This window comes from Oxyura jamaicensis, chromosome 6 (genome assembly GCF_011077185.1).
Source record: "Oxyura jamaicensis isolate SHBP4307 breed ruddy duck chromosome 6, BPBGC_Ojam_1.0, whole genome shotgun sequence".
Classification (NCBI taxonomy): Eukaryota; Metazoa; Chordata; class Aves; order Anseriformes; family Anatidae; genus Oxyura; species Oxyura jamaicensis.
The window spans coordinates 27,257,579-27,312,836 of NC_048898.1; the positions used below are offsets into that span (position 1 = coordinate 27,257,579).

Below are 55,258 nucleotides of genomic sequence, written 5' to 3' on the forward strand. Positions count from 1 at the left end.
CTGCGGAGTTACCTCATGCTGTTCCTTTTGGGATCTGGAGCAATTTTATGTTGACTAAGTTATATCACAATAATATTTATTATGCTTACACCTGTGAACCAAAATAATTTGGTGTTCTTCCAGTTCTCTTCTCACATAGCTTTTCATGTTGTCCCTAACAGCCATTATGTTTATACAAGTGACCTATGTTAGGATCAGGGTAGCCAGGCTGTCCTCTCCTTACTTAGCGTCAGGCATACTACCAGCTGCAGCCTCTTTGTGCTCATCTACTGCAAGTGTCAACATATCATTTATTTTCTAAGTAGTCCAAGTTGTCTTGATCCTTTCTGCATCCATGTTACAGCCATCTTCCAACACTGTGGCAAGAAAAAAGATGCATGACCTCTTTTTGTCCCAGCACGGAAAATACATTGCTTCAGGCACTCCTGAAACGAGTGCTGTGAGGTACTGAAAATAATACATCCCTGAACACACAGAAACAAAACGAGTTGGTTTTGTTGAAACCATGAAACAAATCATTGATCCAGGAGCCCCTGGAAGGCTGAAGATCTGGACAGGACTCTAGGACGTGCAGTGCACCATGTGTTCCTCCCAAGAGCCTTGTCAGACAACTAAAAGTTCTTTATTGCACAGAGAGAACCTATTCAAGATATACAGAACATTTGCTTCTTTTCACAGCAACACAGATTACAAGCTTGGCTGAAAGTCAGCAAAGATTTTCCAAGTTCTCCTGCTTCTCCTAGGTTACAGCATGTTCCAAAAAAACAAGCACAGTAAGCAATGTCCCATACAGTTATTTTCTTTCCGAGCCATGCTATTTCCCTCACATCCATTGTGCCCTGATTCTGCAGGAGTCTATTGAAGATTTTCCCATTTCTGAGCACCTCAAAACTGTCCTGTTGCATGGTCTGTTCTTCACCACTCTGGAATAAAATCAGAGTTGCTAACAGAAGAAAGAGCTGATTGAAAAAACAAGCATTGTCTGGTGTCATTACAAAGCACGCACTCCATTTTGATCACGCAAGGAATTAAAATCACAAAACCAGTGCAAGTTTGTTATCTTGACAAATCTTAGCAAGACATTTTCTCTTCAGTTAAAAGCTCATTGTGGCTTTTTTCCTCCTTTAGTAAGGCCCCATAAAGGCTTTTTGATATCAATGTAAATCTTAAAAGGCTTTACTTAACAGTAGAACCTTAATCAATGCAGTTTAAAAGTACTGCAGTTATGTATAAAGTACAAGGAGAAAGTACCTTGAAAGTGCAAATTAGTTGGAAGAAACATTGTTACCTCTCCAAGCACCTTACATTCATTGAATTAACTGCACAGAAAACTTAGACATGCCTGAATCATGAATCTCAATCTAAAAGCACACTCCAGCTACACAAAGTAACCTCTTAACAGACATTCAAGTCAGGGCCGCCTTCTCTGTCATTCCTGAACAACAGCTGTGCCCTTCCAGCCACATGAATAGCAGGAAGTCAGGCACCACAATTCATAGCAACCGTTAATAATAATAATAAATAAATAAAAAAAAAGAGAGAGAGAGAGAAAAAGAAAAAAAAAAAAAAAAAAAAAAAGTTTCTGTTGTTTCACCATACAAACTGGGGGTGGTGTTAAAAAAGCTGCCTGAAGAAGTTCAAACACCAGCCCAACCTCATCATAACCTTCTCTGAACCACACAGCTATTTAGATACGTGGGCTCATACAGTCTGTTCATGCTAATCAAATTTAGCATAGTAGCAAATCCAGCTTGCAAAAACATCATAAGAAAGCTGCCAAATATTTATCAGTGTCAGGACCTCCCAAGAGTTGAAGAAAAACCACTATGGGGCTGCCTTCCAAATCTGTACAGTAGCTTCTTACATTTTTGCTGTTTTGGAAACCAACCAACAACTGTTTACATTTCATGACTTGTGTTTACACTTTCCCTTTGTTGACAGTGTCTAGAAAACTCAAGAGTGAGGGGATTTTGCAAATGCTTCTAACAGACCAAGAGAAAGTGAGAGAGCGAATAGAGAGAAATGGAAAAAGAACCAAAACAACAAGAAGGCATCACCCTCAGAGAGCAGAGAAAGAAATGGTGAGGATGTGGTACAACTTTAATTGAAAGCTTGAAGGAAAGCATGCAAAGCATGCACAACACAGCTCATGTGCAGACGATGATTCCCATTTATCATGTATCATAACCTAAAAATGCCACACATTTAAAACCAGTCAAACATGGCAAGTGCAACAGATCATCCCTGACTAATTCTGGATAAATCCCACCCAAACACATATGCCATGCTGACTGAAATGCATTACTCTACTGAGTTTCATAAAGCTTTTGTGTATCATACATCATTGGGAGTGTATCATATACACCTCCAATATTCTCCACAGTGTATCAAACCATCCACCTTTTCTTGCAAAATATATAAAATCCTAACAACCATAATTTAGGAGGGAATATCTTGAGTCATTCAAGTTCTCCATCCTAGAAGTATCCCCACCTCAGCCTTCCAGATCACAGCAACGACTCACTCTTGTTTTCACAGCTGTTGTGCAGAACACAGCACAGAGTTATTATTCCAGACAGGTACTATTTAGTTGCCTCAAGCCTTCAAGTATGTACCCGCCACCTACCTTTCTATTTCCCAAAGGCATGCTCCATTGTCATCCTACAACTGCTTACATGGTAGTTAAATACTTCTTTTCTACAATGCAAGTATCCACTCAAAGGCTTCATTATTAATGTCTTTAGAGAGTGCAGTGAGTCTCTGGGGATAAGAAAAGGAATGCTGATGCATCCCATTGCTGGCTCTTCCCTCTGCCCAATAACGCACACGGCCAGCTGTGCAATATCATATGTGAGAAAAGTTTTCCTTCCTGACCCTTCCCCAGGCAGCAATCACTTTATGCCCTGAAGCAAGGTATTTCCTTCTACTTCTGTATTTCCTAATTTCTCCCTTACTCATCACTGAAAACCAGCAAGATTTTCTGAAAAATCTAGCACTTTATTCTGCATTAAAATCAGTTAAACTAACATGTAGTTAAGAAAGGTACTGCAGCACACTGAGGAATGAACCCTTCACTTTGTGACTGTCAGCAACTAACATGAAAATAACAAGGAGAGGTTTCATCAACAGTTTCAGTCAGAAATTCCCCACATATAAATTTGTTAGTGATCTCTTCAAAATTGAAGAAGTGTTATCAAATACAAAACTGCCTTTTCAACAGCATTACAATGACTTTAGGAACAGAGACATTTCTACATCTGCTGATTTGGCTGTGAAGGCTAGGCAGCAATGGATAAGCTTAGCCATCAAGACATAGAAAGGCAATTGGCATGCAGCTTCTGGATTTCCCAGGTAACCTCCACACATCGTCAGGAAAGTGGAGTGGAGCATATTTGTGTGTTCTGAAGCTCAGGAGCCAGCGGCACTCATTGCTGGTTATGACATAGTCCACTCCCACCTCTCCTCTCCACACGTTTACTCAAAGACCTACACATTTCCAGTTTCCTTGTTGCCTGTAATGTTCTATTACAGATAGGGAAATGGTGCCGGCTTCTTGAAAAGCAGCAGCTAACAGATGGCAAGAGAGGAGCCATGGGATTCTGTCGGAGTTTGATTCTCAGGCGCAAACTTTGGCTGCACGTCCAACCAGAAGCTAACGGCGTAATCCCACAAAGCCGAGGCCAGGCCCGGCAGCAGCACGCAGACGCACGGTGAGAGCCGCGGTGCAGTTCAGAGGCTGCTATCTCACATCGAAGCGGTGACCTGTCGGGAAGCAAAAGGCTGTTTGTTACGATGCCTGTGTTTTGTGCCAATTACGAAGCAGTTACAGTGAAAAATGTCGCTTTGATGTAAATCTCTTCAGGTAGTGAATGTTAAACACCGCGCACCGCTGGGTAGGTGTATGATTTTGCAGGATTGGAGCCTGCATCCAGGAGTAATTAGTAAGACTGTGCCAATCTTCAGTCCGTGTACTGGACTGCTGGGCCTGATGCAGCGGCTACACAGTTGGATATCATAATTAGCAGAGATGCAACACAGTGAATAATTGGAAAGATACGGAAATGCCACAGAAGTTTTATATAAGGGAAAAAATAAAAATTAAAAAAAATCCTTAGATCTAGACAACCTCGTGTCACCATGAAACTTAAGGCTCTTTTGAGGGAGTGTAAGGGAGCGCCGCTATTAAACCCAACAATTTTCCCTTGGCTGTGACCAGGCTGTGGCTATGTGCAGTGGGGGATGGCCACGGGGCAGCACCGAGCCCCCTGCGCCGGGGGCGCCCCTGGGGCACCGGGCGGAGCGGACCCAGGCCGGGGCCGTCCCTCCCCGCTGCCTGCCCGCCGGCTCGGCGCCACCCCGCCACTTTCGCTTTCGCTTCTGCGTCGCCGGAGCCCTGCGCCAAGGCAAGCCCCGGAGCCGCTTGCGCTGCCCCTCCGGCCGCCCTCCCCGCTCGTCTCAAGGTGGACGCCCCCCCTCCCTCCCGTCCCCTCCCGGCCCCGCCGCTTTCCCGCTCCCCGCTCCCCGCCCGCGGCCCCGCTTCTCCTCCCCCGGCCGCCCCGGTCCCCTCCCCGCCGGCCGGCAGTCCCTCTCTCCTCGCCGGCCTTACCTCCCGTCCGCCGGCGGGGTTAGAGGGACGCCGTCCCGTCGGGTGACCGCACGGCCTTTTCCTGGAGGCGTGCTGGCGATTGGGGGCATGGCCGCTGGTGGTTGCCCCACCTGCGTGGGGCAGCTGCCCTGGGGCGGCTTCTCCTCGGCCTCCTCCGACTGCTCGCTTTTCCTTTCCTACCTGTTTTAAATGTGGATAACTAATCTGTTTGATATCCGGTCTGCTGTTGCTCTCGGGGAGCTCAAAAACCTGGGTGGTGTTGGGGGTCATGTAGCCGGCCTGGTCCTGCTGCAGGCTGCCCGAGCTAAAGACGTGTACACTACTGAGTAACTTTAATCTGCCTAAATACGGGGATGGGGCAGGAAAAGCTGTTGCTTTTCCGCCAGAAAATCTGAGGCCGGAGTTGGACAAACGGCTCAGCAAATCCCACCGGGAGCAAAGGTGTGGGGGTCCTGCTTTTCCTTCTCCGCTGCCCTTCTCGCCCCGTGCTGTGATGATGCAGATCGCTACGCTATCAAAAAAATGACTATAGTTTCCTGCTAGTTTAACAATCTAAATAAACAGTGAGTGGTCACCTCAGTACACAGAAAAAGAGAGAGCAACTTCTTTTCTTAAAAATAAACAAATAAATAAAAGCTGCAGCCATGTGGCACCTAGTGTCCCTTTTGAGATGGCTGGAGATGTTCCAAGCTTACAGCAGAGTACCAAAAAATTAGCTGAAATATGGCAATTTGCATAAGAGGCTGGTTTATGTCATGAAATGTGTCTTTTAATTTCCAAGAAACACTGCTGTTTTTTCCTAATGACTGTACACATGTATTAATTAATCATTAGAAGAATATAAAATTGGTATTAACTGTTGATATAGACAAAACAGATAAATTAAAAATTAAGATTACATCCATGGAAGATAACACCGAGTTTTCTCTTATGCTGATTTGCTTATGCAAATAGAAACACAGGAGCTTTCTGTACCAGGTGGGACTGCAGTTCTAAATATTTTGATGTTAGTTGTCCTTGCTTTCTTCTCAACACACCTCTTTCCAAACCATTAAAAAATTTCAGGGAATTACTCGTAATATCTTACATCATAAAATGATTTTTATTTCTGTCCTTATCTGCATTTTTGAGTGCTGTTAGACAAGTCACTTGTTGGTAACTACCACAAGGCAGTAAGTACAGAGATGGCTGAGCACGTGCAGTGTCACATTAATGCAGTGCCAAAAATCTATAGGCACTCTTCCTTGATTAAGTATCACACAAGACCAGCAATCCCACAAATATCTGGTTTAATGTTTAGATTTGTATAAGAATTTTTGAAATAATAATGTTCATTGAGTGACACGTTCTTGTACTTCTGTTTGTAGATGTCAGGAGCTCACCATGTTGATAGTTCCACTGAAGAGAGAAGTGATGAAGGTCGAGATGATGTAGTTGATGCAAAGCCAGACAGAAGTAGTAGACTCTCAATTTTTGCAAAGTAAGTTGCTACTTTTATTTCTGTTATTTTTCTATCAGCTATGATACTACTCTTCTAATGGGATTCTAGTATTCAGTTTGCTGTGCCCACCGTGTCAAAGAGGGTCTGATAGAGAGAAGCTGTATGTTATGTAAGGTCTAATGTATCTGATCAGTGCCCTAAAGCTGAACAGCCCTGAAGCTGCTCTGATTTACACAGACCTATAGTATTTCTCATCAGCTTACTTGGTAGTCAAGAGACCACTAAGTTCGTTTAGCATCAATTGTAGCCCCTCGTCTTAAACATTGCCCTTTCATAGAGCTGGGAATTAAATATGCCATTAATTATCTATTTTACTGCATTCAGCTCAGCTAATCTCCTACATCACTGGAATCCCCTGCTGACTATTTAAGTTAGTTTGAAGCCTGGATGTGCCATCCAGGCTGTAGCACAAAGAAGCCTCACTGAGTCTAGAGATGTAACCCATTACAGAGTAAATTAAAAGCATTTCATTTTAAAGCCTAGTAGTCTCACTGAAGCATAATCTCACTTTCATTAAATGTACAGGCAGCAAGAACTACGTACAGCTGTCTGTACTCCTGAAAACACTAGATAAACGTGATTGAAAATGAAAAACACAAAAAACATGCAAAATTTACAAATACTGTTCAATGTCAGAAAAAGACTACTTCACATTGTGAACTTGTATTTTATTACAGGTGTTTATTACTAAGACTATTGCATTTACAGAGATGATTTTTTTTATTGGACATTCACATTCAAGTGAAGCGTATAATTTAGAGAAAGTATATGTACCATTTAGTTTTATTTTTACAGCTTATTATGAGAGGCTAATGGGTATAGCAAATCTGTCAGAGAACTGAAGCTGCCTTAGTCTTAGAAGACTTTTGATGTGCTGTTAAGCAAATCACTCTACTTTTGTTCTCTCTCATTTTCTCATTCCTCAAGTGTGTTTTATGATGTGTATGCGTATTATTAATTTTCACAAACTCACATAATACAAAATAGACAATGTAGCATTTATTTCTAAATCTTGCAAATACTTTTCAAAGGTTTCTTTTAAAATTCATTAAATGTGTGTTTTAATATACGATTGGTCTTCTTTACAAGAGGTGATATGCTAATATTATTATTAAATTATGCAACTCAAAGTTAATCATTCCTGAAGGAAAGGCAAGAATCAGCATTTCTATCACTTTTCTTTTTTTTATAAGAAATTTTTCAAGTAATTTGGCTATTCATCAGTTTGAGGCATTCATCTTCTGGCAACTCCTTGAAGATACAATTTGAAACATTTTTCTTTAGAAATAAAAAATCACTCAGATAAAATAAATACAGGGAAAAAAAAAAGAATAAATATGAGGTACTTGAGAAGATTCAACATAGATTTTGTAGAAAAAAATAATAATAAAGCCCGAGAAATCTATCAAAGCTCCTTGGAGAAGCTGATGATAGTTTAAGGAGTGATGAGCTGCTGTTCAACCAAGAAGGTCTTAAAAATACAAGTACACTGATAAAGTCCTTGTCTTACAGAAAGTAAACCTCTTTGGCCTGGAGGAAGATAGGAAAAGAATGTGAGAGCATAAAGAAAGATGGGGCTTGATCTAAAACAGTGACTGTGATGTAGGAGAAAGTGAATAGAAAGTGACTGGTCATGGTGCCTCACAAAACAACTAGGGGGCATCCAATGAAAAGTTTTACAGTCAGTTTAAAATAATCAGATGTATTTTCAACATAGCTCAGAGTGCAGCTGTAGAATGAAGTTGTAAAATGTCACAGGATATGCAGATATCAATACTTTAATTGAGTTCAGAGGAAATTAGATGAATATATGGAAGAAAAGGCTGGTGGGAATATTGATGTGAAAATCTTTGGTACAAGATGTCCCTAAAGGAGTTTTCTCTGAGAATGTATTCCGTACCACATTTTTTTGTTTGTTCTCTTAACTCGCATTACTACTCAGTACCAGATACTAGGTTAGGTGTACTGTTAGGTGGAACCAAAATGGTTCTGTGCCTTGATTGGCGACACTCCACTTTGGCAACATAAAAATAATACCTGAAAAAAAGTGTTTAGAAAGCTTTAGATTGACTGCAATTATATGGTTTGTTGTTTTGTTTTAGCAACCAAATTTTTACCAGCTGTGCAGTACTTTCAAGGAAATTCAGCATTCTGTTTCAATTATTAGTGCTTAAAATACATAAGGAAAACAACTTGGTAGATACGCATGTGAATTTTAATGTGGAAGACAACAGAACAATGAGAAACTGTATTCAAAGCCATGCAGCGTACTTCTTCCAGTAGCTTCACAGCTTCAATTCGCCTTCCCTTGGCTGTGACTGGAGATTTGTGTAGCAAGAGCAGTAAATAGGTGACAATCTTCTTCAATACAGCACATTTCTTTCCAAGTCTGTGACCCTGGTTTACCAAGGAGGTGACAAAACTCAGAACAAGGCACAGAGTGGCTTGTTTATGTGGCACAGTTTATGGGAATTCTCTTCTACATATTTCCTGTTCTCGGAAAAAATGCTATTACTTGGTTAATTTGGGTGAGGAAAGTGTTTGGGTTTGTTTTAGGAGTGTTGTTGGTTGTTTTTTTTTAGCCACTAGATGGCAGACGGGTTTCACTTTTGTTTACTACAAAACATGACGTAAAGGATAAAAACTACAGAGACTTACACTTGAACAAAAAAAGTTATATTTCAGAAAACAGAGACATCAGGATGCGCTCTGGCAAGCCTGAGCCAAACGAAATTTTAAAAGACAATGATAAACAAATATTGAGCTGAGGATTTGAAACACATTTTTAAATTCTTTATGTTATAAATAAAAACTAATAGAATTTCTCCCATTTTTTTTCTCTTGTTGAATGTATTCATGTTACACTTTTTGAGACTTTAAAAATAGTCTCTTCTTCTCCAAAGGATGATTTAATATCTTCTTTTGGAGTCTTTTATTAGGAAATTCTGTTAGGGAGATTAAGAAACAGAGTAGTAAAACCTAGATTAGCATCCAGGTACCATAATTTGTCATGAAATCGATTAGAATTTGTGTTCCGTTGTATTATATGGAGCTAGGATTTCTTTTACTCCTGATATTTTATTATATTTTTTGAAGTTATATCTGAAAATGCCCAAGATTTGGTAGACTAGCATTAGCTCTGTTAATAATCATGACGGTCAGCTTCAGTGAAGAAGCATAATACAGAAAAGGGTAGTTGTTTGTAGTATCTAGATACCAGGTTTATACTAATTTAATTATATGGAAACCTCTCTCCACTAGTTACTTTTATCCGCTGTCTGGAAACAGAAGACATCAGTTGCATATATATGTAAGAATTGTGATACTGTAGTATCATTAGTGCAAAAAACTTTGAATCATAGAATGGTTTAGGGTTGGAAGCAACCTTAATGATCATCCAATTCCAACCTCCCTGCCATGGCAGGGACACCACCCATCTGACCAGGCTGCCCAAAGCCCCATCCAGCCTGGCCTTGAGCACCTCCAGGGATGGGGCATCCACAGCTTCTCTGGGCAGCCTGTGCCAGTGCCTCAACACCCTCTGAGTGAAGAAGTTCTTCCTAATATCTAATCTAAAAATACTCTCTTTTAGCTTAAAGCCATCACCCCTTGGCCTATTTCTACACTCCCTGACAAAGAGTTCCTCCCCAGCTTTCCTGTAGGTCTTTCCCTTTAGGTATTGGAATGCCAAATACCTCAAATGTATTTTAACAAAATACCCCTAAGGAGACTGAGAGTCTGGTAGGGTACATTGACATACACTCACCAAGAGTACTTCAGCTGTTTAACAGTGTAAAACAACAAAACGTTTGTATGTTACTTATTTCTAACAAGTTGGGCTAAAGTTTGAGACTCTTTATTTTAATTAATTTGAAAGTTTGCAAGAAACATCAGTGCATATCTTGTTTCTGTAGTTCAAGAGTTATGATATATACCAATTAAATATCCAGGGTTCACAGATATACAGGGGTGTTTTTCTTTTCATCTGTATGGTATTTATTTGGGCTACATGGCATCAAAGTGAGGAACCATGGATGTTACTAAAGCTGTTTTAACTTCATGCCCCATATCTCAGCACAGTCACATTTCTCAAAATAAATAATCCCGTCTTTCAAAGAATAAATATTCGTTTTTGAGATTCAGCCACAGCTTTGGAGATGCAATGAGAGTAGAAAATTGTCTTTGTTTTGCTCTTGCTCTTTTATTGCTCTTCTGTCTTTTCAGGAGGTATTTTCCATTCACTTTTGGTTACCAATAGTTTCTTTTTGTTTGGTTTATAAGATGTTTTGCAGGTCGAACTTGGTGAAGAACAGTTTCACATTGTTGTTTTCTTTTTTCCTTCTCACATCTACGTGTGTTTTCCAGAGTTGCCCATTTTTTTTCTGGGGGGGGGCAAAACTGGGGAAACACTGGGGAACACTGGGCTTGATCAAATTCATTAATTGCTTTATTTACTGAAAAACTGCTGCTGGTATCATGGCGTGGTTGTGAAGCAACTGTATTGGCCTTCACATCACATCAGCTGTTTCTGCTTTGAAATTAACATGTTCAAATCCAAATGATACTTTGAATGATACCTCATCTTTTTTATCATACCTTTCACAGTTTTAAGGTAAAAAATGCATTTTTTTACAGGTTTTTCAGCCACAGAATATTACAAACTTTTCATAACCTATCCTTAAATTGGGTGTAATAAAAATAGCAAGTTACCTTAAAACAAATAACAGCTAATTAATCATTATTGGAATTTATGCTCTGGGCTGGAATGAAGAGATCTGAACTGAACACTTGGTTCAGCCTCAGGTTTCCTCTATGTCTCCAAGCAAATCACGGTGTGCCTTAGTTTTTCCTGTAAATGGGTGATGATCTTTCCTTTCAGCATCCCGTAAAGGCTGTCATTTTAATTTGTTTGATGTTTGTGGGCTCTGCTTTGCACAAGCTAAATAGCAGAGTATGTCCCCCAAAGCACTGAATTTCAGAAGTAATAGCTTTTGGCATTTCTAGTCTGATAATATTAATTCCTACATAGACAATAAAAGAGACCTTAACATAATACAACAGGGGTGTTTCTTTTCCATTGCTCTCCCTTAAGCTGGAGGTTGTTTTTTATTTTTTGTTCCTTGTAGTTTTTTTTAGATCTAGAACTCAGCTTCTAGAGAACTTGGCAGGAACATTGAACAACACTCGTACAATTGTGGGCAGTGCTTTCCCTTGGACACTTAATAAATGTGCCATATAGGAAATACCCAAGAGTCTTCAAATAGTATCTAGTCTAAAGTATAAAAAGTCATTAATTCCTAGTCAGTATTTGCTTCCAGTCTCCTTGGAGACTTTCTCATGTGCAGCACAGCAAACACAGGGTTATTCTTGAACTTTATCTGTAGCAATCACAACAGTGAGCTAAGTAGCCTAATTCTTTTTTATTGTAGTAATTTATTTCCTTCCTTACAATAAACTCTGCTTGTCAGCAGGTAAAATTTGGAGGAAAGCTGTTGTATATTTTCATTTTTAACCTTCTAAAGCAACCAACAACGATCCAAATTTATAATAAACAAAAACTGTGTCAGAGTAAACGTGGGAAATAGTTCTGTGAATTAGAATACAAAAGAGGTTTTGTAAACTGTGTGTGTTGTTTTGCATTATTTTCTTTGGAACGTTCACTGTGTAAATATTGCAGTGATGGTGAATTGGGTTCTTAGAGAAGGAAGATGTGTTAAAAAGCAAAGCTTGCTGTTCCACCTCCATCTCAAGATCTGCTCTGTTTTCCTACACTCTTGCATAGGAACAGTGATGGAATCAGAGTGATGGGAGCGTGTTTTCCGCATGTCAGCAAAGGTAGGTCAGGCCTGCATGACCTCAGCTCGCAGGGCGATAGTTGTGAGGGTTTGAATAGCCCCATAGAAAAGTCCAGCGTGACCCACTGCTGACATAGGCGAATCTTTGGGCCCAAGCACAGAACACAACCTGTTTCACTCTCCAGTGTAGCCCTGAGCATGGTGGGCTCCTAGCATTAGCAAAGAAGATTAGACTTGCTTTTGAGCACAAGCTGAAGCTATTTTCAGATGCAGTGTGGAGTGCCATTTGATGATGAGCCAAGGTACTGTAGAAAGTTATTTATCTCCTTCTTTCTCCGCCACCTGTTTGGAAATCTCATGTATGTGCACCCTAAAAGAGTTTAGTTGTGGTGCTTATATCAAGCTAATAGCAATTATACTGGTGTTTACCAATAGGTAATCCTAGCCAGAATGTTCTCTTAGAAATAATATCTGGGGGGAGTTGCTTTATTTTGAGTCATTTTCCAAGTGGCCTCTGTAGACCTCTTAGTAGTTCCTAGTACCTATGACAGATAAAAGAGGCTGTATCTTTTTTATTGTATAACTGGGAGTTGCCTATATACTTTACATTCCTTAGGATATTATGTGCAAGATTTCAATTTTCAGAACACCCATGGAAGGTGTATACGCTCAGGTTTTCCAGAAATGCGTAGAAAGCCTTTCAGCAAGCAATATTATTTTCGGTAAAATTTTACCTTTTGAATATTATTTGAATATTATGTTGCATATAATACTGTGAGTCTTGCACAACAGATACCATGCAAGAAGCTAATTAGGAAGCTGAAGGTGAATTATAAATTGATGGTTGAGAGTCTAGAATTTGCTCTATTTTGGTCAACTGCAGGTGTTACACCAGCAAATTTTCATGTAGGTTGTAAAATGTCCATACAATATTAGGTGCCCAAAGACTAGGATACTGCTACCTGCTGTTTGATTTTTATTTTTATTTTATCCTGTCTTTTCTTCAACTGTCATATGAAATGTGGGCAATATAAGACATAAAAGACTGTTGAAACTTTTTTTTTTTTTTTTTTTTTTTTTACTAAGTGGGACTTGCTTAGCACCAGTGTACTCCATCTGGTTCATTTGTATTTAATGAATAAAAATGTAGCCATGGTTTTGATACTGAGTTATGTTAAAGCCATCACTAACACAAATTAGGACAGTGAGATACTTGGCACTGAGGGACGTGTTTTAGTGATGGGACTTGGTAGGTCAGCTTGATGGTTGGACTTTAGGATCCACCTTGGTTGGTCTTTGCCAACCCAGGTGATTCTGTGATTCTATGATATGTTTAGATACAACTACCAGAACTCCAAAAATAGCTGTAATGTACAAAGTACTCTAAACATTGTAGTCTGAGGTTTGTTCTTTCAAGTAGCTCAACTCCTTTCATTATACAGTAAGTTTCCAGTTGTCCTGAACTGGGTTTCTCCGTTTCCAAGTTGTTAGAAAACTTCCCTTCCTGATTAGAGAGGGCTATGAAACTAAAGTGGCACAAAAAAGCTAAAAGGCTAATTCAGGTTTTGAAAAAAATGTCATATAATGAGGGATTTAAAATGTATTCTGTTTAGTTTCTCTGAAGTTGAAAAATAATTTGCTTATATTAAGTAAGTATGTGTGGGTTATAATATTAGGCGATAGGAGGCACTTTTTGCAAGAAAACAATTTGTAAGTAGATCCAACGGAGTGAAAATGTACACCAGATATAAATTCAGCCAAGCAGATATTTAGTAGTGAGGGCATTTAAACACTGGAGTATTTTATTTAGGCACAGAACATCTTTGAAAAAGTTTGGGTATGAATCTGAAAAACATGCTTCAGATAAAACAAGCTGCAGGTTTGTAGAAACTACTGAATGGGGTTGTGTGGGTTTGTTTTGCAAGAGATCAAAGGGAAAGCATGCTCATGCTCACACACAGGAGAGTCAGCTACTGCAGTTAGCATGCTGCAGGTCACCGGTGGATTTTGCTCGCCTCTGTGACTGTTGCACTTGTTAAGCTTTGTGGTAGGCAAGGCTGTACTGGGGCTGAAGCTAATATACTTCAGATTGTGGCTTCAAAGGATGTGGAAAATGTACACAGCTGCTACTGGAGTTCAGCTGAGTAGCTGCAACCTGATAAACCATGGCAGATTGGCCATTAAGGTGCTGGGGGCCCTTAGGGGGATGCCATATTCTGTGCACTGCAACTGTTTGTGTATTTTGCAGTTAACATAAAACTGTTAATGCCTACACATGATTATTTACTATTCAGGGGAGCTAATGTGCAGTAACCAAAGATAGGGAGTGGTTTCTGGACTAAAATCCCCTGTACACCTCTACAGTACGCAGTAAAAATGCCTTTGGTTGCAGCAGTTTTTTCCACCAGGCACGTGCCAGTGAGCGACCTCACCTACTCTGGACCTAAAGATTGTGCAAACGTGTGCTTGCTAAGGGCACACAGGGGATTTAAAATTTGTTTAAATTTAAAATTCATTTAAATTTAAAATTCGTTCTCTAGGTTACTGCACACTAATATCATCCAGAAGCCATGAGATCTGTAATTGCTTTATGAGATCTGTAATAGCTTGAAATAAGTTTGTTTAGGCTGCATTTGTAATTAAAAAAATGAAGGCCCAATGATGTGGAATTAGTTCCTCAAAGTTATTCAAGAGCAGAAGCAAGATTCAAGCTCTGTTCTGAGCACAGCTATGTGGCTCTGAATGTGGATAACAGCATGGAACCAGTCAAGCATTTGGGGTTTGTTTAATACTTTTCATCAAGTTAACTCAGCAAAGCATAGTTAGAATGTTATCTTAATAAATACTTTTTATGGCTTGTGTTTTACTGTTGGAGGTGATACAGCATGCTACAAGAAACTTAGAAAAATGCCAGGATTTCTTTAAAAAATCAAAGCATTTTATTTTGCAAATTTTCTGCAAAACCTGTAACAGTACTGCTACATGTTTCATAGCAAGAACAAAAGTCAGATTTCAATATGAAACTTTTACTGGCCTGGAACCCAGTCTTGCCTTGGGCAAAGAAATTGTTAATGAAAGCTCTGGTCTTTCCCAGCCCTGTTAGTATCTTCACAAGTTCAAGGAAGTAATTCCATTGTTTACTTAACTCCTTTCTTTCAGGACTGATATAAGAATATTTCCCTTTCAAAATGAATCCTAAGATTAGTGTGTTTACAGTTAGAAGAAGGACTCGGGGCATGTTTTTTCCTAAGAAATGAGGGACACTCTTCATCAGCTTCCTCATATCAGGTCCATTCAAGGAAAAGCCTTTTCCTCTGGTGATTTTAAATGAGCTTTGTTCGGTCAGCTGACAATCTTGTTCCAAAGAAGTCATGAACAGTTTAAAAGGAGGTTTAAAAGGAGGCTTAAGACTAAATATTTACTATGGCCCTGATCTTGTGAACAGTTAGAAGCAGACTTTATTTTATGGCCTGTCTGGTCCTCTGACCAGAGGTAAGGTAGTAGGTCTGTGGGATGTGCTCACTAGGGCGTGTGGTGGTGTTTGAGTAAGCACACTTGCCACTTCCTGGCATTCTACCACTTCCTGAAAATGACTTTTGTGGTTTAGGCACTTTGGCAGAGTGGTATGTGAAGAAGAAAACACTGGCCAGACTTTTTCTGTCATTGATAAATATGAACCTTACACTCCAGAGTTATCAAATTGATCTGTTTCACCATCATTTAAAATTTCTTTAGCATAGAAAACAAGGTTATTATTTTAGAGGGAACAGAAGTCTAGGACTGTTTGGCTGTGCAATCTCCCTGACACAGTAAGTAATATAGGTGCAATTATGTATGTGCTTTTAGGGGAACTTACATGTTCAATTTTGTAGGACCCCTTTTCTCTTCTAAACCAAGAGTTTCTATTATGTTGAAAAGATTCTGAGTTCAGTATTAGAAATCTCTTCAACTTTTTAAATATTTCTCTGCAGCATATTTAAAAATGGCCTTCTAAAGGACTGCTTATTTTGTTGGTGCTGGTTTATCTAAGTCAGCAGTCATTTGCTAATAGCTTTCTGTAAGGAAATTGAAAGTAAGCAATATTTACTTGAACTTTTTCCTATATTATCAAATATTCCTCCTTTTTCCTCAGGAGACAGTTACTTCAACTATTAAGCCATTTTTCAGTTTACCAACTGGCACTTAATTTGGAAGTTTGGGGAACCTTTAAAACAATGAATTGTGAGGCATAGTATTTCTTACTTGGTTTACAATTATCTTTAAGCTCTTTCAGGAGAGTCGTTGGTAAGGTGTTATCTGTCTGAAAAAGCGAGAAGTGGAAATCGCATCTGCTGCTGGGGTATATTCAGGAGAAAAGGTTTGAGAGCCAATTGTGTGTCACAGACAGATTGCAAACAGAACGGAGATCTTCCAAAAGCCAATCTCTTATGCAGTGGCTCCAATTAGTATTTAAAGTAGATTTCATTTCATAGTCCAGCATGCAGCCTTGCTGGCGTGTGACCCAGAATCATATAATCAAATGCAGTGTAACACAGATGTAGTATTTGGACTAGCCTTTCTGGGTTATGCTTAGTTAATCCCACATAATTTATGCTTGCTGGTTATTAACAGTAAAAGAATATTCATTTTATAAAGGAAGCTTTAAATAGTGACAAATTCATTTTGTCCAGAGATGTTGCTGCTTTGCTAACCTGATACAATATTAATGGGGAAAGGCAACAGGATAATCTATTATTTGCATGCAGCTCTAAATCTGCACGACATTTTACCAAAATGGATTTGACAAAGAACAAAGAGTCTGCCTTAAAGTACTTAAGATCTAAAAAGCTCTAGTCAGGTTTAACAAGTATCTTGTGCTTGTTATTACCAATAGGTTCCAAGAGAAAAAAAAAATCAAAGAGGGGAAAGTGTACAGCAATTAAAGGTGTACAAAATATGGTGAAGTTATTATACTGGATAAAAGCATTGAAACAGGCTAAAAGTATTAAAGCTGGCAGTTTGGTTGTATAGGACTAAGACATATCCATGCATGATCATCAGAAAACAACAGACATACGAAGAGACCACTAATTATGGAGACTGGAGTAGAAACAGGAAACCAAATTTTGAACCTTGATTTGTCTAATTTATGAATTTTGTTTTTCTGGTCACCTCTTCAGAAGAATAACTGAATTGGTCTCCACCACACTCAGCTTTACTACACAGAATTTGATGATGCCTTGTGAATTCAGACAAAATCTTCCTTGTATTTTCAGTATTTCCCATCTATCCTTTAACTGCTTACTGAAAAGAAAAATGAAAATCCACTGCGGGAGGTTTTCCCCAGGAGAGCAAACATAGCACTCGTGATAAGTAGTTGCAAACATCCTGAATGGTATGCATGCGATAGTGGAAGAAGTGGGGCTTTTAAGAAATAAAGTAGCATAGAACCACACAGTGTGTATAAATAAAATCAGCACTGTAGGCTACAGAAGTTTCTGTAGAAGTCTTAAAAGTAAAGTATTGGCCTTCATGCCAATACTTTACCACTCCACTCAATGGGGAATTTATTGAAATGCAGTATTTTCAGAGGTCGACAAATATAAAAGTAATGAGAGGGACACCTCAGTGTTTAGTAATAGAATAAATAAAAAGCCCTGCGGTTTTAAGATGCCTTCCATCCCACAACATTAAGTTCATCAAAGTTCTGTTGGATGTTGACGGATTAACAGAGATTTGTACTGTGAACTTTGTCACTGTACCACTACTGTCATCTTCTTGCCTGGACTCAACAGAAAGGCTGACAACCTGAAACAACAGTAAATATACTTTCCAATGGCAAAAGGTATGGGGACTCCAGAAGCAACCCTGAGATGGTGTATTCTCTAAAATAAGCATGCTTTTTTAGACAAACGATTTTTCTTTTTAATAGAAACCTGTTACCAGTCATTCAAAAATGATATATGGCTGCACATCAGATTAAAGAAACATGCCAGACTAAAAAAAAAAAAACAAAAAAAAAAAACTATCACAATATTCTGAGACAGTCCTAATCAAATAAAACTTAAATTTACTGAACTTCATAGAACAAAAGTCAGAGTTCTCTTCTGTGTATGTGTGTACCTTGGATAGAAATACATGTAATCAATTTAACCTTTTCTACTCTCCTATGAATGGAAACTTCCTTAAATTGAATAATATCTTAATTGTTGTTTTTTAAATCTACTTACATCTTCTAGCATAGCAACAAAAGTCCCTGACTTTCTGTGGCGTAAAGAGGAATGCAGCTGTTTTCAAAGCCCAGGTATGCCCTGTAATATCACTGTTAGAATTAATTTCTAATTAACACTATAATTTCCTCTTAGAAAGGAAAAAATGTAAAAACAAACAAACGTGAAACAGGGAACCCCTCCCATTCTCTGAGTAGGAAGTGATGATCACAGAATCAATGCATGGTTTGGGTTGGAAGGGGCCATAAAGATGACGCAGTTCCAACCCCCCTGCCATGGCAGGGACACCTCCCACCAGAGCAGGCTGCCCAAAGCCCCATCCAGCCTGGCCTTGAACACCTCCAGGGATGGGGCATCCACAGCTTCTCTGGGCAGCCTGTGCCGGGGCCTCAACACCTCTGAGGGAAGAATTCCTTCCTAATGTCTAATCTAAATCTACTCTCTTTCAGTAGCAGGTACCAACTGAAGAGTACCCAACACACCTTGTCCTATCACCACACCCTCTGACACAGAGTCCCTCCCCAGCTTTCTTTTAGGCCCCCTTTAGGTACTTGAAGGCTGCTGTTAGGTCTCCCTGAAGCTTTCTCTTTTCCAGGCTGAACAACTCCAGCTACCCCAGCCTGTCTCACAGGGGGGGGCCATCCTCATGGCCCTCCTCTGGACTTGCTCCAACAGCCCCACAGCCTTCTTGTCCCAGCACAAGAAGGATGCCCCAGAGCTGAACGCAGGGCTCCAGGGGAGTCTCACAAGAGCAAGCAGAGGGGGAGAATTACCTCCCTTGCTCTGCTGGCCACATTGTTTTTGGTGCAGCCCAGGGTATGGTTGGCTAGTTGGCTTTTTGGGCTGCAAGTGCACACTGATGGCTAATGTTGAGCTTCTCGTCAACCATTACCCCCAGGTCTTTCTCCTCAGGGCTGCTCTCAATCCATTGCCCACTGAGCCTGTATTCATTCTTGGGATTGCCCTGGCCTAGGTGCAGGATCTGCAATTTGTTTTTATTTTTCTAAATAATTTGAATATTCTTCTAAATGATCATGATTTTTTTTTTTTATTCTTCTAATCCTGTCTGCATGGCAATTCAAGAGACTGTTCTTTTCCAGGGAGACCAGCTTCTTCTGCAGTCATTATTAAGTGTCACTGAATTTCTAGCTTTTAAGGCAAAGAAGCTCACATTTTCAGAAAAGCTGTTGTCTGTTGGTTACTAGCAGTCTCTTTTTAATTGCTGTTAATGTTCCGGTTTAGTAAATGGACTGGTATAACAGTTTTTACCTTAGAGACTGCATTTTCTTCTTGATGTTTCCCTTTCATTCACTCTCTTAAGACTCCTGTCTTGCTGGTACCACTCCGAGGGGAGAACATACAGTTAGAGCAGACCGACTTTTTTAGAGCAAAAGTTTTTTTTACATTCAGCAGCCTTCACACCTTGCACAAAGATCACCATTACCAGACTACGCAGCTGACATCAATTGTGCAATGGAATGGAGGCTGAAGACCCTCCATGGAAATATATCAGGCTACACTTGAAGTTAAGCAGATGTTTCTCATTGAATTACTCGGAGCTCCAGAGGGCTGGAGGACCTGAGCCCAGGGGCTTGGCTGGAGGAGGTGGGAGAGATGATGAGAGACTGGGACACTCAAGGAAGCCCTTGTCCTGTACACAGATTTTTAGTATGTTGCTTTGTCATACCAATAACATATGCGGTAGCAAAGATAGTACAAGAGGGATGCTAGTAGGAAGGAAGCCAAAGTAGAGGAAATTGTGACTGCTAAGAGACACTGCTTTCAGTAAAATTGACAAGATTTTAATTTTTTATTGAAAATAATCTTTAAGGATGTTTAAACATTAACAGTGGTATTTTTATCTGTAAATCCTGATATCTTTACATACTGACGTCATAGTTTACCCAAAGTGTAACAGAAAGGAAAGTTTGTTGTGATAATTAACATTCATTTATACAGTCAAGATCAAAGTTACTACTGGTGCAAATGAATTTATCTCCATTGACTTTGACAGAATTTTGGCCACTAATGGTGATGGGAAGTTTGGCCTTTACTATTTAAAACTTCAGGAAGAGTATGATAAGTGGTATGGGAAGCTTTAATTTTATATTTGAAATGTAAGAAGTTGACAATAATGATATTCCCAGTGTTGACACTGATTTAATATAGACTTGATGAAGTCCCATTCCCAGACAGACCATTGTCAGGTTTAAGCCCTCAATTTAGAGACACGGTAAGGATGAAAATGTGCAAGCTATATGAGGGTGCCAAAGTGGAGTTTTGATTTTCCTGAACTCTTGACCAAAAGGAGAGAACATGAAATATGTGAGAGCACTGATTGAAAGACTATTTCTGTCCAAGGGAAAGATCACATTGACCACTAGTGGAGTGAGGAATTAAGGCATGGCTGTAATTAAAGGCTGAAGAAAGAGGAACCAGTCATAAAATTCAAGCTTCTATTTAGTCTGGGCAAGTTTGAATTCAAAAAGAGGGATGACACTGGATGTCAGAGAAGCAGAAGGAAATAAAACTGAGGGCAGATAGATGAAAACAGTTTATAACAGCACATAATTAACCCATGGAAACCCTTTCAGAAACCATTGTGATTAGGATGTCTATAGAACAAGTCAACATTTTTATTAACGTATGTCCAGTTCAACGCTTACAAAATAAAAAAAATATCTGGAAAAGCTTTATCCTTTCAGTCATAAGCCAGCCTCTCACTAACAAGGAATTTCCCTTAAGGACTGATAAGTACATATTTATTACATTATTAATCATTATTGCAATTATTTAGCTTGTTTGAACTGAAGAATGGGATTTTATACTATCAGCTTAGGTCACTCAGGCAATTCCCATATTGCACTGTTTTGGCACGGCAAACAAAATCTTAAAAAAAAGAGTTTTCACTGGACTGCAGAGCGGGGATAAGTATATAGCACAACCTTATTCATTCAGTTTGGACAGATACCAAAAGTTTTCTGGAACTGTTTTGTTGTTCTGCCAGTAAAGAAATGATAGGCGTAACCCTGCAAGATACGCTTGGTTGCTTATTATCTGATTATCCTGTTCAGGACGGAAAGAATCATTAGAACAAAACCATACTATCTTTTGTAAAGGAATGGGGAAATGAAATAAAGGGTTCATGTGGACTGCCATGCTGGCAAGGCTCGTCTGTGACATTTTGACATTGAACAGCCCAGAGCTTCTGGCTTACTTTTGGGAATGCCAGCAGTAGCTACATCCCGTACAGTCCTGAGGCTTTCCGCATGAATGAGTGCAAACTCCTGAACTCGGAAGTGAAGTGGTTTCAGAGCAGAAGTAGTTGTGGGGCTACATTCCGGGGCCAATTCACCCAGCTGCTATTTTCAGAGAGCTTCCTTGTGGGGTAACGTGACTGCCTGACTTCTGGTCTACAAGTAGATCACTTGCAGCATTTTAGGAGAGCGGACAGTGTAAGCACAACGCTGTACCACTTACGTAGATCTGTCCTAAGTGTTCATGGGCAAGATTAAAAAAGGAATTTGTGTAGAACACCCTTGAAAATATCCTATTATGCGTAACAGCCACTGCTAGTCTTACAGCATAGTCAGGAAGCCAGTGAAGCCAGGGAAATCTGTAGTACTTGAATCCAATGTGGACTGAGGAAATTAGCCTCTTCATTGATCTGAGTGCTTATTTGTTGTTTTATTTTTTTTTTCTCTCTCTCTCTTTTTTTTTTTTTTCCTAAAGAGTTCTCGAGTAATATGGGATAGGGGGAAATTTCAGGCTAAAATAAGAATCCAAGACATCTTTGAAACTCAAATGTGATATTAACACCAAACAACTGTGGATAATTCTTTAAAATGGCTAACATATATATTTTTTTTGAGGCAAAGCATATTTAATTATTGCTCCCAGAGCCCTCAAGAAGTAGTATGTAGTGAGAATACCAATATTTATGATTTGCCAGAAAAAAACATACTGTACTTTCAGAGTATCAAATACAGTCCTCAAGTAGGTACAATTCAAAACCTAGTTTCATAACCTCTAAAAGAACTCTAAGAGAGGAGATGACATTAGGAGGGTTATGTGTAAAAAGAATACAGACAACGCTTGCTAGGTGCAGCTATTTTATTTGGTCCTTTATAACAGAACACTCAAAGATAAGAAGGAACTGTTTTAAAATTGAATTCCAGTAGCATTTAAACATGATGAATCATCCAGAGATGGTTTGTTATGGTTTGCAGTTAGGCCTGTCCTTTAGTCTTAAAAAAGAGGATGCTTGGAGCCAAAACAATCGTTAAATCAGGTAGGTAAGAAGGTACATTTCCTAAACAACATTTCATCAATTTGCAGCAATCTCATGTCTACAGGCTGTTATTGAAGCAAATAGCTTGGTAATTCTCTAGAAAGATGTCAGAATGACCTTAAATTAAGTGAGATTATGGGAAAAATCTCATTTGGTTAAAAACAAACTGTAAAGTGCAGTTAATTGTGCTAAGAAAACAGGTTATGGTTTCCTCTCAGACTTCAGCAGTAAGTACTATTGGAAGCAGGATGCCAGACTGAATAAGTAAGAGATTTGTTGATACCTTTTTCTGCTCTTTTCTGAGCAGTGTTTCTAACCCAGCCTGCTCCAGAGCTCGGTTATATTTCTGAGGCATCAGCAGACAGTTTAAAGGCTCTCACTGGCTTTAGTTCTGCTTGTAGAGATCTCAAAATTGGAAGCCAGCTGGCTGGACCAAAAAAATCCACCTCTAAAAGCACGTACTGCTAAGTTCCTCATGACTGTACTTCAGGCGGGCATGCTGGCTGTAATAGACTTGTTCTATAATTCTTCATTTAGAGTAAATTGGTGGGTAAGGTCCATGCTATCTCTCAGCAGCCCTTTCTAATTCAATCTATGGCTCCCTCACAAAGCAGAAAGGTCAGTGCACAGCTGTATGAATGGGGAATATTTACAGTTTTTTTTTTTTTTTTACATGAGGTTCAGATGCCAATGAGCTTACCCTAAAATGTACTTAGATTTTGCTTAGGTTTAAACTATTGATTGACAGACCAAGTTAACACATGACCTGTTCGTATCTGTAACCTTTGTCATTAGAAACTATCAATCTTCATGAAGTCTAGGGATGGTGATGATTCAAAGAACAAATCCTATCATGCCATGGGGTATACTGTGTATCTTCTTGTAATGCTAGGAATAGTTACTAAAGAAATCTGTCTGTGGTTCCATGAATTAATTACAGTAAAAGTAAAACAGTACTTATGTTTTAACCATAGTTTGCAAAAGCCTGACTTGCTGTTTAGCCCATTTGTTTTATCCATGGTATTTGGGTCAGGGTCTGCTCATACTGCTGTTGGCTGCAGTTCAGTCAAGTGTGACTTTACCATCATCAAAATCCAATAGTGTACAGTAATCGCTGCATGGAAATGACAAGACTTAAGCAATGAGTTAATATCTCTACATCTCTGTCCGAAATACGAAGGAAGAAAACAAATACGAGAGAAATAAAAGCACGAGTTCGGGCTGCTGCAATAGTCTGAGTCAAGATAAATAGGCACATTGCATGTGACTGGCCACTAACAGTATTTTCATTTGGTTCACATAGAAAAAAGAAGAATGGAGAAGAAGAGCAGCCAAAGTCCTCCCTCAGTAATCAGTACCGAATTGTTACACCCACATTCCAGTATAATATGGACTACAAGAAAGTTGGCAAATGTATTATTATAAACAACAAAAATTTTGAAGACAAAACAGGTAATGTTCTTTACCTGCTTGAGAAGGGAGGTTGGACCACATGACTTCCAGAGGTCCTTTCCAACCTAAACCATTCTGTGATTCCTTTGATGACATTCATTACAGATTTTAGATTTTTTATACTTTCTTTAATCAATAAACCTATTATTTTCAGAACATTGAATTTTAATTACTATACTTACCTTATTTGAGAAATAGTTGTTCGTACAGTTTATTCCTGTTCTTTAATACTTACATTGGAGCACCTCTTTGCAGCTCCTTTGCAGTAGATATTTTAAAAAGCACATCACCTTGCTCTTCCAACTTCAAACTAAACCTTTGTCCCAGACTTTAAGGCTGTGTTGTTAAAATTTGAACTTTGGTATCTGCAGCCCATGTTATAACTTTCCTGTCCCTGAACTACAGCTAATAGCTGTAGCTTTGCTACAAAAGCTAGTATGTGTAGCTGTACTCGGTTCACGCTCCTGTGGTAGATGCGTTTAACTTTCCAGACTGTGTACAGTTTTGAAGCAGATGATGTTTGTGTTATAGTCAACTTAATAGGTTTTTTGTTTTGTTTTGTTTTGTTTTTTTCCCTACACACTGGGTAAACACATTAAATGAAGAGCTTACTCCAAAGAATTTACATCAGTATGTGTTATGTGGGTATCACAGGGACTCTTTTTCAACATTAATTCCCTGGGGAGGTTTATTCATGTGTCACTCTGCATAACCAGGAGGAGATAGAATCCTCCACAGAGATTCCATGTTTCAAGATTCTGGAGGTATACCAACATTTTTCAGGATAAGATACATGTTAACATTGAACTTTGCATTATTTTGCATTAAAAAGAACCTCACAGTTGTTCTAAATGCTACAAATGTTAAAGGATTGTTTTAAAATCATGTCACCTTTCAATATGTAAATTATTTTGAATTGTCTAATGTGAAATCAATCAACTGTATTCTTTCTTTTCTGACAGGAATGGGTACACGCAATGGCACTGATAAAGATGCTGGAGATCTAACTAAGAGTTTTAGAAACCTAGGTTTTGACGTTCACATATACAATGACCGAAGCTGTGATGATATGGAAAAACTACTGAAGCAAGGTAAAAAATTACAACCGGAGAATGATTTATTGTGGAAAGGCACAATAAAATAAGTTATGCACTGCACAGAGCAGGTCAGATTAGAACAGATTGCTTAGGCCCCTCTAAATGAAGTTTTCTCTGTGGAAGGGCTGGTTTCTAAACAGATTAGTTTTAATTCCCCACCTCTTCCTCCAAAGTCAATTCAGAAATACAGTTTTATTGTCATAGTAGATGAAGACCATTGTCATTTAGTGAAGAGTTCAGCCTGTTTACTCCAGTGGACTAGACTCTGCATTCATTTATTCAAGGTACTCATCACATTGTTAAAAAGTGGGTCGTGTCATCTTTATCCACTTCTTACACCTTCCATAAGAGGCCCACTGTACAGTTAGTCTCAGAAAGTTTTCATTTAAAGTTTTCCTTCCTTTTGGCTAAAATGTATTTGCCTTGTAGCTGCTGAAGAGAATCACAGTGATGCTGCTTGCTTTGCCTGTATCCTTCTAAGCCATGGGGAAGAAGGCCTCATCTATGGCACCGATGGACCTATGGCTATCAAACATCTGACTGCACTCTTCAGAGGAGACAAATGTAAAAGCCTTATAGGGAAACCCAAATTATTTTTCATTCAGGTAATAGCTCTAAGGTAAATATAATACCCTACTGCAGCAGCAGAGAAGACGTGTTTTGTCACGTGTCTGGTCTTGTCATCTTCACTGCTATTCCAGGCATGCCGAGGCTCTGAATTTGATGAAGGTATACAAACTGACTCTGGACCTGCAAATGACACTCTGGAAACAGATGCCAATCCTAGATACAAAATTCCAGTAGAAGCAGATTTTCTGTTTGCATATTCCACAGTGCCAGGTAAAAAAAAAAAAAAAAAAAAAAAAAAAAAGTGAAAAGAGCGTGGGAGGAAAGAAGCCTGACAGCTTATCACTCATATTAATTAATCATGCACTATTTGTAAATTAGACGTGTGTTTTTACATTTAAATTTCAGTAACCGGGTATGTATAAGTAAATAAAAAAGAAACAGTTATATTGTGTTAGATTTTTTGTTTTTGTTTTCTGTCTTCAGAATTTTTTTTTTTTGTCTTCAGCAACCTTAACGTTTTTATTTCCAGAAGTGCAAATAAACATGCTGAGTATGTTGACTTTCACCAACATTTAGAATTTTAATTTACTATGGTTAACAACCTTCTTTTTTAACAAGAAGTGAGATTCTAAAGAAAATACTCCTACTGTAGTGCTATGAAGCTAAAAGTATAGCATGCATGTCACACTAGCAGTGACTTTGTAGGAGGTACATAATTAAAATAGAGATTGTGAATCTGAGTATGAAGCTATAACCATCAGGAACAGAAATAAGTTATCTTAAATATGTTTTTAAAATTGCTTGATAAAAAAACATGATCTGAACTCCTTTATTACAGCATAGACAAAGTTTGTAGGCAGAGAATTAATCTTTGATTCAAGTTGCTAACATAGCTGTAAGAAGTGGGAAGTCCTATCTTCAGTTCTCAATTGACGTTTTCCAAGTGTAATAGTTACTCTGATAAAACATGTTATTTTTACAGAACTTGTTGTGTCTTTGCCCCTAATGCATCCATCACAGCTGCTGCAGTACTACGCCTAGCATTGTAGATCTGCATTGATATAAGCTGGTGTACATTGGTGGGCAAAATGCTAAGACCCAGCGTACGTTGGGCCAATGTGTTGTATCTGCACCTTTTATGCTAGCTACAACTGAAACAGGAGAAAGCCCAGATTTGGCAGGTAAGAAGGCACTGACGTTACAGATGGCAGAGGAACGGGATACTGCCTTTCCACAGCCTGTTTTAGTGACTATGTTGAATTTGAGTTGAATGCAGAGGAATGAAGAGGATAGTTTATGGCATGAAGCTAATGCGAAAATAAGGCTCTATAGAAAAATATAGAATGGTACCTTGGTATCATAAGGACTGGGGAGCTGATATTATTCTCCATATTAATAAAGCAGGATAGGTGATGCAAATAATAAGAATTAAACTTTGTGTGTGCTGTTACTGTAAATCCAGAATCTTTCACACAAACTAGTAAATCTCTGATATTCCGTTCTTCAGTGCAAGATAATAAGAAAAAGGGAAAAATAATGTACTTTTTATCTGTCTTCCCTGTAAGGTTATTATTCATGGAGGAATCCTGGAAGAGGCTCCTGGTTTGTGCAGTCTCTGTGCTCTGTGCTAAATGAACATGGAAAACAACTTGAGATCATGCAGATCCTCACACGGGTCAACTATGTGGTTGCCACAAATTTTGAATCACAGTCTGATGATCCACGCTTCAGTGAGAAGAAGCAGATTCCCTGCGTAGTGTCTATGCTCACTAAGGAACTTTACTTCTGAAAGCAGATTTTAATGCAGCCAATGATGTGAGATAAGGATCTGTTTTTGGGTGGAGATTGGATTATAAATTGGAATAACACTAATTTATGTAATGCGATTACACTAGATTTATAAATTGCATAAGCTGGAGTATCTGATGGATGGACAATATACAAGATTTTAAAGAAATAAATGCTCTGGACCAACCCTACAGCTAATACAAATTATTTTGATTTTCCTTAGTGTGGCTGTCTTGATTTATGGGTATTGAAGATGTTCTGAGAGTTAGCGACCTGATCCATAAAAGTTGATTCCAGAAAACAGATTGTAAAATTTATAAAAAAGTGTATCAATGAGACTCCATCTTTTCTCTCACTACTAGCTCAAGGAACTGCAAATTCCTTGGAAATTTCTGAAGACTATCATACTATGGGAATGTCCAGAGATGAAATTGATTTTGTAGCTGTTTAAAAGGGTGGTTCATAGTCTAATTTATTCACTTCCTTTTTTATAAACATTATTGATTATGATTAATGGTTGCTCTGTGCTTAATATGGAAGTCAAATTACTTAGTTATCGTTCTAGCAAAAGATGGTTTTATTTGTAGGTGATTCAGTTGAATAGTATGGAAATGTGACAAATACAAACATTTTAATTTTTATTCTAAAATTGGGCAAATTGTAATTGGATGATGCCTTATTAAAATGCCACTTTGGAGACTTTTGCTTTGCAAATGACAATTAACTGTTAGAATGACCTGAAACAGTGGTATTACAAATAGTGGTATTTGTTTGCCTGCAGAAATAAAACTATCTGATTGTTGATTCAGAAGTTTTGAATCCACAGAAAGTTAATGTCTAGGCTTAGTTATAAACAAACAAACAAAAAACAACAACCTAAGGTTTAATGTTAAAATGATAGAATTATGTGAATGTTTACAAGTGGATGTTTAGATTTAACTTCTGTCTGTGAGGAATTTTGCCAAGAATGGAAATACTTACTTGAATCAGAAACCAGAAGTGCCTTTTTAGTTACTGTATTGTCTTGATTTTGTATTTTGGAGTTATGTCAATGGTGATAATATTCCTATTTTTTATACTCTCTTTAAATTTGGTAGCTAGTTCAGAAAAGTAAGTTTTATGATTTGGTTAGATGGCTAAATGATAAGTTATTCACCCTTTTCCCAGCTAGTGTATTCTATTCTTTTTTAAATCTTCTAAGAAAATAGTTACATGCTATTAGGGCCAAATTACCGAATTATTAAATCAATTTTCTTACAAGAACTGTGGCATAGCGAGGCATATTTTTTCATAAGTCAAATTTACAGTTGTTTGAATAAAATGAATTACTGTTTTGTGGAAGTCTTGAGCATGACATCAATAAAGACCTGTTTTGTTTTTTAATTTCTTACAAATATGTGCCTGTTTGTCATTTAATCTGGCAAAGCGAAAACCAACCAAAATACTTCCCAAAAGTTTTCACAGAGAAGAATGCAGATGGTTCAGCCAGTGACTGATGAGATTCCCTGCGACTGGTGAGGAATCAGAGGAGGTAATATTTGTGAGTTTACTCCAACAGTAGGAAAAGGTTCTTACCCTATTTGGCATAATGTCCTAAAGAACAAACAAGTGGACAGACAGGGTCTTTACCAGATTTTGTGGCATATTTATCCTTATGGACACTAAATCAGGACAGCTTGGGAATTTCCAACTAATAGGTGAAATGCTTGCTGTCTAAGAAAAAAAGGCAAAATATGTTATTTGAAGCTCTTCAGTGCTCTAATTTGCAAGAGATCTCTCCTGGTAGACCAAAGTTTTCCTGGAAAAATCTGTCAGTACAGCACAAAGGAGCACAGCAGTTCTTTGTGCTGACGTACAATGAAAGGAAGAAATTAAGGCTGAATCTTAAACAACCTTCAGGCTTGTCCGGTATGTGAAGTATACAAAGATCAAGCATCAAATACCTGAAGACACTGCCAGAGAGGAAAGCAACTTGGAAAGACAACTTAGAGTAACATTGAAAGAAAGAGATTAAAACATAAGTCATTGTGTAGGGGCCAGTGTCTCTGCTAGGTGGAGCGTTACTTTAGATTACATCCAAAACGCATTCATACTATGTAGCCTGCAGGAATCCATTAAGAGTAAGGAAGCCTGACCCTTTGGCTCAAGCAAGGCCAGATAGCTGCATAGTGGCTTATAAGCTGTAGGACATTTTAGCCTATTTTCCATTCAAATTTAAAACTATTTTCTGTCTAAAAGCACTTCCATTGCCTTTTGTAGGATTAGACAAATGGTTTAGTGTGTAAAATCAGTATCATTAATTATGGATGTCTCTGGAGAGAACCCAGAAAGTAACATATAACCAAGATGGACATTGACCCTGGAATGAAAGTACACTCTCATTACATAGGTAGTGTAAGAGAGCCTGCTCCACCTCGTGTTATAGTCAGTACAGCTCTTTAAATCAAAACTCGGTTACATTTTATGGCACCTTACGATCTTTTATGGTTGTTAATGTTGCTTTATCGTCCAGTTGTGGGTGGATACGATCTCTCAGATTCAGCTCTGGGGAAAAAAAAAAAAAAAGGGACTGTTTAATAAGCTGAAGCTAAAAAAAAAAAAAGTTTTTTTGGGTTTTGTTTTTTGTTTATTTTTTTTCTGCATGGGAGACATTTATGGCTGCCTCAAATGTGTGTATTTTTTATTTGTTTGTAAGTGAATATTAATCTGGATTTCCCCTTTCAGAAAAGTCTTTAATTTACTTCCCCGGGCAGAAACGGGAATTTCCTCGTGGGTCATATTTCAGCTGCATTTATACACTGGCTATAAGAAGGCAGTGACGATGCAGGGTGAGGACACCGTGCTTGGCCGCAGAAAGCAATACAAGGAATCTTGAAATACTTCAAGGTGTATTTCTCGAAGACTTTCTACGCTATAAAGACATCTGCCTGTAAGTATTAACACCGTTTGTTTTCCTTATCTTGGTATTGTATTTGTGAAGGTTTATAATAGCCAACATCTCAGTCATTTGCAGCGCTTTATTTACATTTTACTGAAGCACCTCATTGCATTTCCACAGGTTGAAAGCAATCAAATCTCTTAATGTCAGGTATACAAAAATCTGAGGGGTATAATCATGGAATCGGCACTGTTTATTCGGAATGAGACATAATGCATTTAAAAGATTGCTTTCCATTGAAGTAAAAAAAATATATATATTAAGTACAACAGTTAATTTTTTTTTCTTTTTTTTTTTTTTTCCAAAATGCAGAGTGAGATACCACAAATGGTGAAAAGCCTACTGTAATCTCATGGTTTCTGTCTTTCTACCTGCAAATCTTGACTTTCACTGAAACCTAGATAAGGCTTCTATCATGTTACAGGCTCTTGGAACGCTGCTTTGAGATGCATTGCTTGCCAGTTGTGGTGCCTTTGTCAGTGACACTGAGGAATATTACACTGCATTTCACTGCAACCCCAGACACGTCCTCCCACTACTGACATTGAGAGTTTGACTGTGTGCAGTCACTTTTAGTTCTGGAAATAGCTTTTTTATCCTTTTTTTGGTAGGCAGTAGATGAAAAGACTAGGCAGTACATTTTATAATAGTCTGTCACAGCAACCAATCTTTCTCCCCAGAAGGCAAAATTGTAATGGTTTCCCTTAAAAAAATGTACAAGCAGAAATGCTCTACGGAGTTCTCCAGCAGACCTGTTTGCAGTGGTTTGTTCTCATTTACAGCTTGCCTGGAACTGGGTATGGAAGCTCACAGCTTGACTTGTAAAACTGTGTGCATAACCTGCTCTGTGTCGGGTGACGGCCAGTGCTCACCTCCACTCCTGGCTGTTCCATGTTTACTTCTGGCACCAGGAAATAAATCAGTGAAGAAATAAACACAAAGGAAACCCCTTAAATCTCTCTGCAGCCAGGGAGTGCAGCAAAAAAACTTGAGGACAGCACTTGCAGTCCCCCAGATTTTCCCAAAGAGGCTCTGCAGGTTCGTGTGGCATGCACATTGGAGGCTGTCACCTTGTAGCTGACAGGGAAAGTACTGAAAGGCAATTGAGCTGAAAATCCCTGCAGAAGTCAGTATAACCAAAGCCACATTTTACCATCTAAATGGTCCAAGTCCCGCAGAGTGTTGCTCATGCGTTTCGTTGGGGGGTAATTTAACAAAATGCTGGCAAAATCCATGGCAATGCATCAGTGCGTTCTGCCTCCCTTCTAGCCTCTGCTTCCATCTCTGCCTCAGCCTGGCTGTGCCATGAGCAGGTGATGCAACTTCTCCGGCTCACAGGAAGATTACTGTTTCCTGGTTAATATTGGAGGAGACACTGCGAAAACCAGTTGACATAAACAAAAACATACTGTGAAAAAAACATGATACTAATCCACATCCATCACTGTTTATAAATTGTTGGGAGGGCACTGTATTAAAGTTTCTACAGAGAAGCACATTATCCTAATTCCTACAGCACTCTGAACAGGTTTTCTAAATGTCCTCAGCTGTTAAGCTCTGCAGGCCATGCTATGCCTCCTGAACGCAGGGCTGACCACGCTGCCAAGGCAGTGTCAAGAACAGGTGGGATGCAGCGTTCCTGGGCTACAGTTCTGTATCTCCTGCAAAGGAAGGGGCAAAATACACTTCTGTTGGCAGCTCTCCTCACATCCAAAGCAAATCATCCCTTTGACTTATAGAAATGTATACATTTTATTATGCATCATTTTAAATTTACAGTATAAGAATAAATACAGTACTATAGCATATATGTAACTTATAATATATAATCTTATTATGTATAGTGTATTTAATAATTATGATTGTTTCTGTAGTTTCTTATGGATTTTTTTCTATGTTTAATTTCATACAGTTTAACCACCACTACAAAAATAAACACCTCTGAGATACTTGTTATTTTCTCAAGCAACCACCCATGCAGTGAAATGTTGCTCGGCAAGAAACAGAGTGAAAGGAATTAGCTTCAAGTTTGTTGTTCTCTTTCCTATCTCAGAAGAAAAAAAAACAATCGGGATGGCTTCAGGAAGCAGGAAATATTCTGCAGGTACAAAATGTCGTTTACTAAGATTCACCAGTAGTAAGGTTGAATCAGGTTTCAAACTATTATTTTCAATACCTGATACTTGTCTCTTTTGCCTCCAACTGCCAAGGATTTTGTCATAAACAATGGGTGAAAAACAGGGAAAAACAGTGTGTTAAAAATTTCAGAGCTCAGCTGAACTTATGTGTTAATTTTGCTCCTTTGCTTCCTTCGTTAGAGAATCTGTCCTAAACGCAGAGTTTCCCTCTAGAGCAGAATCTATCTTGTCCCTGACACAGAGGCTGGACCGATATTTCTGGAAACATTAAAATCCTTAAAAATTAACTGGGAACTTCAGTAGCTGATGATGAAGTCACCACAAAGCTGGGTGGTTTTTTATTGCCACCTTTCCCAGAACTTTGGCATGTCCTAGGCTGCTGGAGGTTGACTGTGCTCTCTTCAGTCATTCATTGGGTTCTTTAAAAGTCTTAATTTCCCGTACACTCCTTACAGCTTAAAAAACAGAATAAGATTGCCACTCCTTTCACTGGGTGTTCAAGTGCTCTAAGATTTTGATCAGAAATTCACCAGTGGTTAGAAAAAAACATGAATCTTAAACTGTAGTTGAGCAAAGTATGCAGGATCATGAAGAAATGCATTCAGGTATTTTTACCCCCAGTCTTTTAGCTTATATTTTTCTTGTAAGACTTCTTCCTGTTGCTGCATCGTGATCTGCAGTGTAAGATGATTTATCCTTCGTGGTGTTTGCAGCCTGTCCATACTGAATGCCATCTACAAATTTCATTAGGGTGCTGTTTACTGTCTTTCAGATTGCTAATGAATAAGTTAAGTAAGACCAGACCGCAGAACTTAAGTCATATCAGTTAAATAAGACAGAGCTTTCTGGTATCTTCTGAGCCACCTCCCTCAATGCAGGACATTGCCACTGTCACTTGTTTACAGTTTGGGCCAGTTGTCAACAGTAACAGGGACATCAAGGAAGCATGGCCTGGCTCTATGTTTTATAGCTTTGATTTCTGTTTGTCTTCTCTAATTGAATGTGCTTTATGGCCATTTAAGCACAGCAACCCAGTGCTCAGCATCATTTTCCAGTTCAAGGAGGTCCCTGTAGGAGATTAATTGGCAACAAGTAAGAGTAATGGTGCCATTCGTTTCTCTTTGATTAGTGGGAGCTCAAAACCCATTTTGCCCTGAAGGTGGAATCTGCCAGCATGGATTCCTCATCAAGTCACCACCTCTTCAACTTTTCAACTCACAGGTATACTAGCATAGATTAGTCATATTCCAGCAATCCTTCAACAGATATCTGCTTTTTCTGCTATCCTGATTTTTAAATGAGAGACAAATTTCTTTCTCTTCGGCAGAAATCCTGGAAAAGGCGTTTTTTCATCCTGTCCAAATCCAGCAAGGGCAATTACATCCTGAAGTATCTAAAAGGCCAGAGCGTGAAAGGCTCCATAGCTGTTGATGAGTATGTAACTCAAATGCATCACCTTTTTATTTTAAATCACGTATCAACTCTCCTAGTTGGCCACTGATTGTACAGACACTTGTTCCTGATTGAGGGTCTTCATCCAAATCCTGCTGAAGACAGAAAAAGAGTTCCTTGGGCTCTTGTAGGCTCTGGATGCAACTTAGAGTGTATGTTTTTTGTAGGAGTAAAAATCCTAAATTATTTTGATGGAATTTGATACATTTATGTGAGCAATTGTGGTGATGTATAGCCTGCAAAGCAGACAGGTTGGCTCCATGATCCCAAAGGCAGTATTCCTGCAGTAGAAGACATTTTGTGTTCTGTGCTATGCATTCACTCATACAAGAGTAAGGATGGGCTACAGCACTCATAACTGTGTAGGCACACAAACCTTTCCCACCTTACCGCTTTACTAAGTGCTTTGCAAGTTGTGCAGAGGTCTCCCAGTTCTCACATAGCCCTTTGGGCTGATGCTGGCTGCCCCTGCCTCTTACCCTGCCAAGTGGCTCTGCTTGGGTCATTTGGGTTGGTCACTTCATCCTCACGGCACAGCATCCACCGCAGACTTCAGGAAGTCTTGGTGTCATTGGCTTTGTGCTAGCAGCCTTACCGCGTCAGCTATGGTGTGAGACACATTGAAGGGAAACAATTCTGGCAAAGAAATGTAAAGATTTTACCAGCCAGACTTGAAGCTTGAGCCAAAAGCTCCTGGAGCTGTTAGGAGTTCACTGGACTCATTGGTGTTGTGCTTCTCCCATTAAAAGAATTTATATTATGAAGTTCTGAAAAATTTCCAGCTTGCTCAGCGATATGTGGTGACATTATTGCCATCATTATCATTATTGTCATTATTATTTTTACTGGTTTAACTTCTTGTAAGTTACTGGAATTAGCGCTTCCATTTCAGAATGCATTGAGAGTACATCTTGTCTATTCCAGATCTACTCCATTAAAATACTATTAATATACAATTAGTTTCAAATCAGATTTACTGTTCTGTCATGGATCAAAAACATCCGCCATGAATTTTTCTTACTGTCATTTCTGTATTAGAACAACAGCCCTATTTTCAGAAATGGTGTCCCAAAATCTAGACATGAATCTTTGTAAAAGTTGATTTTATTTTTTTGTTTGTAAATGTTCTTCACTGAAAGACTAGATGTTTTTAATGTGGGCACTTATTCTCTTGAGATTTTTTTCTGTTCAAAAACGTTCACCTTTTTCCATGTGGATCTCCTCATGTCACACTGTGCTTAAATTAAAATGCACCCCGACACACACGCACATATAAATGTATGTGTGTGTGTACGTATGTTTGTATGCAGGTACAGTTATATAGGATGTTTTGTATCATTATCTAAACAGGATCGTAAAAGTTGAAATCGGAATAAGAAGTTCCGAAATCATGGCAACGGTGAAGAAGATGTTCAGATGCTTTTTTGAAGAGGTGATGTCCATCACTACTGGAAACAGATGTTACTACCTCATTGGGAAGAGCAGGTAGGCAGAGGAAGATGTGTCAATGCAACATGACATTACAGTAAAGCTGTAAGACCAAGACCAAGGAATGGTTCTGTTGCTTCCCCGCAGCTCTGGCCAGCCCCTGCCTGTGTCTGTGCAACTGAGTGTGCAACGCAAGGTTTCAGCTGGCTGATCCCAGGGAAAACTTCTCTCTTGTGTGCTGTTTTATCCCCTGCAGCCAGGCTAATTCCTTGCTGTTTCGGGCCACTGGGCTAAGCTTCCCTGCAGCCAGGCTGCTACAAGTCCAACACGTGAAAGCAGTGGGAGCACACGGCAGTGGCAGTGTGGCAGTGCCACATCAGCCCATACCCACTAGGGTCAAGGAGGAGCAGAGGGCTTTGCCTCTTCACCCAGCAGCTCCTGGGAGTTAAGAAAGCTTCTGCAGTAAATATTTGTGCTCTGGAAAGCAGATCGGTAATCAAGGGAGGCAGACTGAAGGGGAAAATTCCCAAGAGAGAGAGCAGGTCCCAAGAGGAGCGAGTCAGGGCCAGACTGCAGGAAGGGCAGAAGTCACTGCTGCACAGGTGAGCCTCAAAGCTCGGCGAGGCCAGGGTTTGGCACAGTGCTCTGCTGCTGCTTCCCAGCTTCTCCTCTTCGCCTTCCCTAACCCAGGCATGTCAGGTGGGTTCTGCCTTGCTGCAGAAGAGCAGCTGATGTGTGAAATGCTGATAAGCACAGAAGGAAAACACATACCTGTGTGCTACTGGAGCATGCCACCCCATGCCTTCCCCCTGGGCACTGCTCTCACGGCCAGCCCTCCCTGGGAAGAGCTGCAGAATTAATCCAATAAAATTCACTCACAAAAACAGGGCTTCAGGGGTGCTTTCATGAGAAGTTTCTCACCCTGCACTCCCAAGCCCCAAAGTCCCACTAAATCAGCATTACACACCAAGAATGAAGCAGAAAGCACCGTTGTACAAAAGCCTCTTTGTGCCTGGCCCTGGGCTGCACCTCTTTGAGGCCAGACTTTGCCATCTGGCTCTTGAAAGGAAGGTGCGGATTTTCCCTGCTGATTTCAAGTAGCCTTGTTTTGGGCCCATGGGAGGAAGTGGGTGAGCAAATGGGTTTTCCTTGTGTTTTACCTATTAGTAGGTGTTCATTTCTGTTGTTCCAACCCACAGCCAGGAAATAGAGGACTGGGTCACTGCGATATCTTCTGTCAAGAAGGCCAAAAAAGATGAACACTGCCCTCAGGTGACATTTCTGTACTTGATTTTAGAGAGAAATAAACTTGTAATCTCATTAGAAACATGTGCAAAGGCAAGGAACTGTCTTGTCCTGGTTTTGCAAGTTGGCTCTTGACTTGGTTAATCAGAAATTAATTTTCCATACAAATGCTGTACCTTGGGCACTTAGCTGGCATTGCACAGGCTTTTTGTGCAGGGATTGTTTTTACATTGAAAGAATCTCTTTGAAGGGTATGACACATGGAAATGAGGAGGTGATTGACACTGTGCTACAACGAATTCCACCTTTGATGTGTCAGAATGAAAATGTGTGTGTAATTCTCACTGTGTACTTTTTGGATATATCTACATGCTGTTTTACAAAGTGATCCACATCTAGCCTGTCAATGCTATGAGTGAGCTGGAAGCCCTGTTAATTCCAGCTTCAGCCCAAATTTCTGCACCATGTCAGCCAGCCAGGCCATCTAGTTCAGAGCCTCCATCAGCTTCCAGTCTGCTCAAGGTGCAAGAAGCACAAATTTACATCTGCCTGCAAAATGCCACGTAGACAACCTCCCTGAGCCATTAGGAGTAAAATTTGCACTGTTGTGTGATGTGCTGGTACATTGTAGCTCATGCCAACCAGGTGCCTGTCTTACACAGCTGTTATCTTATTTGTAGAACCAAGATCTTGCAAATCCAGAAGTCAAAAGCCGTCCCTGCTCTTTGCCATTATTCTGGGATTCTGTAGATGTGACCAATTCCCTGGAAAGGCAAAGCTACCTGGAGGTAAATGGATCAGCCATCTTTAACAATGAGTTTGCTGCCAGGGGTATCTGTGAAATTTGATTTGTATCGTGGCTTGTTTCAATCAGAAGTTCTTCAGAGCTCATGCAATGGGTGCCCAGGTGGTCTGTTTTGGTCTGTACCCGGGTTCCTAAGTAAGAGCAGGATGAGCATCATCGGAGAGTCCCCACAAAGGGCTGGTACTGGCGTGTTAGTTTAGGAGTCTGCATGTAAGTAAAGACAGGTGACAATGACAATGAGCACTGATATTCATAGGCCATCCTAAATGACCAGCAAAGGTTGGTCGTTGTAAAATAGCTTCAGATTAGCTTTGACATGCCTAGCAAAAGCCATGGGGTGATTGTTTCAACAGCTGCTAGCCACATTCTTCCTGTTCTGTGATTGTGCTTTTCTTGTCTCTCTCTTCAGGCTCACAAGCCTAGGGGAAATTTGGTCCAGTGCTGTCCACTGGAGCCTGCACTCCTTTTTCTCTGTGCCTTTCAGATCTCCCCCCTCAGTATTTAAATAGAAAGGAAAGCATCACTGAAGTTCTAGAGCAATTACAGCCTGTCATTTGGTGACAGACTGAATAGCTGCCAAAGGGTTGGCTTTCTGCAGTCACAGGGTGACATCAGGGCTGCAAATGGCCTTGATGGAGGAAGCTGAATGCAGGGAAAGCACATCCAGTGCCTCTCCAGGAGGAGTCAACATTTTCTTCTTTTGAATGCAGAATGATGGTCCCTCAGAAGACAAGAACAGGCCTAATTCAGATCCTGGCCCTCATCAGGCTCAGAATGACTCACTGAGAGGAATTTTTCCAAACCTGGTGAGCAGAACAAATAAAACTGCTTTTGACTTGTTCGGTATGCAGAAGTGACTGTGGGCCCTTATCTCTCCTGGCTGTCTGTAACTATAGATTATTCACCTACTTCCCCAGCACACCGAGCTGTTTTTCATTATGAGGATTTCCTAAATATAGCTAGTCAGTTGTTGTCTTAAGCATTGAAAATAACCTTCCAAGAACTTGTTTGAAATACCCTTTATTTACTTTGTTTCTTGGGGGCAGATCCTCAGAATTTCTGTGCAGTGATTGTAACCTGTGGCAGCTCTTGCAAGCTTGATGAAGAAAACTGAAGTTGCACTGCTTGAGGATTTGTCCCTTCTGTCATCTTTCCCAGCTGTGCCACACTCTTTGTAAATGGCTTCTTTCTGCAGCCTCTGCAAGTAGCCTTTACAATGGGGCACACCTCAAGTCTGACCTTCTATTAGCATAACTCTAACTTCAAGTAATTTAGCTTCCCTATCTTGCAGGAATTGATTAAAAGGATACAATAATTAGTGTTATTTTTTATCAGCTAAGTGTTCTGACCTACGTTCCCCGAACAAAACGACATGCAGCACTTTCAGATGTTTGTCACCCGCCCTCTGACCTGCCTTTGCAGCAGTCAGTAGAACAGAAGGCACAACCAAGGCTCCACCACGCCAGCATGCAGTTTGGCAGCTGAGGATAAACCTATGTTTAATTGCATTTTATGCATTGGACTATGATCTGGAGTAGCTGAGATGCAGGGGAAGGATCTCTGCTGCTATCACAGCTAACAGGGCAGTGAATCAGATGTTGCAGTCACCATCCGTGTGCACAGGCTGGCAGTGGGCATGATATAATACAGTTTGATTTAGTGGACTGAAGTGAAAAGAGGTGAATTTACATTGCAATGCCATGGGTTATTACCACCGTTCAGCTGATGCACTGAAATTTATGGAGGTGCAGTCATTCAGTTATGAGTCTTAGCTCTGAAATGCACTGGGTCAGCCCTTAGTTTGACTTTAGCTGGTGCTGCTACCAAGGCTGTCTTTCTGCCCCTTGCCTACACTTGCCGCTTCTGTCTCATACATTAATCATTCTCATACTTACAGTGACTCAGAGAGCATGTATTTATGCAGCTTGTCAGAGTAGGACAGACTGACAAGCAGCACTAAAAGATAAGGAATTTGGATTTTACCTGTTCTCTTTAGCCTGAAGCAAAGGGAGTAGCAGGAAGCTCATAAATCTATTTCAGCATGTGTGAAAATGAATAACCTTGCCATACAGCTAACAAGGAGCAAAAATGTTCCTTCATTTGATAAAAATACTTCATTTGCCTCATAAGATTAGCATCTGCTAACATCTCCAGATCTATTATTTGCTCAGTGCTGTCTGGACAGCTGACTCCCATAATAAGCCCTTGTATTTACTTCCTGTTAGCAGTATGACTCCACATTTCTAGTATCTGATTAGCTTTACTTTTTTATTGGCCGTTCCCTCATCCAGGCCCTGATCTTGAAAACTGTTTGGTCAGTAGCCATTGTTCATGCAAACAGGCTTCTCAATGTCAGCTGAGTCTGGTCACACAGGCCGGGACCCAGCCACCTTTGAGGGCTTTGAGAATCTGGCTCCACTTCAACCCACATTTTGGTGCTACCAAACCACACCTGACTCAGCAGTCGAGTATCAGCTATGTCCACACACAGCATTCAATACGTAAAATGTGTCAAAATAAAGAGCCCAGACTTGTATCATGGTGCTCATTACTGTACTGCAGGTACCTACACATACTAGTCAAGAGTCTGGCTTCAATACAGGTTAGACACACGTTATTTTTTTTGAAAGAGGAATTCCTCTGTCCAAGGGCAAGCATGTACATTTTGACCCTTCCCCTAAAGAGCTTAAAACTAACAATTACTCAATTGCTTTCCAGGTTTCATTTCCATTTTGTGCTACAGCCAAGTTCCTCCATAACCCATTTTCTCTCTAATGTAAATCCACACCATGGATCCCCACAGCCTTAAAGAACTTGTTTAGCTGTACAGCTGAGAATAATGTTACACTGAAGTTAACTGCAATTCTCTGGTTATAAAGCACTCAGAGGAAAAGATATGTCAGCAAACTCCTTGAGGAAAACACCGTGGTGCTGCTGTTTAACCTTCTCCTTCCTATTGTCCCCATAATCTGTGATGGTGCCAAGGAGAAACAGCATGTGCATTTGGCAAAAGGTGGCCACCATCAGTGGCCCAGGCTCAGTTTGGGAAGCTGATGAGTGCTCTGTACTCTCTGACAGTTTGGAGGAGTTGGAGCATCTCAAGACTTAATAAAATCACCTCCTTTTCCCCTTTTCCCCAGATGTTAACTTCTTTGGTTGATCCAAAGCCCCTAAAACATCACTAGGAAACTTGTTCTTGACTTTAGATCATGACCACAGAGTCAGTCTTGTTCCTGAAAGAGTTTTGTTATGCACTTCTTGAAGGACCGTTTGTTGGTTTGTTCTGGCTGCAGCATGGGCTGCTTTTTATGTCATTTATACCAACAAGGAACAAAAATACATTCATCGTCTCTAATTTTGATTCAATGCCAGTATCTTCTCCTTACATGTGCGAGAGTAATTAGTTTAATTTACTTTACCTGGAAAACAGTAATATATTCTGTGACATATTTAGCAGTTACTAAAATGATCACCATAGAAACCAAGGATGTAAGTGGAGAGATGAAAAATGGTTGTATCACAAACATGGCATGGAGAATTGCATTGGGAGGCAGCAAAATACTAATTACTGTATTCTTCATTGCAGTGAAGTCAGCAAGGAAACAAAAATAAATAATTTGCCTTTGTGACTTAGAAAGGTAAACTTGGTAAAGTGATTAATTTCTCCTTGATTTACAAAATGGCCACAAACTTAATATTTCAGGCATTTATGAAGCTCAGAGGATGTAATTCAGGACACAAAGGACTCAATATCAGATCTCCAGCTACTTGGGCTATGTTCTAGCTCATGGAGAAGTATGAGTTAATAGACTTTTCATCAGTCAGGGAAGTCCCAAATACATTCTTTACTTTAGAGCAGTTAAAAGGTACTTAAAAATGACAAATATCTCCCAATCCACTTCTGTATTTCCTCCAGATTTTTTCCTAGTGTAAGGACTTAAGACTGAATGCAAATAAAAAATCTTTTGCATACAAACACAGAAATGCATACAGAACCATACGTGAAGTGTTTATCCCACCTGATTTCTAAATAAAATAGCAGGTTTGCTTCTTTGGACGGTGGACTGCTGTGTGGTACTGTTTAAATAAAATAAATAAAATACAATAGCAGTCAATTGCTGCTGCCCAGTTACCAAAAATCCATCTATGAGAAATAGTAATACGGCCAATTTTGTGCAAGTGCAGTGGATTTCAAAAATGCAAGGAGGAGCAAAACTACAGAAGCCTGTTCCTAAAACAACCTGAACAGACTCTTCAAGAAGAAACATATCTTCCCATCTTTCCTGTGGATGGTTGCTGATTCTGTTACTATTAGTAAATGGCAAAATACATGTTAAACAATATATAACTGAACCTGTTAAATATAAAAACACGCTTTTAACAGGATAAAACTCTGAGAAAGAGTGATGAAAATTCGCTGTCATCAAATTCAGATGAAGACATCAAACAGGAAGAGGAAGCTTATTACCAAACTCCCAGCAATCTTTTAGCAAAGGTAATTTATCTGTTGTGAGTTCTTCTGTTTTGTTAACAGCTCCAAGGAGACGGAGATACTTAATGACCCAAAGAGGAACTGGTATGAGAAACCACTAGTACCTTGCCAAAGAAATACGTAGATAAAGCAGTAGGTAATAGTTTTAATGCATACAAGGAAAAATGCTTGATTCAATGCTTGATTCTTTCTGCTAAAAAGTAGTATTTTGACAAATAACATTGCTGATTTTGTTGAAATTCCCCAATGACTGTTTCATTGTACACGGCTTTTGCCCATTGTATCCTTTTATTTTTATCAAAAATGAAAACTTCATTTAGAAAATGTAGCTGTACATTACATGTTTTAAAATCTAATTCTGTTGAAGTACTAGTAAGTGGCATAAAACCATGCAGTAATTTTAAAAAGGTGTGACACGTTTTGGTATGTGCATTTCAGTGTGAAACAAGGGAGCAGGAGGAATCATACTGGTCATTTTAAACAAATTTTGGTGCCTAATTTGGGAGGCTGATTTCTCTAGGCTTCCCATATAGTCAGGGGTCATGAGAAGCTCGTTAAGTCAGGCTTCTGCAGAAGTCACAACTTTTTCCAAAGACTCTACAGCTAACTGAACATGATTAACAGCCTACTTACCATAGAATGTAAGTACTTTAAGTTAAGCACACTCAAAAGACAAGACTCTTTTCGATCTGCTTTTCTAAATTAAAATGTAACAAATTTTATGTGGTGGTACTTACAAATATAGCTGGTTGTATTCCAACCTAAAAGGAAAGCAAAGGGTAGTGTCAGTAATACCAGATAACACGAACCTCTGATGTTCAACCACATTTCTATCTCACAGTTTCTGGGAAGTAAGTTATTTGAGGAAAACCAAGCTTTATTAGCCAGTGGTCTTAAACAGCATGAGCACTGAACAAAACAAGGAGATTTTTTTTCTGTTAGAAGAGCAATAATATCTATGTTGTCTTATTATTATATTGTCTTATGTTGTGAATTGTTTCTAACAGTGCAATGCTGAAGTATCTAAACCTGAGCCTGCAGCTGAATCCCATGTCCCCGTGCCAAAGAAAACATGGCAGAGGAAGCCAGTAAAGGAGAATGTCTATGTGTCCATGGAATCACTGTAAGTAACATCTCCACTAAAGTTCTGCAAATAAGTGACGTAGTGATAAAGCTAGAGCTGTCGTTTGCAAGATTTACTTTGTGGTATCTAAAGGCTGCTTCTTGATTGAATGAGTTCTTCAGTCTTGGTTCAGAAAGTTCAGAACTCATGGGAATACCAGAGTGAAATTCAAACTCATCCAAGTGGAATTTAAGCTCACATTGCAACTCATGCATTTAGACAGGCTCTGATTACAGGACACAGAACGTTTTGGTGACTGAGAGTTTAGCTAGGTTCTCAGAACATACCAGCCCACCACTGTCCTCAGACACCACAGCCAAGCTCCAGCAGCGATTCAGGGCCACCCCAGAGCAGCCTGCATTACTTAGTGGTTAAAAGAGGAAAGAAGAATTGCAGCATCAGCTACCAGCTTTTCCAGTAAGAATGTACGTGGTCCCCAGTTGGTTGTCTCCTTCCTTCCATTTTCCCATTGAAAGTATGGGTCTAATGCTGTGTACGTTGGGGGTACAGTGTCTGGTATGCCACAGAGAAGGGCCTGAACTTTGTTTCACAGTTGCAGTGCCACCAGGAAACTTCACAACCTGCATGATGTAGCTGAAGAGACATGTGCCTACACGGTAACTCCAGTCCTGATGCAGAGACTGGTCAATAGCTGCTAGCTATGGCCTGCCACCTACAGACAGTCAGGTCTTACTTCACATAGTGGGAGGCAATCAGAAATGCAGACCCACAAGCCAGTTTATTACAACAGACTTATTCAAGGCCATCCATGTCTTTGGGAGTCTTTATGGAGGGATTCTCTGTAAAAATCTCCAAACCTACACATCTGAGTTCATATATGCACCAAGAGCAGTTTTTGCTACTAACCCAAACGCTGTTTGAGGCACAGAACGGAGTTGACTCCAGGCATTATATGGCTCGTCAAATAACCTGAAAAGTATTAAAGCTCTTCTGAGTTATTGTATCCCCCTGGGGACAGCATTACATCCTGACAAAATCCAGTAATGCCAAGGACAACAATCTGTACTCATTTCTTTGTAAAAGCACGTTGTTAGCTGGAACGTTTTCAGGCTTAATAAATAGTCTTTAAATACTGAAAAGGTTTTTTTTAGGATTTATGGTCCATTTTTAGAAGGACTGTTTATTTTACTTAGCAGTAATTTAGTCCACTGACTATTCTACAAGAACTTGTTATTCTTCGCTTCACTGACAGCTATTCGATCTGGCAAGAGTGTCTGGAATGGCCAAACCAGTTCAGTTTTTATCATCATTCTTCTTCAGTAGGCTCCTCAATAACAGTTGCCAGCTCACGTGCAGACGTGATAGGCTCCCTACTCCTCCCAAACGCCGGGAAAACAGTGCATGTCCAAGAGACTTGGAGGCAAACAGAGACCTAAAACTCCCTGAAAACAGTACCACACAGCAGTCCACCCTCCAAAGAAGGCACAATTCATCACCACTTTCAGTGGTTCAGTTGTCTATCCTGCTCAGGTAAGCGTCTTCTTCATTATTTGTTGCAGAGAAGACAGATATGTTCACAGGTTTCAGTTAAGGCACTGGTCCGTGATGTTTTCTCTCACAGTCAAGTTACAGATGAGACGCAACTGCAGGAGTTGGATATTTTCATCCCCCTGGCTGACATTAACAGTTACCTACAACTTACCGAAGCGGCAGGACAAATATGGTAAGTCCTGGATACCTTGTGATGGTGCACGTCAGGTGTGAATGAGTGACACAACCAGTGTTGGGATCCATACACAGTTTTAGCAGTACAGAACAGCACAGGGTCAGTGTGTGCTCAAGCTGCAGTAATTCCTTTCTGCTTTCTGACTATTCACGTACTTGAGCTACTACTTCAACTGTTGTTGAAAAGGGCTGTGTAGCATTGGGATCCCTTAGTATGCTGTGTAATAGTTCATGACGCAGTCCCACCCCAAAAGCTAATCTTCTAATGTTAATAGGTGTGAAATCAACTAATTACTGCTACTCAGGTTTGTCTTTGATTTGGTGAATCGTAATGAAAGCATGTCTCAGAAATACAGTGAGGAGACATTATCTTGTGACAGAGTAAATAGGGCCTTTCAGCCAAAAATCTTACAGGGTTTGGTATAGGTGGCTAATAATTTGTAACCCTTTGTTATTGACAAAAAAAAAAAAAAAAAAAAAAAAAAAGATGAAAATTAGGGAGAACATACACATACAAGGGATAGACTTCAAATCCCATTTATGTCCTATGAAGAAAAAGGGGATGTGTGGAAAGAGATGACAGTCTTTTGAAAAGCCATAAACCTGTCAGTGGAAAGAGTGACAACATGGAACCTACCAGCAGAGGAAGCCATTTCCAAACCTAGTACATTCAGTGATTCACTCTCTTTCATCAAGTCCTTTCTTATCTTTTCCCCTTTAACCTACTAGCCCAAATATTAATGACCTACATCACATAATTTTGTAATCAAAGTAATAGCACCTGCGAAGTACTCAGAGAGTCCCCAGATGTGTGAGCTGTAAGTGAAAATTTAAAAGATGTTACTTAAATTAAGCTGATTTGAGCTTGATGCCATCATAACGTAATCTCCAAACTAATCCCAGCACTTGTTCAGTGCTAGGAATCACTGCTAAGGCAGAGATTTTCACAAGTAGGTGTTAGGACTTTAGCACATACATCCTCTTAGTAGTCCCACTGTTAATTACTGCTCCCACTAGCCCTTTAATATCAATTACTAGAAGAAGGAACACAAAGCAGAAAAAAACTATTTTTTGCATGTTCCTGTGCTACCTGTTGATCTTTCACTGCCACACAGCGCTAAGACTGACTTTTGCCACTGCTCTCTGTTCACACTAGCCAGGTGCACTGTGTGCACAGCAAGTCACTTTGTTTCAGCCACAGTCAACAAGAGAAAATAGCACTGCAAAAGGGACAAGAAATGGGACCCCCCCCCAAAAAAAAAAAATTTTTTTTTTGACCTGTGCCTAAATTTACAGAGCTTTCCCAGTGGAAATTCATATTGAAAGGATTTGGGGCTGGTTCAGGGTGGTAACAGAGCACTAGGTCTGACTGTCAGCTCAGCTAATCTTAGACAGTTTGCCATCACAGAGAGTCTATCGGAGACCAGCAGGAAAGAGATAATGGAGTTTCCATAAGGGTCCGGTCATAACAGCAATAGATCTCTGATTCTTGCAATTATATCACAGGTAAAACATAGTATAATACATTTTAATTTCATCCTCTTGGGATGACTTGGGAAAATTATCTCAGTCTAACATGAATATGTATGCATGTACCTGCATCAAATCTGGCCCACAGTTTCAGACTGGAATCCCCTGTTTTCACTGGTGATGTTTCTAGCAGCAATCTCCCTTGTTAACAGCCTGGGATGTCAGTGTCATGCAAACTTTACAAGGTGGGGGTGAAACACCTTGGTTTCAGCTAGAACCAGATCAAGAGGCTGCAGTCATTCAGCCTGTGTGTCATTTCCAGTGGGCAGTACGGTAAATGCAATTCTGTTCACTCTTTCCCATTCTGTTAACAGTAACTCAATATCCCACACAATTCCTTTGTTGTCTCTCCTCCAAATACTCTAGTGTCTCACAGTGGACTGGTCCTTGCCAGCTGGGATGTTTATTTAACCACGGAGACCGTATAGTGGCTGTGAATGATCTGCACCCTCAGAACTTGGAGGAGGCCTCCTTGTTCATCAGCAGGTCCATGAGAAAGGAGGTATGCTCAACTGACCTGAAAATGATAGTCAAGTAAATCAAACCAAATGAGAAAGCACTTTGCTTTTGCCTTTCAGGTGGCTTCATTCAAACCAGTTCACTCTGTTTTGAGTGTGGTGTGAATAACCTCAGTACCAAGTAGTGCCTCAGCATCACTCTATGTAGCATTTCTTATTCCTGTGCTATTTGGGGAATGCAAGGTCTGCGCTGCTGTGTTTGAGGATTGATCTCAAAGAGTCTGAGCAACTCAAACTTTAATTTAAAGTTACTTGGTATGTTTTGGCTGAGGTCTGTGAAGTGAGAACTTTGGGAAGTAAATGATTGCCCCCAAATGGATTTGCTTATAGTGATTTTGGGCTTTGAGGGTAGACCTGTAGGCTCCTACCACCTTATCCAGCTATTATCACTTTTTCTGAAGAATGTGGGAGATTTCTAAGTGCTATCTTAACACGACTGCAATCTACTACACATTTTTACCCACGTTTTTCTCAGATGGGCCCCAATTTCAATATTCAGGTTCTCTGACCCAACATGAACACCTTCACATTTTAATTTTGCTGAGAAAGTTAAGGTCATTAGATGCTGTTGCCCGCTAAAGAAAAGAAAGCCAGTCTCCATAAGGAAAAGCTATTCACCTCTCTTAACAGGGCATTTTTTATTTAACTAGTTAAAACACAAGTCAGATAGTAGCACAAATGTTTATCAGTTTTAACAATCTATAAAGCAGTGTCTCCCACTTTTTCTTTTTAAGGTGAAACTTACAGTATGTAGGATTCCACATTCAGATGCTTTCCATGTTAAAGGCTGCTCATGTTCCTGAAAAAAGACAACAATAATGAAGTAAGTGCCAAAGTTCAAGGGAAAGGATCAAAGAGAAGAATGTGATATATAGTGTATGGAGATCTGTACCTTCTAGAGCTGCCAGACAGATTTTGTTGCTAAGTATAAAGAACAGAGAATGTAGATTTTATTTTGTGTCCTAATAACTTGTTTTGGTGACATGAATAGCTGTGTTTTTCTTCTGTTTCATGTTATATATTTCAGTTGCATGAGCAAGAAGGTCAAATCATTTACAAGACATTTGCACTGTACATACTTTGCAATTCAGTAGAAAGTACTGGTTCATGCCTCTGCTTGCCTCTTTACACTGAGTTACATTGATTTATCCCTAACTCCTGAACCATTTAGGGATGTGGGAACAACCTACGTTTGGAACAAAGCCACCTTTTCCCTTGCTTTCTCTCAGGTTCTGAACAGCAAAGGCAAGCTGAAAACTATGATGTTGGAAGGATGACTGGGGGGCCTCCTCTTTGCTATGCCCCTCATGTTACAGCCACAAAAATGCATATAGAGTGTATACAGAGCTTATACCCATTCTGTATTGATATGCATACATTTGTACATACATGTGTATGTATTTACAGGCATATATATATAGCTGTTAGATTGTGTTAATATACAACAGTGTGACAACAAACTAAATAACCATTTTTGAGTGCAGATCATTTTATTTTGCTAGATAGCCAAAATAAATTAAACTCTGTTTAGCAGGCATAGGTTTACTGTTATTAGCATATTTAAGGTGGATTTGAGAAGACATTTGTCCACCTTCCAGTTTAATTAGGCCAAATCAAGAAACTAAACGTATTAAAATTAGTGTTTCTGCCACTTACTCCGTTCCAGTAGTAAATTTGACAGAGATGATTTTCTATACTTGCTTTAAAATCCAACCTGGATTTACAAATAAAAAAAAATCTTTATAAAATTGAATTCAGCCAGTGATGAAAATAGTATCAGTAACTCAAACAAACAAAAACATTATACAAACAATTCAGACTCAGCTCCTGTTCAAAATATTAATTTTCACACTGTTTACACAGCCTTTCTCTTATGTTTTTGAGATAAGAGTGTTTGTGATATTCTTATTTCTCAGGATGGGAAAGGATCACTTTCAAATATTTGTTACAGTGGTGTTCAAAGGCCTGCTTGTGCTGAATTCTGCATAAAGACTGAGGGAAACCCCAGTTCTGGAACAACAGAGACTGAAAATGGAAGAAAATAAATTCCTTAGGAGCTCTCCTCCAGAGGTGCTGTGGGATTCCTTTGCTCTGGGCTGTCTCTCCAAGCCCAACAAATCCTCTTCTGCCTAAGGAGTCTCTGAGGATGCCAAGGGCATCGCCATATGGGGCACTACCAGCTCTGTAACCGCGTCGCCCTGCTCGACCCGGCCTCTAGGCCAGGATCCTAAAACCATGAATCATCTAGGTCAAGAGTACCCACCGATGATGTGTCCCTTGACTTTCCTGACTGAGGCTTGCCTAAACTCTTCTTCTGAACTTTAGAAAAGGCCAAGCCTTCCTGTCTTGTTCCAAGACTCAGCTGGTTGTATAATTAGGATTTTTCTTGCATGTTTTCAGCAGGCATGGGGAATTGCTCCAGTGTTTCCTCAGAAGTCCTTATTCTGGAAGATATATTTTATGCCTGTTCTTCCTTCCATTTTTTAAACCAAATATCCTGCGTTCTTTCAGAATTTTTTCCCAAACATTTCATGTAACCTTTCCTGTGTCACTGACCTGCAAAACAAATACCTTCGTTTTCCAGTTATGGGTGAACAAAGAAGTGAGACAGTCTTAAAGCAATTTCCTGAAACTTTGTATAGAAACATTTCCAAGAAGAGATGAACAAAGAGAAGCTCTAGACTGTACGTAGTGGTGGGAGGAAAGCCAGGGCCACAGAACCTGCATGTGGCATTGCTGCTGAAGCAGACGTTGAGCAATGTATGCTGCACCTCTCAGCCATGGAAGAATGCTACTTCTGGAAGAAACTAGGATTTGGTAGAGATATCAAGCACAAGACAATTCCAGAATATTTCAGTAAACTGGGGAGTTACTTCTGTAAACAGTTACTGATGTGTTACATTAATTGATCCTTATGTCAGTTTGCAGTATGATAAATGCAGCTAATTAATGTTACATATTGGCTGATTCACAACACTTGCTAGATACACAACATGGAAGTGACATCGGTATAGTAAATTCTGGTAGGGTGTGTGAAGTTGTCTGTGCACGTGTGATCAATAAATGGGTTATCACTTTACAACACATACTGTATTCCCTGACTACCTCACTTTCTCCTAATACAACCCCTCTTCATCCTCCAAAGGCCACCCCTAACTTTCCAGTAGCTTGTAGGTGGGACACCAAATAGCCCTTTAAAAAATAAAAATTAACCTACTGTTAAAAAACAAGAGCAACCTGCTTTTGTAACACTTTGCCAATATGAAAATTTTACTTTTCTTCAAATGAGCAAATTCTGCTAAATTTCTATGCTGCCATTAGAAATGCACAGCAGTACCCAGTGCTCACGTTGAATCCCAAACCCTCCAAAGATGCTGTCTTTAATCCTATGCCAGCTGACATGGAGCTGCTAATTTTTTAGATCACCTGTAGGCATTTAAAGGTGCTGTGTAAGCAGACACTTAGAAGTGATAGGTGCTATTGTAACTTCTTGTTGCAGTACACTCTGTGGCATCAAAAATCTTCTTAGCCAGTCCCCTGGTAATTTTTGCTGTATGGAGGGTTCCTGACACAGATGTTTAAGTTGACGTGATGAGAAATTCAGTGAACCCACAGACTAACATGTGTGTGTAAAACACACTGGAAAGAAGGCTGCAAATCCTGAAATTTTCCTGCACCACTGACCCATTGAGCTACCTGCGTGGAAGCAGGGGCCAGTGTCGGCTGCAGCATGTGCCCGTTGAATCACTCTGCACCTGCAGGCTGGGTCTACAAGAGACAGAAACCAACAGACTGCAACACAGATTACATGATTAGCTAAAGATTAACGTGCTCAGCAGTAACTGTATTTCATTCCTGTGCCTTTAGGTTGTTTCCCTGACTGTTAGTTCATGGCTGCATTCACTCATTACTGGCTGCTGATTTTCCCTCCGAATTCCAAAATATGAGTCATGCTCTTTCTACCTCTCTAGTACCTTCTACAACAGGAAAGTGGCAAATGTCCAGGAGAAAAGCAAGTCCTGGAACAGATTAAAATTAATGGGAAGAGAAGTCCCCAAACTGATGTGATGTCACTGAAATTAATAAATAAATAAATTGTATAGCAAGCACAAAGCAGTACACACAGTCCCAGTGCTTCTACTTCGAGACAACACTGCTGAGAACCAGGGTAGGAGTCAGATATTGATAAGAGAGAGCACAAGCCCTGCAGGAAAATGAATCCAGACAGGAAAGGGGATCTGTGCTACCTGCCTGTGCCCATCACAAGCCGAGCTACAGGCAAGCTCTGCACAGTGCAGCATCTGGCCACAACGCATGGGGTGGGTGTGATTTGGAGTCCCTGCAACCTGGGGTACCCAGCCAGGCATGCTTTGGCATGGCTGCACTTCCAGCAAGTGGAAGGAGAAGTTGCAATGAGGGAGAGAAATGGTACCTTGTACACTGGACATTTGCCACTTTCCTATTGTACACTGGAGATAAAATAGGTCGGTGGTGCTGTGGGGACACCAGGCACTAGTCGGTGTTTTGCCCCCAGCGTTCTGGGTGACCTTGTGAGAACCATTTCTTTCACCCACAGAGTCAAAATCAAAAAGCGATTTCACACACATTTGTATCATGCAGTCTCTTACAATGAAACCAATCTCCTGCATCACATCCAGCGCTACTAACTGCTTTCACTTTCAGAGCACCTGCTGGAGACACCTCCATGAGACCTGCATGCTGCAGAAATGCACAGGTGGGGAGGGAGGACATCAGAGCCCTGTGCTGTGGAGAGGTGCTGATGTGCCCATCAGTGCTGAGGGAGAAGCCACCCTTGGTGCCCTATGAGACATGAGACAGCACAGACATGAGTGAACATGAGGCGAAGCTCCCGCTTCTTCCCCACAGGGAGCTCACCCTAGTTGTGTGCTGCTTATGGAGAGCTGCACCACACAAATGGAAATCACAAATGGAAATCTTCTCAGTCAGACAAGTTTGGTGGCTGGTACTGCATGCTCCTCTGTTAATGATATTTACAAGGGTACTTCCTTGCTGGGGCTCCTTTGGTCAGAGAAGGGGCTAGAAAGAGAGCAGACTGAATCCTCAGCAGAAAGCTTTAACCACAGGACCTTCAGGTCTGGGGAACTGACAAGGTAATCTGAGATGTGCTGAGGGCTTTCTTGGTGCGCTTCCCAGGGGCGATCAGCCCTCCCACAGAAGTGCCTCTTTGCAGCCAGCCCCTTCCCTCCTGCAGGCTGGCCAGCAGGTCGCTGCAAGGAACTTGGAGCATCTCAGGCTGTTCCTAGAAATGCCACTGGAATTTCAAATGTTCCCATTGGTCCCTTATCACTTTCTAATTTATTGCATCATTTGAAGAAAGCGAGAGGCCAGCCAAGGTTGATGCAAATCTTACATTCAGCAAAAGCACCTGAAGAGAAATTGTGTCTCTGTGCCCTGCAGCACTGAGGATGCTCAGCAGGGAGGATGCTCAGCAGCCAGGAGCAACGTGCTTGACACTGGCTCAGCTTGTCCTCCCTGAAATTACACCAGGACCAGCTCTTCAGCGGCTGCAAAGCCACTGTGCAAAGGCAGCGGGACTGGACATACAGCAGTGAGTGCCTGGCTGTGTTGGATTTTCCACCCCACGGTGCCTGAGTCCAGGTCTGTGCCTGAGAGCTGGTTTCTTTTGTAACCCAGCAGTGGGGAGTGAAGTTCAGCAGTCAGTGGGAGCACTAAGGCCATGGCTGTCAGCAGTAAACTCATGTTTTAAAATGCCATGTTTGTTATTATTGTCACTGTAAAAGTTGATTTTTACAACGACCAGGCTCCCAGCCCAGAGGTCTCTCCCCTGAAGAGCTCAACACCTCTTCAACCAAAGCAAGCAAAACATCTACATCAGAGCAGAGCTTACACCCACAAAGTTCCCCAGCGTGTTCTTCTTGATTTGGTTCCTTACCCCATTTCATTTCAAAATGGTGTCCACAAAGCAGATTAAGGAAGAAAAGGGTGCAGTCCAGTTTCCCCCCACTCACAGGACAGCCACCTGCCCACATGCTCCAGCTTTGGGGCTGGCAGCGACAGAGGCTGTCAGCACAGACCGTGCCAAACAACCAGCATGTCGGTGCACAACATAGTCTTAAGCAAACATAACAGGCAGGGCTGTATGGGAACAACAAAGTTTGCTAATCAAGTCTACCTGAAAGTCTGAAGCAGCCATGCCGTGAGCACTAAAGATGCTGCCATCTCTTCCAGTGGCGTTGCTGTGACTGTACGTCATCCAAATAGTGGGAAGAGGAAAATGTCCTTCCTGGGAGCCCTCCTCTGCTGGAGCTCTGCTCTAGGCAGCATCTCTCTGGAACCACCTCGGCTTGGTGCAGGCCTGTCTCCAGCGGCCCTGGGAACTGGAAAAACAACACACACACACACACACACACACGAAGGATTCTGACCTTTCTCCACATAGCAGAAGTTCCTCTGAAAAGTGAAATCCCCAAACACTTGCTCCAGAATAGAAAAACAAAAAACAAATCAATCTAAACCTCCACCTCTTTTAATTCCTGAAGAAAAATGAGAAAGGGAAAAAAAAAAAAAAAAAAAAAAAAAAAGAGCTTGGAAGAGTTAGGACATGTGCCTTGTCTGCCTTTGCATTTCTGCGAAAAGCACTGAATTATGAGTGGTATGCCATGAAACCCATTTGGAAGGGCCCTTCACATGTTTGCATTTCTCAGACATGTCCTTTTCCACCTGGAAATGTTGTTCTGGCAGACTGCAAGGATCTTGTACATTTGCCCAGGATTTCTGGGCACTTCAGCTTCCCAAATCCGTGCAGCGTGCAGCTCCAGCACTCTGTGAAGCACCCGTCCCGCCGTGCCTGTGCTGCTGAGGCAATCTGTGCAGACCCCTGATGGCCAGCAAAGCAAAGAGACTGCACAAATAGTCCTGGCTGAGGAACCCTGACCTGAAACTCCCAGCTGCAGCACAGAGGAGGGGAGCTGTGGGCTTTGCAAGGCTGAGCGGACATTAAAACACCACAGAACATCCTCCTAAAGTCCAGCTGAGCACCACCGCCATGGCTGTGGACTTCAGGAGAGATATATCCATTTTTTTTCTGCTGTCTCTGCAAGCTTTCCCATGATATCTGTTCCTGTTTCCTGTCTGTGTCTACAAAAGCCAGCACAAAAACATGATCTGTTTCCCTCCAAGGGCTGTTAGAAGGATACCACCACCGCCAGCTGTGAAGGTGGCACAGCTTTGGCACCCAAGAAGAGCCCATATTTTCAAGTACTTGCTCCTCTGCAGCCCCTACTGATCAGTGGCATATTCCACAACAGGGTGTATTTTGCCAAAACAACCTCATTTACATGCTAAATGCCCTTGGACTGATTAGATGTCCTGTGGGCCTTCTCCCCTCAGATTTGCCTCTCTTCAGTTTATGCAATGTCCAAAGCCTGTGTCATTCCTCAGAGATGTCATTCTGCTTCCAAGCAAATGTTCTTGTGCTCCTTTTTCTCAGAACAAAGGTGAATGCTGGTAGTGTAACATTTCTAAGAAATTCCCAGCAGTGGAAGGGTAGCTGGGGGGAAAACGCAGATAGAGGAAGGAAAACTGAGTCACGAGGAGTAACTATAAACAAAAAGAGAGACAGGGGTAGGAGAAAATCAAGTCAAAGGCAGTAAAAGTGGAGTTCTCTGCTGTAAATACATTTTCATTATATCTGGTGATTTGAAAAAAAAAAAAAAAAACAGCTTAAGGTTATTCCCTAGCATCAGACAAGCAGCAGTTCCGGCTCTTCAAGGCCAGCTGAAGCATCAAAGTAACTCACAGTAAATACGTGTCCGGTCTCTCTGGCAGCGTGATGAAGCATTGCTAAATTCAACAGCTCCTGGCACCCTGAGAGTTTCCATCCATTTGTACTTGTCTTGTTTAAGTCCTGCTGATGCTGGAGATCAAGAGGCTAGGAATAGTGCAGAGAGATTTTGGCACTGCAGCAAGAAGACAGGAGGATAATGTAACACGGCGTACCCCTGCAGAACAGAGTCAATAGGCAACTGTCTTGTCCAGGGGCTACTGGGCAGCCAGCTGGCCAGGATCCTCTGGGATAACTCCTGAGTGCTAGTTCAGTGGTCTGGCTGCTCACAGGACCCTTTGCAGGCTTGGGACACCAACCACCCCAGGCCCCTGAAGTGCATCTCCACTTCATCCCTGGGCCAGCAGGCAGTGCCCCTCTCCCATGGTGTGCTTCTCCTGGAGTGAGTCTCCTGCACCTCTGGTAGGTCGCGGTGTCTGGTCTTCTCCTGGCATGGAACTGCTTTGTCCCAGGTCTGAGGTGCTATTGTAACACCTGTAAAGAATAAGAAAAGAAAAGCAAGCAGATAAAGGTGTACCTGAGGGCATGATCTGAGCCTCATCTCAGTGAGTGGCCATCCTGCCTGGCTGGCTCCTGTGCACCTTTACCTCCTCATGCTCATTCCCAGAGCTTCCTAAACAGCAGCTTGGGGCTGCAGCCAAGTTTACAGGAGACAAGAGTAAGGCATTTTCTCTCCCCAGGGGGCATAGAAATCAGGCTGCTTGGTTGAGTAAACATCCCAAGAGGGAACTGGAAAGCACCAAACCAG

At 40.5% G+C, this 55,258-nt stretch overlaps 3 protein-coding genes across 7 annotated transcripts; 2 read left to right on the plus strand and 1 right to left on the minus strand.

Moving 5' to 3' along the window:
- Positions 1-2,943: 2,943 nt before the first annotated feature.
- LOC118169289 lies at positions 2,944-4,901 on the minus strand. Its single transcript, XM_035330434.1, has 2 exons — positions 4,593-4,901; positions 2,944-3,765 (listed from the first exon to the last, which is right to left on the minus strand). The coding sequence occupies exons 1-2, from the start codon at positions 4,874-4,876 to the stop codon at positions 3,426-3,428; spliced, it is 624 nt and encodes a 207-aa protein (XP_035186325.1). The 5' UTR covers positions 4,877-4,901; the 3' UTR covers positions 2,944-3,425.
- CASP7 (caspase 7) lies at positions 4,370-28,703 on the plus strand. Of its 2 annotated transcripts, none has more exons than XM_035330432.1 (7): positions 4,370-4,403; positions 5,974-6,086; positions 23,706-23,854; positions 24,817-24,945; positions 25,381-25,556; positions 25,653-25,791; positions 27,087-28,703. In XM_035330432.1, the coding sequence occupies exons 2-7, from the start codon at positions 5,974-5,976 to the stop codon at positions 27,308-27,310; spliced, it is 930 nt and encodes a 309-aa protein (XP_035186323.1). In that variant the 5' UTR covers positions 4,370-4,403; the 3' UTR covers positions 27,311-28,703. The 2 variants fall into 2 exon arrangements, with proteins under 2 accessions (XP_035186323.1, XP_035186324.1); XM_035330433.1 differs by lacking the exon at positions 4,370-4,403 and adding an exon at positions 5,563-5,584.
- A 1,236-nt stretch (positions 28,704-29,939) lies between these two features.
- On the plus strand, positions 29,940-49,748 carry PLEKHS1 (pleckstrin homology domain containing S1). Of its 4 annotated transcripts, XM_035330636.1 has the most exons (17): positions 29,946-30,238; positions 30,651-30,654; positions 31,641-31,650; positions 32,298-32,351; positions 33,515-33,606; positions 33,713-33,819; positions 35,188-35,322; positions 36,465-36,537; positions 37,191-37,298; positions 38,026-38,121; positions 41,700-41,810; positions 42,815-42,930; positions 44,212-44,421; positions 44,513-44,614; positions 46,513-46,648; positions 47,399-47,487; positions 48,616-49,748. In XM_035330636.1, the coding sequence occupies exons 4-16, from the start codon at positions 32,321-32,323 to the stop codon at positions 47,465-47,467; spliced, it is 1,386 nt and encodes a 461-aa protein (XP_035186527.1). In that variant the 5' UTR covers positions 29,946-30,238; positions 30,651-30,654; positions 31,641-31,650; positions 32,298-32,320; the 3' UTR covers positions 47,468-47,487; positions 48,616-49,748. The 4 variants fall into 4 exon arrangements, with proteins under 4 accessions (XP_035186528.1, XP_035186529.1, XP_035186527.1 ...); XM_035330637.1 differs by lacking the exons at positions 30,651-30,654; positions 31,641-31,650 and having other exon boundaries at positions 29,940-30,238; positions 32,160-32,351; positions 44,215-44,421; XM_035330635.1 differs by lacking the exons at positions 30,651-30,654; positions 31,641-31,650 and having other exon boundaries at positions 32,160-32,351.
- Positions 49,749-55,258: the final 5,510 nt, after the last annotated feature.

Coding starts and splice junctions, on each gene's coding strand:
- PLEKHS1 (XM_035330636.1), top strand. CDS start 32,321: ATGGCTTCAGGAAGCAGGAAATATTCTGCAG. Junction 36,538..37,190: donor AAGATGAACACTGCCCTCAG/GTGACATTTCTG, acceptor TCTTATTTGTAG/AACCAAGATCTTGCAAATCC. Junction 44,422..44,512: donor CAGTTGTCTATCCTGCTCAG/GTAAGCGTCTTC, acceptor TTTCTCTCACAG/TCAAGTTACAGATGAGACGC.
- CASP7 (XM_035330432.1), top strand. CDS start 5,974: ATGTCAGGAGCTCACCATGTTGATAGTTCCACTGAAGAGAGAAGTGAT. Junction 6,087..23,705: donor AGACTCTCAATTTTTGCAAA/GTAAGTTGCTAC, acceptor TGGTTCACATAG/AAAAAAGAAGAATGGAGAAG. Junction 25,792..27,086: donor TGCATATTCCACAGTGCCAG/GTAAAAAAAAAA, acceptor CTTCCCTGTAAG/GTTATTATTCATGGAGGAAT.
- LOC118169289 (XM_035330434.1), bottom strand. CDS start 4,876: ATGACCCCCAACACCACCCAGGTTTTTGAGCTCCCCGAGAGCAACAGC. Junction 3,766..4,592: donor CGGGAGGTAAGGCCGGCGAG/GAGAGAGGGACT, acceptor TTTGCTTCCCGA/CAGGTCACCGCTTCGATGTG.